The sequence below is a fragment of the Sorghum bicolor genome, chromosome 5 (genome assembly GCF_000003195.3).
Source record: "Sorghum bicolor cultivar BTx623 chromosome 5, Sorghum_bicolor_NCBIv3, whole genome shotgun sequence".
NCBI classification, from domain to species: domain Eukaryota; kingdom Viridiplantae; phylum Streptophyta; class Magnoliopsida; order Poales; family Poaceae; genus Sorghum; species Sorghum bicolor.
In genome coordinates, this window is record NC_012874.2 from 70,510,608 (window position 1) to 70,561,275 (window position 50,668).

Consider the following 50,668-nt stretch of genomic DNA (forward strand, 5'->3'; position numbering starts at 1 on the left):
AAATTGATTCCAGCATGAAGGCACCACCATGTTTCTAACCTTGTAATAAAATTTAGTTTTGACAAAAATTATTTATTTGCTAAATTCAAATGCCCACAAAAATACTTAAATAAATCAAATTAAATCCTATTAATTCCAAATCGAATTTTGGGTGTTACAGGATCAAGCAACAATACCACTGCAAGCAAGCTAGCATCCCATGCGACGACAGTACAGTTCTATTTAATTCCAATCCATTTCAGTACTTAGATCCTGTTTGATACTCTAAACAAAGTTAGAAGTTAGAGTTATTCTTTAACTTATGACTAGCCCTCTAGCTAAAGAGGTGTTTGGATGCAAACGTTAGATTGACAATTAATATACTTTCTCAATCATTTGACTCCTTTCCAACTAGATGTGGTGTGGTCTGCTGTTGTGTGGCCTCCTTCCACTCATGGCTTCGACTCGCGGTGGACGATAAGGAGGGAGCTCCTCATGTGGCTAGGGAGGAGCTCATCACCGGCACTTGCGAGTAGAGATTGAGATCCGTGAGTCCAGAGCCGCTCAATGACGGCTACGAGCCCCACGCGTCGAAGCCATCTCCGTCCATCGATGGGAGATGACGGCGAGGTAGGCTTGTGGCGGCGGCACTAGTTCCCGGGAGGCAGCCGTGTAGCTACGGATTCACATCGCGCATGGGAAGAGAAACTGGTCACACGACGGGAGCCAATCCCGTGTGGCAAAACAACGCTTTTCTTGTGGGCCCACCTCAAATAGCCTCAAATAGCCCAAATAAATACTTCTTTGGAGGATAGTTTTTTGGAGTGGATTAGATGTAAATAACCCTAATCTAACTCTCATGTTTTGATACTTTAGGACATTTTTTTCTTAGTCGACAGTTTCAATAGAATTTTATTATAGTTTTATGCATATTAAATATGCTGGTGTGACACTATATTAATAAAGAGAGAGATGATAAGAATTTTATAGAAATAGAGAGAGTTTCATCCCCATAAAATTCTTCTCACTATTTCCAAAATATTGATGTGTTGAAAACTAAGCCATGAAACCCTACAGAGGATGACACATAAGCAGTAAATGATATTTTTAGGTGAAGGTATTTTTCAATTCGTTTGCTCCTTTATAGTATAGATAATTATGGCAGAGGTGAACAACCTTGTAGAAAATAAAATATGGCCTTATTTAGTTACACCCAAAATCCAAAAACTTTTTAAGATTCTTCATCATATCGAATCTTTGGACGTATACATGGAGCATTAAATATAGACGAAATCAAAAACTAATTGCACAGTTTGCCTCTAATTTGCGTGATGAATCTTTCGAGCCTAGTTATTCTATGATTGAATAATAATTATCAAATACAAACGAAAATACTATAGCGTTCCAAAAATATTTGGTGAGGAAACTAAACAAGACCTACATCTAATGGTTAGATCACGAGAGCCTATAGATTTGATGGCTAGATACTATTTCTAATTAACGTGAGAATTTCTAGCATTAAACATTTTTTTTCGAACGTGCCTTACGAGAATAACATAGAGACTTCATTTGGGGCCGGCCTGGTTCAATCGGTAAAATTTTGGGATTTTGGGTACTGCAGCATTTTCGTTTTCGTTTGTATTTAATAAAAATTATACAATCATGAACTAACTGGGCTTAGAATATTCTTTTCAAAAATGATAGGTAAACTATGTAATTAGTTTTTGTTTTTGTCTATATTTAATACTCAATGCATACACCGTAAGTAAAGTTTTCCAAATGGGCCAGGCCCGCTAGGCTGACACGGGCACGGCCCGAGAAAGCACGACCCAAGCACGCCCCGGCCCGCATGCCGGCGTGCCCGTGCCAGGCACGGCTCGCTATCGTGCCCGTGCCTAGGCCGTGAGTTCGGCCCATGGGCCAGCCCAGGCACGGCACGGAAATGTGGCCTGGCCCGCTTAGGCATGACATATTCAATATCAGTCGTCCGACTTGAAACCCTAGATGATGCTGCCCATTGGATCCGACCATTGCTGAGCCTTGTATAAAATCCAAGGCCGCCCCCACAACTCCTCATTCGCGTCGCCTCGCCTCTCCCCTCTCCCCTCCCACCGCAACGCAACCCTCACTGACTCACGTCGAGTTAGCCGTGGCGAACGACGACTCCACGGGGCGAGGGCGACGGCGGCTCGCCGTCGTCACCTCCCCTTCGTCTCGCCGGCTGGCATCTCAAGAGCCAGAGTCGCCGGAGCCATGAAGAACCAGGTCAGCTAGCTAGATCCATTCCCCAAATCCCTAATCCCCAGCTCTTCTTCTCGTTGTTCCCTAATCTTCTTCCATGCTTATCTGCAGATCCGCTGAAGTGGTGCTGCTCGGAGGACTCGGGAATGCTTCTACGTCGTCGGCGACCGGGAGTGCAAGGAAAGCCGAAACCCTAACCCTAGCCCCGCCCGTTCTTACTTCTTCTTCTTTTGCTAGTTGATGTTCTATTCTGTTCTTGTTCTAATCAGTGCAAGTTCGTTTGTTTGCAGCCGTTTGAGGCCACCGCCGGTTAGGATGGCGGCCGTCCGGGCTGGGCGTAATGTCTCTGAAGACACGGCGGAGGCCAGCGCCACCACCATGGATGATGAGGACGAGATGCTACGGAACCAGCCTTAGTCATAGTCTTCATGTTTAATCTTTATTTTGGCTTCAACTTGGGTTTGTAATATGAGAACTTGGACAATGTAAGAACATTGAACTTTCATGAAGCTAGGCTGTACTCTTTTTCATGACTAGGGTTTCTCAAAAGGGTGAGTTTTACCTAGCAGGTTTTAATGAGGCAGCCATTGCACATGCTCTCAATATATTTCTATTTTCTTAGCTTGTGTGTTTTCTTTGGTTTTCTTTCTCTGGTTCTTTTCTGGCAATTTAGATTTCATAATCTTCTTGTTGACTTAATTCTGATTCTGATGGAGTACTTTGTGAAACATGTGGCTGTGCCTAGGCCGGCATGGGCACTGCAGTGCCATCGGGCCTGTTGACACGGCACGACACAGTTTCTCCTTGATAGTGCCATGCGTGGGCCATCACTACGGCACGTTGGCACTATCAGGCACGGCACGGCGCGCTGCCGTGCCCGTGCCGTGTCATGTCGTGCCCGTGCATGTGCCGTGCCGGGTGGCCTATTTGGAAAACTATAACCGTAAGACTCGATGGGATGGAGAATCTAAAATCTGTGGCAAATTTTTTTTGGAAATTAAACAAGGCCTAAGATGCAAAAGTACGAACGTGTTGTCCCAGCATTGGACAATAGCACCGTACTGCGGTCGGATCGGATGGTTGCCTGCTTAGGCCTTGTTTACCTCATTCCAAAATTCAAAAAAATTTAAGTTTTTTCATCACATTAAATTTTACGGTACATACATAAAGCATTTAATATAGATAAAATTAACTAATTATACTTATAATTTGTGAGATGATCTTTTAACTGAATAATATTTGTCACAAACAAACAAAAAAATACTATCGTATCCACAACAAGGCCTTAGTGGTAGGGTCGTCGGTCATGGTCGTCGCCTCGTCCGCTTGTGTATGTTGCTCAGCAGTCTCCCATGGTCCCAGCCCTTAAATTTTAGGGGCCCTCACCGCCATGGCCCACTCGTTCCGATCATAGTGAGGCTTTGTTTAGTTCATCCGAAATTCAAAAAGTTTTTAAATTTCTTTGTCACATCGAATCTTGCGGCATATGCATGAAGCATTAAATATAGACGATAACAAAAACTAATCACACAGTTTGACTGTAAATTGTGAGACGAATCTTTTGACCCTAGTTAGTCTATGATTTGGACAATATTTATCATAAACAAACGAAAGTGCTACAGTAGCGAAATCCAAAAAATTTTCACATCTAAATAAGTCATGAGGTTAGTTTCTCTCAAAAACCATTTTTTTAAAATTTCTTGTTACATTAAATTTTTGGACACATACATAAAGTATTAAATAGAGAAAAAAATAAAAACTAAATGTACACTTTATCTGTAATTTACAAGACGAATTTTTTAAAGCTAGATAATCTATGATTAAACAATATTTATCAAATACAAATAAAAAATACCACAATAGTCAAAACCAAAAATTTTCGGGAAACCAGACTCGCGTTGATGCCGTCCCTAGTCTAAGAAAACTTTTAACTTGAGTAGCTAGTACAGCTGGCAAGCATCTCTATGATAATAAGTACACATGCATGCTTCGAGATCTACATACATATAGTACATGTTTTCTCGACTGCTATATACTGCAGATAAATATTGTCAACTCGTGCCCTGCTTCCATCTCCTTTCAGGGTCCGTGGGCAAACCAGTTTCTATCATCACTTTATTTACTCAAAAAATTTTCATCCATCCTATCGAATCTTTGGAGACATAAATAAAATATTAAATATATATAAAAAAATAAACTAATTATACACAGTTTGGTTGAAAAAATCGCGAGACGAATCTTTTAAGCCTAGTTACTCTATGATTAGCCTTAAGTGCTACAGTAACCCACATATGCTAATGATAGATTAATTATGCTTAATAGATTTGTCTTGTAGTTTCCTGACGAGCTATGTAATTTATTTTTTTATTAGTTTCTAAAAATCCTTCCCGACATTCTTCCAACACATCTGATGTGACGCCAAAAAAATTTTCATCCTCAATCTAAACAAGGCCATGGAGACCAATTACTTAGTTTTGGCCTTGTTTAGTTCCCAAAAATTTTGCAAAATTTTTCAGATTCCCCGTCACATCAAATCTTTAGACGCATGCATGAGGTATTAAATATAGACAAAAATAAAAACTAATTGCACAGTTTGGTCGGAATTGACGAGACGAATCTTTTGAGTCTCGTTAGTACATGATTGGATAATGTTTATCAAATATAAACGAAAGTGGTACTATTTTTATTTTGCAAAATTTTTTGGAACTAAACAAGGTTAAGGATTGCGCTGGTTAGCACCTCCTCCTCCTCGGGCCTTGTTATCCCCCTTTGAAGATGGACTCCACTCCGATGGCTAATTGATTATGCAAAGGAGCAGGTTCCCAGTCTGATCCGCAAACCCAAGGAAGGTCTCCCCTCTTGCCCCCATCTCTCGTCCTCGGCTGCTCCTATGCCGATCTGACAACAACGGCTTCTTTCCTCGCAATGCCAATGGCAGCTGACGACCCAGCTAACAACATGGTCGTCGCCCATGTTCTTGCCCGGTGAACCAAACGAACCATCCATTACAGAGCGTACAGTACCTGAGCAAGCTAATAAGGTAACTCACTTGGAATTTGCATTGCTAATTAATCTCCCCTCTTCCCTATATATTTCAGTGCAATATATATATATATATATGTATATGTGGTCTATTTTCTATTGTCGAACGATTGGAATACAATGCCATCTCATGACACTAATTAAGCTAGATCTTAACTTTTGTGCTTGACTGACTGAGCAAAATTGCTTGCGTCGTATATACTACGCACACTATTTTTCATTCATGCATTCACCAGAATGATATTGCAAACGGATTATATTGTTGGTCTGTTGTAGGTGCTTATTACTACTCCATGGTTTTGATGTTCCATTCCAACCTCAATGATGAAACACAGGCTTCCCCTGTGAGAAAGGTGAGTCGGATGCATGCCTCATCCATCATGTCCTTCTCTCCCCAAAACCATAGTCTCGCTTGCTCCTCTCCGTCTCCAAGAGACAACAAATAATAACGCTCTTATATTATCCGCAACTTCCGATCCATCACACCGAAAACAACCGGAAATTAATTCTAATAACCTACTAGTACATAATCATTCTATATAGGTATACCAGGTAGCAAAATTAAACAGAGACTGAACTCAATGCTTTCTTGCAATGGGCAGATAATTCCAATCTTCTGTTGAAGAACCAAGATAGCACGAAGATGGATCTTGTGGTAGGTGCTTCAGAATCAACCATCAACAGTCTTGTGGGCAAGCTGGGCAGTCTTCTTGCCCAGGAATATGCTCTGATAAGGGGCGTACGTGGTGACATCCAGTACATCAACGATGAGCTCGCCAGCATGAAGGCCTTCCTTCTTGACCTCACCCAGGATGACCACGATAATCGGAAGAAGGACTGGATGAAGCAGATCCGTGACATGGCCTATGACTGTGAGGACTGCATAGATGACTTTGCCCATCGCCTCCCCAAGGATTCAAACTTTTCTGGCAAGTGCTGCTGCCCATGGCTGGCCGCACTGCTTTATGACCTCTGGACGTGCTGGCCTCGCCATGAAATTGCTTCCAATATTGCAGAGCTCAAGGTCCGGGCTCAACTAATCGCGGACCGACGCATGAGATACGGAGTGGAGAGCCCAAAAGGCAGAGAAAGCAATGACTCGTCTGATGATGTCCCTGGGTACGACGAAATTGCTGAGGATCAGCTCCCAAGGCGTGAGATGACTATGAAGGAGCCTGTCGGAACGAGGACTGTCATGGAGGAACTTGAGAAGTGGGTGGAGAACAAAGCTGTGAAGGACCGAACTGTTGCATCCATTGTTGGATTTGGGGGTGTGGGAAAGACCACGATTGCCATGGCGCTGTTCAATAAAGTTATGAAAGATTTTGACTGCCGGGCTTGGGTCACAGTGTCTCAGAACTATGATGAAGAAGCCGTTTTCCGTGATATTCTGAGTCAAATCATCCCAGATTACAATCAGCAAGACAGTTATGAAAACTCTGAGAAAAGGAATACAGAGAAATGCATTCCAGGCCAATTCAAACGAGCTTTACAACTCTGCCGAAGGCACACACCGACACAGCATGACAATTCTGGGCGGTCCAAATTGACTTCAGCAACAACGGTAAAGGAGCACCTGCAGGAAAAGAGGTACACTTAAAATCTTTGTCTCACGAGAGTAACAAATAATCTAGCATTATCCATTTCATAGTTCCATTTCTATTGTTCCATTCCATTACAGTTTCATTTCTATTATTCCTTTGCATTATAGTTTTTCGTGCACTGTCACCTGCAATCACATTAGATGTTTCCCCTGCAATTGCTTTGAACTGAAATTTCTACAACCAGACAGTGATAGGTTTTAAGTGTCATCAGATCATCACCATGGCATGCTGGTCTTCGGTGGCTCCGGTACTCAACAACACAATAGACGATATGACAATGTATCCTGGCTTGGGCTTTCGAAATTTCTTATTTATCGGCAGGTGCCGAAAAAAATTTCCTACCGAAAAAGAAAACCTTGCTACTAACAACAGAGAATAGTTCTTTGTATTAGAGAGCACACTCTATGTGGAAACCAGAAAATGGATGATTTAATTTGGTGAAAGTATTGTTGGGGGCTCGGCACCACCTTCCCCTACCTGGTTGCTCCGGAGGATCCTTCTTCATGAACCTCCGTCCTATGATCCTTCGGATGGATATGAGCTCCCCACTATGGGAAACGAGTTTATAGCATGCCCCATGATGGGTGAACCCATCCATGTCCATGGCATGGGTGCCACTCGTTCTACATATTAACAGCTCAAAGAGTAACTTTCACAAATGCATTTCACTATTCACACATTCGTCGTTCACCTTAGTGATTCCAGATCTAGGACAACCAATTCCGTGGGCTTCTAAGTTTGCTATGTGGGACATAGTCTCCAAGTACCCTGCAAGGAAAGACGAAGGCCTAGTTTGACTAAGACTCTCTGTAATCCTACTAGGACTCCAACATTGTAACTGACTAGGAGACTTGCTTCCTAGACTATATAAGGATGGAAGGCTCCATAGATCAGCAGATTGCACAACATATCATACACAACAGTCCAACACAAAGGCATCACGTTGAACTGGATGTAAGGTGTTACGCTATACTAGCGGCCTGAACTAGTATACATCATTGCCTACCCATTTACCATCGAGTTCTGCATACGCCGAAGGCCACCAAACTCTATCCCTGTAACCCCATGATAGGTTGTTGGTTGCCAAACACCAACATGTAGATCCTTGTGTGGATGTCAATTAGTAACCATTTGCCATGTTTAGGATCAATACACAATTAAAGGACCATAAAGGTGTTGTGCTTGAGTACCACATCATCCATGATGATGAATGACTTCATTTGCCTAGATAGGCATCATGCTTCTATTATGTCCTTGTGGAGTTTTCCTTGTAATAGTTGTCAATTGGTAGCGTCCAATTTGGTTTTACTGCCATCAATTCTGCATTTTGCTATTGGATAGATGTTCTACACTTGACGGTGTGTCCTCCTAGTCGCACTTTAGTCAGATAGAGTAGTTGTCGATGATGCAACTTTGATCCCATTGAAATTTTGATTCTAGATTATCAAATTTCTTCAAACTACACTTTTGTCATCGGTTCATTACCATGCCGTGCATGTTGTTCATCGAATGTTAGGAGCGTGGTTCTTCAGTAGCTTGGTTACTTAAGAACATGAGAGAAGACAACAAAATGTATCCTGGTTTAGGCTTTTGAGGCCCTACATCCAGCAATTAGTAGTTCTTTACATTCGAGAGCACCCAAATTGGGGGTTTACAATGAAGTACAAAGAGAGTTTGGCTAGGGATTGCTTGGTGCTAACCTACGGCTCATCAGCAGTGAGGTTTATCTCCTAGCAAGTAAGGGAAATGCTCCTCTCACTTTCTCGGTTGCTGGTGGGGGTGTTCCTCTCTATTACGCTATTCTTCTGTCGAGCTCTAGTGCTCTGCTTCCTGGCAAATGACTGAAAGGGGAAGAAGCCCCTCTTCTATGGCAGCTGACGAACTTGCCCTTATATTCTGGGAAGGTCGAGTACAAGGCGGTTTGAGAGCTATAGTACCCTTCATGCACCAAGACCTAGGAGGGTGCTGTTGCAACATGGATGAACCTCAATGTTGTCGTGGATTTGGGGGAGCTTTGCCTGATGTTTTGGTATCCTAGCGCTTGACCAATAGGGATTGTCCCCACTAGACTGGCCTCTACCCAGTGAGCCTTCTTGAGGCTTCCATGATGGCGAAGATTCCCTAGATCAGGGGCTAACAAGTAGGCCTAGGAGGTCTAGGCCCTTCTAGCTAGTGGTCTAGTTTTCCCAATTGTGTCATGCCATCTACATGACTCTGTTGAAGGATTGGTTGACAGCTCTTTGCCTGTTGTTTGGGTGGGAGCCCCCGAGCCACGAATGCTCGGCTACCAGCCAATGCTTAGGGTGTTGGCCATTGGCCCAGCCACTAGCTCGGGCTTGGGTTGAGCATTGGCCAGGCACAAGCTTCTGTTGGTCGGGGGCTAGGGGTATTATAGAGTCCTTGAGTCTAGGGTGGAGGTAGTGAGTGAGCTTAGGCTCTGCATAGCTTTTGATTAGATGGTGCGCACGAGCATGCCCGATGGGTATAGCCCCTGAGTGATCCAATAGAGATCAGTTGGGGGGTCTATCAGTCAGCATGCTGCCATGTCCGAATGTCACTCTACAACCACTCCAGTTGATGCCCGTATGAAGCTTTCTGCCACCGATGGATCTCTTGTCACTGATCTGACACACTACCGTTGTCTTGTCGGTGCTCTCCAGTACTTGACACTGACTCGTCCTGGCACAGCCTATGCTGTTAGCAAGTCTGTCTGTTTATGCATGACCCGAGGAAACATCATCTCGCATTGTTTAAGAGGATTCTTCATTATGTCAAGGGCACATAGTTTGCTGGTCTTCATCTCAGTGCTGGACCGGTTGATAGTCTCACCACCTACTCGGATGCTGACTGGGCCAGTTGTCCAGATTCTCGATGCTCGACCTCGAGTTACTGTGTCTATCTTGGTGACAACTTGGTGTCTTAGTCTTCTAAATGGCAGACCAGCGTCTCTTGCTCCAGCGCCGAGGAGGAATACAGGGTTGTTGCACACGCTGTTGCAGAGACATGTTGAATTCGTCAGTTGCTCCAGGAGCTCCACACTCTGCTCACTTCGGTGACGATTGTTTACTGTGATAATGTCAGTGCAGCATACATGACCAGGGATCCTGTTCATCATCGCCGCACGAAGCATATTGAGATTGACATTCACTTTGTCCGTGATAAGGTTGCTCTGGGTCAGGTCCGAGTGCTCCATGTCCCATCGTCACACCAGTTTGCGGACATCACGACCAAAGGCTTACCTGTATAGCTCTTTACTGACTTTAGGAATAGTCTTTGCATCCGAGACTTTGCTGCTACGACTAAGGGTGGGTATTAGAGATATACATAGATATATATTAGATATGTATAGCTGACTCATAGTATACGTGATGTATAGTGTATGTTGTAATCATACACAACTTGTACCTTAACCTTCCTGGCTATATATTGAAAGGCCACTCCCCCCTATCGGGTGTGCGGTGTATTTGCCCTCTACTATACATTTCTACAGTCTCCAATGTTCTTTGACTGAATGAGATGAGCTTAGGTCAGGGTCTGTTCACACCACCTACACTATACATAATCAGTCTCCTATCCAGTGTGCATGACCGATGCATACTGGATGCCTAGGTGCAGAAACATAGCACGAACACAAAGAACCCTAAGCACCGGTCATGTATGGTGCAAGATCCGGTGCCCCCAAGGAGACGACCAGTGCACAAACAACACCCAAAAAACCTGAAACTTGATCATATCTTGGCTAAGTAAAAAACCAGTTGTCACCAAAATTTTACCAGATGGTCACAAAGGCTATTGGTGGGCTGTCCCTAAGAAATCATCGCCTAAGACTTAGTCAAATCACGAGAATTTGACATTTCATGTTGAACTTGGTTTTTCTTCCCCCAAAAGACAAAATTACCTCGAGCTATGAGCTCATGTGGATTGGGAGAAATTCACTTGGTAGAAGTTATCAACACATGTCCTACCTCATCTTGGATTAGTTGAATGACCCAAAACCACTTCAAACAAAAAGTTGACGCAAAACATGATATAGGGAAAGCAAAGAATGAAGAACAACAACGAGAAGAATTTCAAATCCTAGAGGAGAACGAGAGGTAAGGGCCTATCTTCCCACTTTCAAAAGGTTCATAGAACACAAATGAAGGATTTGCAATAGCTACTTCATCTTTTGATCTCCTACAACAATCTAGAGGGAGGGGAAAACCTAGCAAGGGTAAAAAAGACTCACTAAAGCAATGTTTTCCTAGATGTTAAATGGTAAATAGCCGGTCACCTTTCATTAAGCAGTCTAAACAAATGATTAATCAGAAACAGTGTACCACTGTGTAGCGTTTATACATCGTTTAAACGGTCTAAACGCCCGTTTAGACAAACAATGCACTAAAGAGATAAGGATGATTAGGGAATTCTCCACTTATTTATAGATACACATTCCCAACTTGCCCCTTATATATTTGGAGCGAACCACATAACCGAAGGTGTTTTCTGGTCCAACTCAAAGATCTGGTAATCCAATAGACACATGCCCTTTATGACCTAGTTTTGCCTCGATGCAAGCCTCATGATGACTCCACGTGCTGCCTCTGGTTCCCGCCGGAACTGCACCCGAGTTTTGAGGTCCAAACCACAAAACCGCTCAACACATGTCACCGTTGTCCTTGGCCACCCGGCCATCAAGTCCTCTAGCGCCTTCGCTTGACTTCCACTGTCTTGACTTGGTTAACATAGTCCATCTCCCATGTACTTGTTGATGACGTCACCTAGCTTCTCCAGTCCCTCCATCCAAGCCTCGACATCCATCCTTCATTGCTCCCAGTCCATCAGCATGGACCCGCTTGACCTTCACCTTCGCCGCCGACCACCATTTCCGAGCTCCACAACCACAAGACAAGAGACACATTACACACAACCCAACTCATGCCACAGTTACTTCAACAAGTCAATCCAAAGCACAAATCTCGTTGACAATCACACTCATTACGAATCGAACCACAAGCGCACATATTAACCTTAGGTTTGCAGTAGGATATCATGTTATTATGTACTCCTTGGTACCTTAGCTCAAGGCAGCCATGTGGGCGTTCTCTAGCAGACACTTCTTCTTGGTCCTAATTTTAATCATTTTGCTATCGTATTTACACTCATATGAAATCAAGAAAAAAACGAACGCTGTGTAATATATGCTACGTCATCCAAAGTCATCTCACTACTCAAGATTACATCAGTAAACAATCTGTACAATCTGTCCTAAAATATATGCCACTTTTTGAATCTTGTTTTTTTGTCTCATATGAGATTTCTCTTGTCCCTGTTTGCCAGGTATATCATCTTAGTTGATGACATATGGTCGGCAGAAACATGGAAGCAAATATCACGTTGTTTGCCAGATAATAATAGAAGCAGCAGAATAATAGTTACTTCAAGACTTCGTTCTGTTGGTGCAGCCTGCTACCAGAGTGAAAAAGATCATATCTTTTCAATTGATTTTCTCTGTGATGAAGATGCCGAGATGTTATTCAAGCAAAGTGTTTCTGAATCGAAATGCCGCAATGATGGTGATGCCAATAATTTATCCAAGCAAAAGCAGAAACACAGCGACAAGGAAATAATACACCATGGAGAATTATGGAGAAGGTGTGGGGGCCAGCCTTTGGCCATAGTCACCATGGCTGGTCTTGTGGCCTGCAACCAAAACAAACCGACGAAGTATTGGGATAAGCTTTGCAAAAGATTGCCAGCACGAGAGACTTCCGTTACTGAGGTGTTTGACAAACAAGTAAATTCTCTTACTCTGGAAGGAGTTAAAAGGATTCTTGATTGTTGCTACAATGATCTGCATGGAGATCTCAAGACCTGCTTATTGTACTTAGCCATGTTTCCAAAGGGTTGTAAAACTAGTAGGAAGTGTGTAACCTGGCGATGGATAGCTGAAGGTTTTGTTACTAAGAAGTATGGGCTGACAGAGGAGGAACTTGCAGAGACATACTTTAATCAGCTTTTAAGAAGGAAGTTAATACGTCCTGTGGATCACAGCAGCAACGGAAAGCTAAAAACCTTTCAAGTACATGACATGGTTCTTGACTATATTGCATCCAAAGCAAGAGAAGAGAATTTTATTACGGTGATTGGTGGGCACTGGATGATGCCAGCACCGAGTGGTAAAGTTCGTCGACTGTCCATGCAGAGCAGTAGTTCTAAGCCTGGAGATTCAACAAAAGGCTTCAATCTGTCTCAAGTGCGGTCGCTGACCGCTTTTGGGAACATTAATCAGCTGCGTTTTCAAGAATTTAATAACAGATTAATACAAGTCCTGGATTTTCAAGGACTGAAGGGAGTTAGAGACAAACATATGAATCACATTTGTAAAATGCTTATACTGAAGTATTTGAGCCTCCGAGGAACAGCTATTACTGAAATTCCACCGAGAATTGGGAAACTTGAGTTTTTAGAAACACTTGACATAAGGGAAACAGATGTTGAAGAGCTTCCTGAAAATGTAAGGAAACTAAAACGGATCACTAGCATACTTGGTGGGAGTAAAAACAAAAACCCACGGAAAGGGTTAAGGCTGCCTGAAGAAAAACGTAAGAAGCAACAGTTGCAAGATAAAGAGGACGATGGAATGAAAGCACTGCGTTTGCAAGATAACGAGGGTAATGGGATGAAAGCACTGCGCATACTTTCTGGGATCGAGATCAACAAAACAACAGCTGTAGAAAGCTTTTATTTGTTGACGGAGCTAAAGAAGCTGAGTATTTACAAGCTGAGTATAGAGGGTCCAGATAAAATTCAAATCTTCGAACAACTATTATCTTCTATTGAGTACCTTTGCAGCTGTGGTCTGCAGACTCTGGCAATCAACGATTTAGATTCTGAATTTATCGAATCACTAGACAAAATGTCCGCAGCTCCAAGATATCTCGTTGCACTTGAGCTTTCAGGAAAGTTAGAAGAAACCCCAAATTGGCTCCAGAAACTACACACACTGAACAAGTTAACCCTATCTGTCACAGTTCTCAGGACAGGTACTTTGGATCTCCTCTCCAGCATGCCGCTGCTGTATTCTCTCACATTTTCATTTAGTGGAGCCAAGCAGGATAATGATATAGTGAATGTCCTCGAGAAGAATAAATCACAATCTGATGGGGAGATCTTTGTTCCAAAAGGATTCAAAAGCCTTAAGCTTCTTCGGTTCTTTGCACCTCGTGTTCCAAAGCTGGGCTTCTGTGACAACGCAATGCCAGCACTTGAGATTATTGAGATGAGGTATCAAACCTTCGAAGGTCTGTTTGGAGTTAACACACTTGGCAATCTCAAAGGTGTGCATCTCAGAGAGGAGAAACTGGGAGAAAAAGATGAGAAAACAATAAACGAATTCTTGTTAGATGATTTGAAATATAGCACAGAGGAACTGCAGGTAGTCGTTGATCACACCTTCATCACTTATTGAATAGTCGAAATACATTTCTGCCAGCGATCGCCCCCTTCGCATGGAGTGGAGATTAGAATCTTATATATATTATTCCCTGCTTTCTAGTTTGCAAAATAAACAGTTGTCTGTCATCCCATGGCACTGTTATTTGTCATTGATGTTTCTATGTACTGCTGTGAAGTTCGGTTATGCTATTACAGTTACAGTGATGGTCTGTTTATTGTTCAGTTATGGTTGCTCTAATAATAAAGTGGAGGACCCTCCATGGCACACCATTTGTAACCCATTTGTAATTTTGTTCGATCAGTTGTAATATTACTCTGTACTCTTATATAAAACTCGCAAACTAATTTATTGTGGTGAATCGTTGTTTTTGTAATCTATGAATGCTTGACTTGGTAACAGATCGATATGTGTCGCACAAGGAAGCAGCATCTTATACTTTGATGGACAATGCTAAGGTACACATTTTACCTTCAAGGAGGTAATATCTCAAATCAATCTAAGCCATTGATTTTTATATTTTATGAATTACTTAATAAATTAAAAAATCCAAGAAAACAAAAAAGTAATCAATGCTGAGTGGCCAGGCAGACTCGCGTCGGGTGCAGTAGAGTGCACCCACGACCGTCCTCGATTGAGCAGAGTATAATCTAGGTTGACAAATTCTTTTCCATTTTTTCCAAAATAAAAATTTACTTTTGTGAAATTGTCCATATAGATATTCGCATTGCCATACACGTAGTACGTAACATGTATACACACGCTAGCAACATGTAAGTCACATACCGTTTGTACTCACATTACCGGCCACTCGCTGACACACGTGTGTACACATTAATGACATGATACACATATATCACGTACACGTAATCAGATACATATGTACGGTAACACATAATCAAAATGTTGTTACTATCACACATACAAGTCATATTAAATACAAAATCAAAAGTGTATCAAGCCACATACAAGAATAAATACATGGTAACCAAAATATATCAAGTTTAAAGTTGCAAATTTTTTTTAAAAATATACCATATCCACTAAATCATGCATGCACCAATCAAATCTAGAGAAAATAATGTATCTTAAACTTTCTTTATTTATTTGATTTTACTAATTAAAAAATTAAATAAATATTTATTTCATCTATTACCTTCTAGAAGTAATATATTATCGAAACCGTCCGATCAAAATAAATGAATGGCTGACAATTATTTGGGAGTACCGTAGCAAAGCCCTACTTTGATCGTGTATTTGTGTGTGCGTGTGTGAGGGGAGAGAGAAATATTGAACATCCTAGAATGTGTGTGAGCTGATGTAATACTACACAAGCTGTCCCTTGATTACATAATAAGGCAACGATCTCTACTCAAAAGGTTGACACTGGTTTCCTGCAATTAGTTTTTAATGAGTCAAAAAATTTGCATTTGTATCAACAAGTTTAGTGATTGCCCCGATTAATCACATGAAACTAATAACATGAATAATGAATAGCATTTAAAACATCAACAATCATTTGTCATTATTCCATAAGAAGTCCAAGGCCACTCATGACAATGAGTACGGTGGTTATAAAAGTTTTATACTCTATAAAGGTTGTACATTTTCATCATGATCGGGATTTACCGTTTCGCTTGAGGTTATCATCGTGTTGACCTATTACCAAGGAAGGGTGACAGGGTTCACTATAAAACCTTTTAAAGGTTTATCTTACAAGTTAAGGCTTCTAGTATTCCAATTAGCAAGCAGATGTAGGAACCCCTTTATAATGGCACAAAGCTAATGTATTATTGTTCAGACGAGGGTCCTAGATTAGAGCAAGACTATTAATATAGCGAGCTATTGGCTATAAGAGCACTCACAATGCAAGACTCTATCACAGAGTCCAAGACAATTAATTACATATTATTTATGGTATTTTGCTGATGTGGCAACATATTTATTGAAGAAAGAGGTAGAAAAAATAAGACTCCATGTCTTATTTAGACTCTAAGTCCACATTGTTCGAGGTAATAAATAACTTTAGACTCTGTGATAGAGTCTGTATTGTGAGTGCTCTAAGTGTCTTTGGAGCCTACCTTTCAGTCCACCTATACAGTAATTAGCTCTTTATTTTTAATAGATAGTTTATTTATCTATCTCCTAAAGTTTCTTACTTAACTATGTTTAAGCCGGTTATAACTTTGCAGTCTGTTTCTCATCTCTCTCATATCATCTCTCCTCCACCTCAGCATTGAACCTACTTACTTGCTCTTAGCTGGTAGTGAGCTTGTGGTGTCAAACTCGCTCCTCCTATCTTCTCCTGAGCTAGCAGTACTTGAGTATGAGCAGCGATGAGAATGAATATTGAAGAGACTAGGAACATTAGGCAAGGACCGAAGGATGACATGTATGCAAGCATATATATATATATATATATATATATATATATACTTACTGTTGCCAGGAAGACCCTTGGGCCCCCAAAATGGGTAGTGTCAGCCCTGTCTAGGACACGCCAAAATTTGGAGGCCCAAGTAAACTCACACCTTGTATTTCCTATCTCTGTTTGCTATCTTTTCTTTCAGAACTGCCCATAAATGTAACCGCAAAACGAGGACTGTCATTTTTATATTTTATCATTAAAAAATATCAAGTGCTTCCTTTATTTAAGACTAAAATAAATAATTACTCGCCGATCTTGACCTCACAAGTCCAACACTAGAGGGTTCATGTCTCAATAAAATGGAACGACGACCTAGAGACTCTCCAGCATAGAGCACCTAACCAAAGATTCTTCAGAATTTGATATGATGCCAATTTCAATTTTTTTTTGTTATTAGCCATGTGGACAAACGTGTCTATAGCTCACTTATGAAGATGCCAATTAGCAGAAATTAAGTCAAACAAGAAGCCATCTTGAGCCCAGTTAAGAGAAACAAAAGGGTGAATAAGATGCACATGATGAATAATGTATTGTTCAGGTCAATTTCATTTCTCAGTTTCCTTGACTCGCGAATATTTCGATCGTAGCATGCGTGTGGTCATGTGCCTATCTGCGCCAATAATTGTTTCATGCGTGTGTAGTGTACGTAGAGTCATTCTATTAAAAATGTGTGTATCTTAGGGTACTTCCAACGCTAAAAATTACATGTATTTTCTATATCTATTAATTTTTACACACACTATATATAGAAACTATAATTTCAATAGATAGTTTTTATATAATATTTTTTATCCAGTCACATCTATTTTTTCTCCATTCTCAGCTAATCATATCACTTCATGTCTTGGATTTTGTGTGGATATGGTTTCTAACTTAGACTCAGTTTCTATGATTTTTACTCTCTCTTTAATAACACTCCTGCCACATCAGCAAAGTGCTTAAGTGACACTACATAGAAACCACGATAGTTTCTGGAAGTGTCCTTGATGCCTATGTCGAAATAAATGCTCTCTGGCGAACTCATATCGTCATGAAAGGTACTCATATCATCATGAGGAGTACATATCATAAGTCCTTGTTTAGTTCACCCAAAAATTAAAAAAAATTCAAGATTCCTCATCACATTAAATTTTGTGGCACTTGTATGAAGTATTAAATATAGATAAAAATTAAAAACTAATTACACAGTTTGTTTGTAAATTGCGAGATGAATCTTTTAGGTTTAGGCCTTAGTTAGTTCATGATTGGACAATATTTGCCAAATAAAAACAAAATTGTTACGGTACCCGAAACCAATTTTTTTGGGGAACTGAACAAAGCCTAAGTTCACCCAAGATTCAAAAAAATTTCAAAAGTCCTCGTCACATCGAATCTTACGACACATGGATGGAGTATTAAATATAGATAAAAATAACTAATTGTACAGTTTATCTATAATTTGTGAGACAAATTTTTTAAATCTAATTAATCTAATACAAACAAAACTACTACAGTACCCAAAAACTTTTCACCTTAGAAACTAAACAAGGCCTAAGACAGCATCATTCTAGTGTAGGGGCTCCTTGTCCCTCCTGTTCTTTCAAAAAAAATCCTACTCTTTCACCATGCTCACCGAAATGACTTGTGGATCCATCCAGGCCTTGTTTAGTTTCCCAAAAATTTTACAAAATTTTTCAGATTCTCCGTCACATCGAATTTTTAGACGTATGCATGGAGTATTCAATATAGATAAAAATAAAAATTAATTGCACAATTTGGTCGGAATTGACAAGATGAATCTTTTGAGCCTAGTTAGTCCATAATTGGACAATATTTGTCAAATACAAACAAAAGTGCTACTATTCTTATTTTACAAAATTTTTTGAAGTAAACAAGCCCCCAAAGTGGTTGTAACCGGAAAAAAACGAAAACCAAGCTGGGTAGAGTTTTTTTTAAGGAACACAAGCTGGCTAGAGTTAGTGTCGGCCAGCTGCCACAAACATAAATGTTCATTTCTGCATCACGGATTTCACGTGGGTGGCAGATTATTATTATTATAGGCCAGCTGCCACAAACATAAATGTTCATTTCTGCATCACGATGAGTTCACGTGGGTGGCAGATTTGTTTTGCAGGATCACAGAAGATGCGAATATTTCGATCAGACCATGTATTTGCTCATGTGCGGCGCATATGCCTCCCTGCTATTGTTTGATGCGTGCCTACAGGAATATTTATAATTTATCGGTTGGGTTTTGTGCCCATTGGTGCAGTTTGATCAAATAGCTTTGGCATTGTGTAGTTCTAAAAAATTTTGAGAAATCAACACTATAGCATTTTCATTTGTATTTGATAAATATTGTCTAATCATGGACTAACTAGACTTAAAAGATTCGTCTCGTCAATTTCGATCAAACTGTGCAATTAGTTTTTATTTTCATCTATATTTAATACTCCATACATACGTCTAAAGATTCGATGTGACAGAAAATCTGAAAAATTTTACAAAATTTTTTGGAACTAAACAAGGCCTTTGAAACAAAGTCAAACGACAAGCCAACCAGATCCCAATTAACATAAACAAAGCGTGAAGATGCCCGGCCAACTTGAGGCTGCAAACAACCAGATCGAAATGCCGACCATGCACATGTTAAATAATGTATTTTTGAGTGCAATTTCATCTCTTACATAATTACTAGTAAATTTAGCCGGCTCTCTATATTTAGCTGCGGTAGATCCAAACAGCCGAAACTAAAATTACACAGCTAAAAAAGTGCTCTTAACTAATGGGAACTGCATTATTTCATTATCTATTCCAACCTATCTGTAACATCCAATTTTAAGAATAAACCGATTTTAAGAATAAAATCAGATATGCACCATACGTGAGTTTCAGAAGACAAACCTCACATATAGCTACAAATAAGGGGTAATATCAAAGGACAACGCATAAATTATATAACGTACATAATAAATCAGAAACAACCTTAGGTAGCAAACCACGGAAGATAACTCCAAACTTCGGGTATTAACTTCACTCTACAGGATCCAACTGATTGTTTGATCATAAGCCCAATACTTCTCCTGAGGTGTGGGGGAGATAGCAAGAATGAGTCCAAAACGAACTCCGCAAGTAGCAACTAGATAGTATAGATCCCACAATCTCATGATCAATGTGACATAAATAATATAGAGCATCAAACAATAAACAATAAGTTTCTTAACACCACAAGATTCATCACCCTTAATGTAAGAATCCCCAAGGCCGCTCGTGACCGTGAGCACGGCTAGTATACCAGTTTAATAAACACTCTGCAGAGGTCGTACATCTTTACCCATGAGTCATGATTTACCCTTCCAAGGGAGGCTGGCAGGGATCACTATGAAGTCTTTTAAAGGTTCGTCTAACAAGTTAGGGCCGCTTGGTTTCGGTAGTCAGTCTGTGTGATTCTACCCCACAGGGAATCCACGGTCTGCTATCCTCCATTTGCGCCACGCGGGTAACCTCTAACAAGCTAGAAAAGTTACTCATACTTGACTAAAGCCAGAGCCATCATAGCCCTCATGGTTGCACTTTTATCCCGGTTATCACTTACGAATAAATCCTCAAGTCGCTAAAAAGTCATATTATCATTTGTGGCTTTATATTATTCTAGGCACAAGATCATGGTCATAGAATTAAAAATCAAATGCTATACTTGCCTTGATCCAATTGCTCCTGCTGGTCCTGCTGATCTTACTTGCTTCCAAGGCTCTGATCTTGATCACCGAAGTAATGCCCACTGACTAGACTCGGTCAACAATCATCAACACACATACACAAAGCAAACAAAGCTATAATTAGAACAGTACACCAACAGTAAATAAATTTAAATAAAAGTTTTCCAAAATCATCTACACGCTGCTATGATCACGTCAATGAGAAATTTACGGAAAACAGAGTTACGACGCGAAATCTCCATATTAAACGGGACTGCAAAGGCTATCTACAGACTTGTATTTATCTAGGAAACCTAACAGTGGTGAATCTAGACAACAATGGTACCAACGCGAAGCTTATGAAATTATGAAACTAACGCAACTTGAACGGATCGAAACGGAGCTAAAACGGAGAAGATATGAATTTTCTAAGATTTTCTTTGGAAAAGTAATTAATTAAATAGGGTCACAAAAGTAAAAAAGTTTCAAACTGTTAAACCAAGTTTACTAACAAGTAGATCTCGTGATTATGAATCTAGCGCAATTTCAACGGGTCAAATCAGAGTTAAAATGAATACTTTATGAGCAAAAGAAAATCAATGGCAAAACTGTAATTTTGTGAAAACGTATTTTGGAAACAAACCATCGAGGAATACGCAGTTGGCGTAACTCTAGGAGGCGCTTTGGACCGCGGGTTCTAAACTCCAAAACCGCAGAGGTTCTTTAACAAATTTCACCCCGAAGGGGTATCTTCTAATCGCGACCGCAAATCTTAGAATGGACGGCCGAGGGGGTTGGGGAGGTTTTGGCCGGCCGGAACAGTAACACCAACGACGGTGGAGGCCATTAACGGCGACGAGAGCTCGCCGGAGTTGGCAAAGAACGTTTGGAATTCGGTCTGGAAGAATGCTGGGAAGTGGGAGAGTTCACCAGCGCGACGAAACGGGCGAGGATGGCTCGATTCGGCCGGACGGCGGGCGGTGGATCGCGGCGGCAGTTCCTGCGCACTGCGAGCGGGAGCGGGTGCGAGGGAAGAGCGAAATGGGAGCAGCAGGGGCGGCTCGGCTTGCGCGCGTCCAAATGAGCAAGGCGCAGGAGAGGAAGTGGGGAAGTGGGGAGCGGGGGCGTGGCTTCGGCCGTTGCGGCCTCCTGCGCGAGAGAAAGGGGGCGGTTGGGGACGAAGAAGAAGCTGACGGGTGGGCCCTACCCGGCAGCCACTGAAGAGAGAGGAGGAGGGGTGGGAGGCGCTGCGGGCTGGAGTGGCACAAGCGGGCCAGCCCAGTGAGAAAAGAGATGGGGGGAGGAGAGGAGGGGGCTGGGCCTACGTGGCTGAAATCAAGGAGAGGGAGGGGGGATTTTTATTTTTCAAACAAAATTTCAAAGCCCTTTTAAATTTGAATTTTGAACCAAAGCTCTTTTGCTCAAATTCACACTTCACAAAATATAATGTTGCAGCATGTATGCATCAACATATTTTCTAAGCTTATGTTAAATTTTAATTTTCCAAAAATTATTATTTTTCTTATATTTTGATGCTCACAAAATTGACTCAATAAATCAAATTTCAACTATTTTAAACAAGAGAATTTTTAGGGTGTTACACTATCTAATGGCAGCTAAAACTAAAAGTAGTTAGTGACCAAATTTTGCTTGTTTTTTAACCCACACGTGCTTCGGCCTGTTCCCCGCTGTGAGTCCGCGCAAGCAACACTATCGGCACACGTCCATCTTTTTTCCTGAGTGCCATTTTTCCCCTACAGTAGAGGGAGTGGTAGTCGTACGTGGCACCAGTGCACCCTGCTCCGGCACTCTGCTAGAGGCACCAGGCGGCGACAATGACACGTCGACGGCCACGCTGGCTCTCGCAGGCTTGTGGCGTGAAGCTGGCTGTCAGTGAACTAGTGAGGGATAGAGAAATTGGTGAGTGGAAAGACCAAATGAGCAATAAAGTTAATGGAAATAATTAATGGGGGTTAGCATGCTCCGAGGTGTATTCAATTAGCTACAGGATCCAAACACCCCGCCGGCTATTTTTTTTTTCTAGATCGAAGTTCTGCCCAGTTTTCATTAAAAGGAGTAGTAGTAACCAAATGTTACAAAGTTCAACACAAGATGCAGCAGCGAGAACGAAGCCAATGCTGGGCACAGAGCACCTATCTAAAATTTAGCTCTAGCAATTAGATGGGGTGGTTGCAAACAGTGGCCTTATACTAGTTACCGGTAATCTCACAGACTTCCAAGATTCATGCAGGATCTGGCTAACGGCTAGTCATTGGCCATGAAGAATAGACCACAGGGTAGAAAATGGAAATTTGATGAGGACAGTTTTCGGTGAGACACACACCAATACGCCTTGTTTATTGTGAGAGCCTACACTCATCCATTATCAAACAAAAGTGATGCCTAGTGTTGGGGGCACAACACTGCCTTCCCCATCCCTGGTTGCTCTAGAGGATCGCCTCCGCCTTGAATCTCCGCCCCGAGATCCTTCGAGCGTTATGATGCGAAGGATCAGGGTGAGGCTAACGGTAATGCGTTTTGTATGGTGCTGTGTAGTTGCAGGAACCGAGCCAGTGGCGGAGGCCGCGAGGAATGGAGGAGAGGACCTTTGGATTCCCGCGTGCCGAAGGATAGGCGAAGGCATGTCTGAGGACGCGGTGACGTTGAGAAACCTTCATGGCCCCTGAGCCGAGGAACCTTCGGCGTCTTCAGGCCAAAGGTTCGGTGTACGACCGAAGGATCAAGACCTGACAGGTTGGAGTCCCGAGCGGAGAGCGCGTGTGTGGAGCTCGTAGTGTGAAATTACTTAAATGGTTTATGGTCAATAGTCTGTAACGAGAGGATATGCTGGAATATTCTCCCGCCGTCACGGGGTATTCTTGTAAAAGGCCTGAACCGGCTTCCATGCCCTATATAAAGGGAGTGTAATTGCATTTGGAGGAGAGAGATCATTTACTATTCCTACCCACTGTTGCCAACCACCGTTCTAGGGCATTGAGCCAGTTGTCTACATTGTCCTAGACCACTTAGGCCAGTCTCAATGGAGTTTCATGAGAGTTTCATGTACATTAAATATACTGATGTGGCGCTATAGTAATGAAGAGAGAAATGATAAGAGTTTCATGGGAGTAGAGAGAGTTTCATCCCCATAAAACTCCAATGCACTGTTTCCAAAATATAGATGTGTTGAAAACTGGGCTATGAAACTCCCATTGAGGATGGCCTTACTGCAACCCGTGAGCGAGCTGCTTGTGCATCGTGCTGCTGGGAGTGCAGGTGCACATTTCCCAACACCTAGCAAGCAAGGGTCCTATAGTAGCATTAAATCATGTTCATGCTTCATTAGAGGTTGATGAATCAATAAAATGGATTTAATGTTGCGTTAAAATATGATTATGTTGCGTTAAAATTGATCTTGAGAAGATCAAACAAAAATAAAGACAGGCAAATGCAATTTTCTAGGTCATCTAGACGTGATTGAAGGTGGTCACAGGGTTTGTTGACTTCACTTGTATTTTTCTATAATTTTATTATCATAAATGTTTTTACTTATCTTGTGACCAGAGATATTATGTTACTACCTGTAATATGGACTTTGCCATATCTTGATTTTTTTTTCGTCCTCCGCCACTGCCTACCATGCCCCTAAATCAAATGTTAGGCCTTGTTTAGTTCCTAAAATATTTTGTGAAATTTTTCACATTTCCTATCACATCGAATCTTGCGGCACATACATAGAGCACTAAATATAAATAAAAACAATTAACTAATTATACAGTTTAACTGTAATTTGCGAGACGAACTTTTTGAGCTTAGTTAGTCTATGATTGGATAATATTTGTCAAATACAAACGAAAGTGGTACTATTTCTATTTTGCAAAAAAAAAAATTGGTAGTAAACAAGGACTATGCAAGAGGGGATTGATCCATCGCAGGCAAGCCACATGGTAAGGCACAGCTCCAAACACATGTGAAACCACGTGTTGTGGATGTGCAACTGCCTCACTCCTTCTTCTTATCTATAAATACAGCACACCCCCTCCTCATTTCTCAGACACAAGTAAAGAGCAAAACATAGCTGACCGTTCAAAGCAGCACACACACACTCCCTCCCTTACTAGCCATGGCCTATTGCGAAATGGCTCCTTGTGCGCTAGCTCAACATTCTGAGCTTACGATGACTCTATACACAAACAAGGAGGTGTATTCTGGACCAGACCAAAATGCAGCAACAAACACAGAAGGGTCAACAATAATGGGCAGAACCCAGGTCTACTCGTGGCCTGTAGCCGATGGGGCAACTCCTGATGCAAACATCGTCGGCCATCTCCAGGGCACTAGTGTTCAAGTAGCCAAATCTCCCGCCGCGGTGTATCACTACTCCCTGGGTTTAGTGTTCTCGGATGAAAGGTATGAGAATATATATGCGTCGTTATTTAGTAGTACTTAATTACACACAACTTCGTATGTATACTACTTCCATGTACAACCTCTCTCAAGTAGAACATCATGCAGTTATTTTTTTCGTAGATGCATGATACACATGTGCTCATAGGACCACCAGTTTATATTCATTTGTTCAATTCTCATTTTTCAAGATAAAAGCCTACTACTCACGGCATTTTCTCGCTTTCTGTCAACATACCTCATGATGTATATATATTATTTTTCTCATCGCGTGATATATATTGATGAGAAAAGTTACTACAATAAAACATCACGTAATCATTTTGCGCACAATTCAACACAGGTTCAAAGGGTCTACACTCCAAATACAAGGGACTTCCCAAATAAATGGTGAGTGGGCCATTGTTGGAGGGACAGGAGAACTTACTATGGCAACGGGTACTGTCAAACGCACAACAGTTGTAGAGAAAGACTATACCAGGATCTCAGAACTCAAAATACATGCCTATTTATTTCGCTCCAGTGAAGCCTAGCTACTACGCCTAATGTAAGTAAAATACTCGATTATTCATACGAGCAACTCAAAGAGTATCTTTGTAGTCTTTCTAATGCATATGAATAGAGATTTTGGTAAAAAAAAAACTCTCCAACCACTTCTCTAATTAGGTGTCCAACTATAGTCATCCTCTATTCTAGATATCTTGCTAGCTAAAGATGGAGAGCGAGGGTGCCTCACCAGAGTGAGCACAATATATATATTTATTGAAGCTATTCGATGGTGGAAAGATATACAGCACGAATTTTATTCTAATGACTCGAAATGATAATTTAGAGAGTTAGTCTAAGAGAGTTTTGGAGATTCTGTTATATATGAATACATTTATTCCCTTGATTTTATAGTTGAAACTCCAGATATATAGGGCATATTATTCCCTTGAGTTTAAGAGAAAGTTTTGGAGTAGGCATCTGTCTTTACTGTTGAAACTTTAGATTTCCTAACTTGTACATATTCCCTTGATTAATCATGTATATCCTTGTGTAGGTTTTTGAGACTTCTGAATCCGATTAATAACCTCCAGAAGGCCGGAGCTTTATGCAGTTGTTTAGACTAGTCTTCGTGCATCCCAGACAATAAATGCCAGTATCTGCACTTCGTCAGTGTTGGCTTGTTTCCTAATAAATAACTTGGACTTTGTATCCGGTTCGTGTCAACTTGTAGTACTTTGCTAGCTGTAAGGGCTGTCGGTGTTGTTGTCACCTTGTACTGAGCTCTTTTGTATTTCAATAAAACTCCGTGTCATATCATGTGTGTATTCATAAATCATAAGATGTATTTTAAGGCCTTTGCTTCCGAAAAAATCTCTCTTTGTCGCTCTCACATGCCGATGTTTGGGCTGCATCTTGTGGGCGCGAACTGGACAGCAGGATCCGGCGGCTGGAAATGCTCGTGCATCAGTATGAATAGAGAGAGTTTCCAGCCGCCGGAAATATATACTGATGTGTATTCACCTCTCTTTTCATAAATATGGTGCTACATCAGTATATTTATTGTCTATGAAATTCTAATGAAACACTATTGAGATTGGCTTTAACCCCTTTAACTTCACAAAAGGATATTACAGGATTGTTCGTTGTTATTACCGCCATGAAGACAGAGACGATCGAGGAGGAGATCTCTAGAGAAGCGAGAAGGAAAAGCGCACCGTCACCATATATGGAACGAGGCACTAGAACGAATGACAAGGAAGTTCTCTCATGTTGGATCGGAATTGGAACAGGGCGAACTGCCAACAGGGGGGCGACACAGGTAATTTTAGCAAGTTCTCGTGTGTGGGAGACTACCGGCCGGAGAGGATGGACCAAATCTTTCAGGTAGTAGGAGTAGGAGAGCCTAGGCCACATACCAGCACTGGTGTAGGACGGGACATTAGCACCGGTCGGGAAGGTTCTGTTGCCCCGGTTCTCGAGCCGGTGCTGCCCTTCCGGGACTAAAGGCCCATCCTTTAGTCCCGGTTCGGGCAACCGGGGCTAAAGCCCCCCCCTTTAACACCGGTTGGTAATAGGTCCTGCCAGGGCTGCCACGTTGCAGGACTCTTTAACACCGGTTGTTATTACCAACCGGTGTTAAAGGGTTTCTTTTTTTTGGTTCACTTCTTCGGTTCTGTTTATTATTTTTATATAATATATAATAATAGATTTTTTCAATACATGTTTTTGCTGATACAAGGCTATCGCACTGCCGACCGTATTATAGACTTTCCGCATGGCCTTGCCGTTTTGGGTTAAAGTGCAAAATCTAATAGAATACACTTTTCATTTTTGTCCTAGACGTGGGAAAACAAAAAGCAGCGAGCATGGGCGCACACATGAAGCGCTACGGTGGATGCGTGCTTCCTAGACAAGGACCACCCAGGCCCACGACCTGCCTGCAAGCATGTTCCCCTCTCCCCTGTTTTTGCTTTTCCCTTTGGACACGCAAAACAGCCGCACATTCATCCAAAACAAAAGCAGAACAATATATTCAAAACAGTAGGTACGTATAAAATATGCAAATTGATACTATCAACTGCAGATAACCAACTTCTTCTCTGACACTAGAATTACACAATGATAAAAAAAAGAACCAGACAGATCTGTTACGAGAAGCAATTCAGTTCTTTTGCATCACCAACCACATCTATTACTAGAAGCAATTCAGTTCTTTTGCATCACTTGATATCTGTTGTTCCTACACCATAAGCAGATATGATCCTAACTTATGAGTAATTAATTACTTTTGCATAAGCAATTCAGTCATTTTACATAAGCAATCTAGCTCTTTTGCATAAGCAATTATATAGTATTGCAGTTCCTACTGCATTAGCAGATCTGATACTAACTTAGACATGTAAATGACTAATGTTCTTACTACACATCTTACTACCAGATGTTGCTCTTACTAGTTAACATAGATATATACTATATGCACCACTCCTATAGATACGCATATTGCTACATTAAACCTTCTTATGTTAACTGCTGCACATGGTACTCCTATTGCATTCGACTTCCTTGTGTTAGCTGCTACACATGGTTGCTGCATATGTTCATTTTGATGCTTGATGGCCTCACACCTCCTATCCTATATTAAATAGAAGTACATGATAAGCACATTGATGATAGTGAGAACTGAGGAAAAAAGTTTAAATCAATTGAGTTGAGGACAAATAAGTCTCAAATTTCAACTTTCTCCAAAAAAGGAAAACACAAGAACAATATATTTCATTAAGTTGGAAAACTGAGTATGTAATAAAATACAAAGCTGATAGTATGTACTGAACAAAGCTGTTAGCACATACTGAATAAAAAACTTCTAGCATGTACTGAATAAAACGGATAAGATGTATTGAACAAAACTGATATCATGTACTGAACAAAAAACTGCATAAGTTGTTGGCCTTTTTTGCCTAAATGTGTACAATATTTTTACCTAATAGGTTTGACTAAATTGCTTGATGTCATAATATAGTAACACACACTTATACTTATTATTTTGCATGCAAGTCTCAAATATAAATCTTAAGGAGCTGCCACCAGATTTGGATGAAAAATTTCTTAGATGCATTTGATTTGGATTATGTGACCGACAACCCTACCTTCTGCATTAAAGTGTCTGTAATTCCTGAAAATTCCTCAGCCTAATGAACAACATGTGAACCAGCAGATTTTGCCTAGTATTTCTAAAAGTTGGTCATGCTACTTTAGCAGAGGCGGCTCCTGCAGTTTTAGAAGAGGTTATTCCTACTGTTTCTGAGATTATATTGTCATCTGAACAGGCAAGGTTAGAGGATAGGAATGAAAAGGTTCTACTGCTAATCTTGTAGTTGCTGATAGTGAATGAAATGGTGCTGGAAATGAAGTAGCAAAAGAGGGGGAAAGAGGTGTGGTCTACTCCTCAAATGCCACACAAGGAAATCATACTAGCTTCTACACTCAAGAAAAATATGGTAATCAGCCTGCTCAGCTACAATTATTTTGTTCTGGCTGCAGCTTATTGCAGTTATACCTATAGTATAGTTTAATTTACTTTTGCATAAAAAAATACCAACAACCATCTGCAAAAGAAGCTGCCTTAGACAATTTAAGTGTTAATCATTACGCAACAATGTCTTCTTAAATGGGCAATTTATGTATTCTGAAAAAGCAAGTATAGTTTCTATGTTCATCTGCAACCCACAGCCCCAGATGTCTAGGAAACTAATAAAACAACTCCACTAGCAGAAAACTATGAAAAAAAGATAGCAGTCACGTGGCTGCTAATGGTGAAAAAAATCTCTTAAGATGTCATTTTAATGTTGCCTAAGATAGATGGATGGACCAGCAGCACACCTTGTATGGGAGAGACCACTTGCTAAAATCTAAATTTATACCCTTCCAGTGAGCACATGAAGCAATAAACACAGTTTATTTACATAAAAAGACACATTGCCTGCTCCTATCTTGCTAGAAACCAAACAAAAAGCTCCCAATCACCGGTTCAGACAGAGCACAATCACAAGCACAAGCTATAGAAATGCACAGGATTTGTAATCTCCCTACTATTACAATCGAACGGACAACTATGCACTTCTCAAATCTCTAGTACCTACTTCCCCTCTTCAGGACTCAATACAAGCACACAGGTGCAAATGTTCAAGATTCAAATCTAAAGCAACAACTAAAACTCATTAGTACCTTCGCTGATGAGGTGTCAGCCTGATCTTAAGGAAGGCGTCCTGTAGCTGCCTGCTCATGAGCCTACGGTCAACGAGCGTGTATGGGGCGGAGGTCAGCCCAGAAGGGACAAAACATGCAAAAATAATATTTGTATCGGCAAAGAGAAAAGTAAACTACTGAGCTGCTGCTCCATATGGTGAATGAATGAAAATAAATGAGTTGCACGCATGTCATGACAATATAGCAGCACACATAAATTAATGAACCTCTATATTTGTAACAAAAGGCTAAATTGCCTAATTGGGTGCACATTGCTGCCTAATAGATGACACTTAAATTTCCCAACAAATGACACTTAAATTGCCTAGTTATGCATGTTTGATCAAACAGTCAAGTCCTTAGAAGTGGAAGATAGAAACTAAATTATGCCCTTTGTCAGTGAAAATTTGTTAACAGGAAGCAATAACATGCGCACCAACATAGGAAACACACTTGTTAATCATTAACAAAAATATGCTCCATCCAAAAGTGTCAGGCATTGAAGCCTATAGGAAGTAGGAACGACATGCAAGAGGATATCAAACCTATACAATGATCGTAATAAGCATCAGAAGTTGCTGAAAACAGAACAACCTCACCTCACCTCGGATTCATTCACGTTGCTAGGAATGAAATGAAGTGAGGCATAAAACCAGCAAGCTCCTAAGAACACATCACCTACGATTTACAAACTCAAATGCTATGAATATGATGCAGCCCTAGATGATGACGAAAGCAATACCAAGTAACAAAGAAAATTGCACTTGTGAACAAAAAATAATATAGCTACTAATTAAAACCACACCTTAAGGAAAAAAAGCAATGATTCCATTTTGGCTCCTGATATCACCTACCCATGAAGTATGGCATCAACATGTAATTGTGTGGACACGTATGAGTATCACCACTAAGCTAAGTAAGGCAGGTTATCAATTAGAGTATCACATGACTAAAAACTAAAAATCAGTCCCAAATTAACATGATCTGAACATGCAGACTAGAAGAGGCCAATCAAGGAGGCAGCAGCACCTACCGCCCACCGCACCTGTAGGGGCACAACACCTGATGGCCGCGCACGCGCAGCATGCACCTGTGTGCCGCACCTGCAGGCCGCAACATCCGCACGGCCACAAGCTCGTGCCGCCGCTCGAAGCCGAAGTTGACCACCGCGCTGCTGGCCGCTGCCGGTACCCGGAGCCGAAGTTGGCAAAGGTGGCACGGTGTGGAGGTGTGGGCGTGCCGGGATGCCGTTGCTGCCGAGGACTGCCTGTTGCCGGCAGGGAACGAGTAAGGATGGGATCCGGTAGTGGGGCGGCGGGAAGTGGTACGGCGCTGGTGAACACTGCAGTGCCGAGCGAGGCCACCAGGTCATGGATCTAGGCTGTCGGGTCGTGGATCCAGGCCACCAGGTCGTGGATCCCGACTGCCCTACCGGACCCTGGATCAAGGCCTGTCGTCCATGGATGCGGCGGCGCCCACGGCGCTGTCCGGCCGGCAGTACACGGACGCGGCGGTGGAGAGCGGGAAGAGGTCCTCCGCCGCCAAGCGGAGCAACTCGTCGACTGCCATGAGGAGGCCATTGTTGGTGTTGCTCGCCTCGGTGTCCCATATGACTGAATCGGCGCCCGGGGAGCCAGTCCACTGGAGTTGGGCGTGCTCTGCGAGGGCGGGCCGCTCCTCCTCTGCTGCATCTTTGGCTTCAACGGAGGATGAGATTGAGGCACGGCGGACTGGCCGACTGGGGATACGTTTCGGGATGTCGGGGGAGAGTGGGGGGAGGAGGAGAAAAGAACAGGCGCGATTTGGATGGCGAAGCAATGGTTCAATTCGGGATGTGTGTGCCGTGCGACAAACTTACGCACGGCCGACATAAAGTCTATTACACGTATATTAAGCATATATAAATGAAAATTATAGGCTTAGCTTAATAATTAAGCTTTGCCTATAATAAAATGAATAGACCACATCAAAAATTAAATAGATATGTAAAAAACTTTATATATATATATAGTTTTATATGTACAAAATTTGTAACACATATATACATAGAGTTTTTTCTCCCAATGTCTACAAACGATACAAATGATCATCGTTGTTTGGAATAAGAGTTTCGTTGCCGTTGAAGTGAAACTCGCCGTTTGGATTGATCACTTGGTCGCGGAGAAATCCTGCTATCGTCTCTTGGATAGCTTTGATTCGGTCTTGTTGTAGGACCTTTTCCCTCAGCCATTCCGTCTTTAATTTGAAATAAATAAAAAAGGTATTAGTTATCTAAGTTATTCAATATAATTCAGGAGATAATGAAAAGAGACATGTAACGTACTCTGAGCGTCTCTGTGGGTGTTTGATTGACTTGTGCCATCATGAATTTGCACACGTAATATGCACATAGATTGTTCCCCCTTCTTGTCTTAAACACCACTGTACGATATATATATAAAAATATTCACGACCACGACAATAAGAAGGCTAAAAGTTAGTGAAAGTTTGTTAGCTAGTAGAACTTACTTGTGGATGTATTATGTTAAGCGGCGTTTTACATCCACTGAGATGTTCACGGTCAATGAATCTTTCCCAAACCCTATACACAGTCATTGTGGATCGTGAACTAATAATTACAGAGTCATATTATGATATTTTTGTAGCTGAGATCGACATTACGTACCTTTGAATAATGTTTACCATTTGTTGATAATTTTCTTGTGGTTTTCTCATTGAGTTAAAGATTATTAACCGGTTCTTGGGAATTTCAATGACCATGAGTATCCAATGAAAGCTGTTTACACACATATATATAGTCAATCCTATAATGTAAAATAAAATATGCATTCACTTAATAACTATATAACTCACTCGAAGTTGAAGGGGAAGAGTATTTTTTGTTTTTCTTTTTGGTTCACAAAGAACCTCATAAGATTGGTGCAGACTTCTGTCTCATGATCTGCTGTCCACACTGCTGCGGAGCCTTGAAAACAATACAAGGGTCAACGAACCCAATACTATTGTCATTTCTCATCCTGAGCTCTCTCATTTGGTGTCTGCATATATACATACAAATCCTAAGTGTGTAAGGATTATATACATGTAATTAAAGAAGTTAGAAGTATAATAAAAAGAAAAAAATACTTACAGACAAAAGCAGCTGACAAGAGATTTGTCAAGAGCGTCGAGGTGACATAATTGGTGCAATTCTTCGAACTGCACGTATATGAGGTCATCTCCACGGAAGTAGTGATGTTGTCTAATACGAACAGAAATCCAATTCTCTCCCCTTTTAGACGCCTCAATGCACCATTTGTTTATTGCAAACATTTGTGTGCCGAGCTCGTGTAAACGCTTAGGGTCGAATAGACTCCTGCCCGGTTCATATCTTGCCCTCCATTGATCAACTACCTCGGCTTTTTCAAATGTTTGGCATCCAAGAATGGCGGCAATTTCTTCCATATTTAAACCGCTCTATCCAAAGTAACGCTCAAGCGAGTCTAGCTCAGACAACGCTAAGGATTTCTTTAGCATCAAGTCTTCATTTGAGCCGTATTGATTTGGCACAATCAAAGGGGGCACCGGTTTTGATACTTCTCCGAGCTGTGGGACCCCCTTTCCTACTCTCTTCTTAGGCTGTGAAGACTTGACCAGAGACCGCTCATAGTCCGAAAGTGCTGGCTTTTTCTGAGCTTCGCGTTGCTTCTTTTGATGGTCCGCCACCTTCTGCCTCAGTTCCGATGGCTTCACATAAAAGTACGGCTTTTCTGGGTTAAGCCGTTTTTTCCTATCCTCCTTTAATTTATCAAAAAATTGTTTGACCTCAGCTTTGGATGTAGCAATTACCTCCTCTTTACTCTTTTCGTAAGGTAATTTTTCTGGCGTCTTAGCTCTCTTTGCTGAGGCAGCCTTCTTTGGAGGTGGGACCGATGACTTCGGTCCTTCTTGGGCGGACCGCTTCTTACTACCTCGCTTTGGAGGCGAGGGGACCGACCGTGCACTCTTTGGAGAGGGTGGTGCAGGCAGTGGAGGTGGTGGGGCCGATCTTTTTGGTGTTGGAGAACGCGGTGGAGGAGTTGGAGACCTCGGTGGAGGTGGTGGAGACCGTGGTGGAGGCGGTGGCGGGGTCGGTGTGGCCGCCGCAGGTGTTGGAGGAGATCCAGCATTGTCACCGCCCGCAGCACTATGATGCGCTGGGGAGAGAACTGGACTTAGGTTGGAGGAGTCCCTGCAAAGAAAACAATTACAAGTTTTGTGAGCAAACTTTTTTTTAATTTCAATACATAATAAATAATATAAGAAGTAAAATCACACACAAACCTATGTTGAGGAATAATTATGAAGCGCTTGCGCCAACAAATAAATGTCTTCTCAGCTTCACCTAAGGTCTTCTCTCCGTCTCCCCCTTCTATGTCTAGTGGCACATTGCCACAACCTTTCTCAACCCTATCAACCGAGACGCTAGCATATCCACCAGGTACTGGTCGATTATGGATTCTTGGAGTTCTCGTTCGGTCGATAGGATTGACAACAGCGATAGCCACCTTTTTGCTTGCATTCCCATCTGGTACATGCAGCTCACAGGTAGTAAAAGCCTCTGTGACATCATCCACGGGGAAGTGTAGCTTCGTGTCATCCTGAATGGTTGGTACTTCCGTGGATGCGCAGCTGCTTTTCAACTGGCCTGGGGGGCTAACATTGACCTCAGGCTGTGATGTACCTTGCCCTTTCGTCATTTGACTAAGTGCTGCTTGCACTTGCCTTTGAATCTCTGCCTGCATCCATTCTTCACGAGCTTTCTCGCGCTCTTGTGACTGCAGAACAAAAGCTTCCAGGTGGCGGATCCGCTCTGCCTCCTCATCCTTCTTTCTCTGGCGGCTTCTGTAGGTATCTTGATCGGCTTGGAATGATTGCAGCCACGGAACTGTCCCATAGCCTCTTGTACGCCCACCGTGCTCAGGATTTTCAAGCGCATAGTTGAGTTCATCCTTCTCCCTGTTAGGCCTGAACTCACCAGACTGAACCGCCTCTCGTGCACGGACTAGTCTCTCTGCTGCTCTAGAGATTTCTTGGCCCCAAACTAGCGCCCCGGTGTCTGGGTCCACGCTTCCCCCATGACCGTAGAACCAATGCTTGGAGCGCTCGCTCCAATTCTTTGCTATTGTCTCGGGTGTGACCCCCCTAGTAAGCATCTCCTGTTCCATTCGGTCCCACTTGGGAACAGCACTCTTATAACCACCTGATCCCATATGATGGTGGTATGCCTTTTTACTGGCATTCTCTTTGTTTCTATTGGCTCGTTCCTCGCCCTCTTCTGATGTTTTGTACTGCACGAAGTCATCCCAGAAGGCCCTCAGCTTTACATATTGCTTGAGGTTGAAATTTGGAGTCTCGTTTTTCTTGACATATTTATTGTACAAAGTCTTCTTCCGATTCTGGAAGAGTACTGCCATCTTCTTCATAGTCCAGTCATAAATTCGCACCTTCAACTCTTCATCATTGGTGTCGAAGGTGAAAACGTCTGTGACGGCTTTCCAAACTAACTCCTTGTCACGATCAGAGACAAAACTGATCTCAGGAGCACCTCGCTTCTCTCTCCATTCACGAGCACTGATCGGTATTTGATCTCTCACAAGATATCCACAGTGACTAACATATTTATTTGCATGCTCACCAAGTAGTCTGCCTGTAGCTATCTCAAACTCAGAGATTACATAGCGGCCCTCCAACGGCTTCTTTGGCCCTCGTGGAGGTACGATTCTCCCCATAGAGGTCGATCCAAAAGGCTACACGTAGATATAGAAACAAAAATACTAAATTAATAACCAAGTAATAAGTCTAAAACCTAATGTAAGAGATGCATTAATTATATATGTTTACATTTACATACCTCGCCAGTATTTTCTTCTTGTTGCACGACAAGTTGTTGCTCAGAGGCATTGCCCTCTTGTTGCTCAGGGGCATTGCCCTCTTGTTGCTCAGTAGGATTGCCTTGCATGATCTCGTGGTAATCAACAAAGTACTGACTACCGTCGTCGATTATATTTTGAATGGCATCTTCCATATATTCAGGATCATCATGACGACGGTCAGCCATTTCTATGTCTGCAACCATACATATATATATTCTATATAAGATAAGAAATACAGTAGAATAATATACTAAAAAAATAATACTAACAATAACACTAGAATTCATAATATACTAAAACACTAGAATTCATAATATACTAGAATAATATACTAATCAAATAATACTAGAATAACAGTACAAACAATAATATATATACAAAACACTAGAATTAATAATATACTGGAATAATATACTAAAAATAATAGAATAATAGTACAAACAATAAAATATACAAAACACTAGAATTACTAATATACTAGAATAATAAACTAAAAACAATAGAATAATAATACAAACCCTAAAATATACAAAACACTAGAATTACTAATATACTAGAATAATGTACTAAAAATAATAGAATAATAGTACAAACCCTACAATATACAAAACACTAGAATTACTAATATACTAGAATAAAATACTAAAAATAATAGAATAATAGTACCTACCCTAAAATATACAAAACACTAGAATTACTAATATACTAGAATAATATACTAAAAATAATAGAATAATAGTACAAACCCTAAAATATACAAAACACTAGAATTACTAATATACTAGAATAATGTACTAAAAATAATACAATAATAGTACAAACCCTAAAATATACAAAACACTAGAATTACTAATATACTAGAATAATGTACTAAAAATAATACAATAATAGTACAAACCCTAAAATATACAAAACACTAGAATTACTAATATACTAGAATAAAATTCTAAAAATAATAGAATAATAGTACCTACCCTAAAATATACAAAACACTAGAATTACTAATATACTAGAATAATATACTAAAAAAATAATACTAACAATAACACTAGAATTCATAATATACTAAAACACTAGAATTCATAATATACTAGAATAATAGTACAATTAATAACATATACAAAACAATATCATAACAATTCAAAACACAATATATACAAATTAATGCACATATATATATATATATATATATATTTATTATATACATTTATTATATATACATATATATATACATTTATTTTATATATATATATATATATATCATAACAATTCATTCATTCTACAGATTATTTATAGCCGAAGTTCGATTGATCTACATAGGAGCGAGGAGATCGACGACGGCCGGATCAGAGTACTTGAGATCGTGGAGAAGTTGTGGCCCGCGCGCGCGCTCTAGCTGGCCGGTGGCGGCGTTGGCGGAGACGGTCGCGGCGGCGGCGTTGGTGGAGGGTCGCGGCGGCGCTGGTGGAGACTGTCGCGGCGGCGAGAGATCCGAAACGACGGCGGCAAAGATGAACCCGGCGGCGCTGCAGACGAAGACGAAGATGAAGATGAACTGCCGGATCTAGGGCTCCTGCGCACATATATAGGGGCGGACCCTTTAGCACCGGTTCCAGCCACGGACCGGTGCTAAAGGGTCCAGCGCGCGCTAGGGCGCGCTCCTGAAATTTTCAGGACCCTTTAGCACCGGTTTCCACTATGGGCCGGTTCTAAAGGCCCTGTTTTTTAGTTTAGGGTTTTTCAATTGTTTATATATACAGTTTATATTATAAATTGTATAGTAAATTAAATATCTTGCATAATGTTTTTTAAACAGTGACATATATTGTAATTTGTTTTAATGTACACATGAAAATTTTTAAACTTAAATATCTTATTGTATTTTTATAATTTGCAATGATTTTGTAAGAAATGTTTAGTATTTTGTTAATGCAAAAATATATTATTCCAATAAATTTACAAAAACTATATACAATCAACTGGAAATTTATTTTCACATCATATTGATGTAAAACTTTTTATTTTTGTTATTTATTACTAGGAATGCTAGTTGGGTATAGTTTTCATCAAATAAAAAATCATATAAGAATATATATCTTGATGAACACACCCTTTGACCGAACCCTAGATTGTCCCAAATGGAAAAGTCATGAATACAAAGTTTGCTACACTCATCAAGTTCTACATTTTGTCTAATGGTCAACTTTTCATTTGGAAAAGTTTGAACCACTGAATTTTGAATTTTCATAGAACTCATAGCCACGCAGCGGTTTCGGAACCCTAGATGGTCTCGAATGGAAAAGTCATGAATACCAATATTGTTCCACTCATCAAAATCTACATTTAATATATAGACCATTTTTGCATTTGACAAAGTTTTGGGAAGGTGTAGTTGCAAATCCACAATTGACACATATAGTTTCATTTAGTTTGTGTGAGATTCAAGAATTGGTGGGTATTGTTAACTTAAACTTTCTCAAATGGAACAATTGTGTATATAAAAAGTTTAGATATTGATGATATCTAACAACTTGGTATTCAAAATTTTTTCATTTGAAGTAATTTAGTTTGTCATTTGACCAAGTTTGACCAAAACCCGTCTTGGATTTTGAACAAATGTGCTTAGGATTGGCTCAAATTTATCCAAATGGAAAAATGGTCAATATATCAAATGTAGATCTTGATGATCTCTAACAACTTTGTATTCAAACTTTTTTCATTTGAAGTCATCAAATGGGCCATTTGATCAAGTTTGACCAAAGTCAAAGCATTGGTTTTTACAAAAACACCCTTTGACCGAACCCTAGATGGTCCCAAATGGAAAAGTCATGAATACAAAGTTTGCTACACTCATCAAGTTCTACATTTTGTCTAATGGTCAACTTTTCATTTGGAAAAGTTTGAACCACTGAATTTTGAATTTTCATAGAACTCATAGCCACGCAGCGGTTTCGGAACCCTAGATGGTCACGAATGGAAAAGTCATGAATACCAATATTGTTCCACTCATCAAAATCTACATTTCATATATAGACCATTTTTGCATTTGACAAAGTTTTGGGAAGGTGTAGTTGAAAATCCACAATTGACACATATAGTCATGACAATTTTTGCATTTGATGATCTCTAACAATTGGAAAAGTCATGAATACAAAGTCATGAATACAAAGTTTGTTACACACATCAAAATTCACAATTCTCAAATATAGTTTCATACAAAGTCAAGCCGACACAACAGTGAACTTCTTCTTGACGTATGACCCTTGGTTATGATCCTGCCGTAACGATGGAGTATCCTCATTGTTTAACAGAATGCTTGGGTCTTTGTTGACTATGAAGGGCGGAATTCGATCATCCCTTTCGTAATCGCCTGACATGTCTGACTTGTCCTCAATTCCGACAATGTTTCTTTTCCCAGAAAGGACAATGTGGCGCTTTGGCTCATTGATGACTGAGTGGTCATCATTTTTTCCTCTCTTTGGTTTCGTAGACATATCTTTGACATAGAACACCTGACTCACGTCTGCAGCAAGGACGAATGGTTCGTCTTTGAACCCACTATTGTTAAGGTCCACGGTTGTCATCCCATACTCCTTGTCGACTGTTACCCCACCTCCGGTCATCTTCACCCATTGGCACCGGAACAAAGGAACTTTAAAATTAGCTGCATAGACTAGTTCCCATATGTCTTCTATGCGTCCATAATATGTTTGTCTGTTCCCATTTGGATCCGTGGCATCCACGCGTACACCACTATTTTGGTTGGTGCTCCTTTTATCTTGGCCAACTGTGTAAAATGTGTTACCATTTATCTCGTACCCTTTGTATGTGAGGACATGCCATGATGGTTGCCTGGCCAACAAATAAAGCTGCTCATCAATGTTTTCATCACCTTGACATTTTTTGCGCAACCAATCGCCAAAAGTTTCCATGTGCTGACACATTATCCAAGCTTCATTCTTCCCGGGCCACTGGGACCGTAGGAAATCTTTGTGTACCTCAACATATGGTTCCACCAATGAGGAGTTCTGGAGAACTGTGTAGTGTGCTTTATTGAAGTAATCGTCTCCCGTACCAATATATGTTTTCTTCCCAAGTGTTCCCTTTCCGCTGAGTCTGCCCTCGTGTCGAGATTCAAGAATGCCAATTGGGTCAAGGTCTGGAATAAAGTCAACACAGAACTCTATGACCTCCTCTGTTCCGTAGCCCTTGGCAATGCTTCCTTCTGACCGGGAACGACTATGGACATATTTTTTGAGAACACCCATGAATCTCTCGAACGGGAACATGTTGTGTAGGAACACAGGACCGAGAATACGAATCTCTTTGACCAGATGAACTAGGAGGTGTGTCATGATATCGAAGAAGGATGGAGGGAACACCAACTCAAAGCTGACGAGACATTGAACGACATCATTCTGCAGAGTAGCTAGTTGCTCTGGATTGATTGCCTTCTGAGAAATTGCATTGAGGAATGCACATAGCTTTACGGTGGCTAGACGTACGTGTGGAGGTAGAATTCCTCTTAAAACGACCAGCAGCAATTGCGTCATTAGAACATGACAGTCATGGGACTTCAAGTTCAGGAATTTCTACTCTGGCACATTAATTATTCCCTTGATATTGGAGGAGAATCCAGATGGGACCTTGATGCTGCTAAGACATTCAAACATGCTTTCCTTCTCTTCTTTGCTCTGAGTGTAGCTAGCAGGGCTTAAGTAATGACGCCCATCATCTGTCTTTTCTAGATGCAGGTTGTCTCGTTCTTTCATACGCTGCAAGTCTTGTCGTGCTTCAAGTGAATCCTTAGACTTCCCGTAGACACCCATGAATCGGAGCAAGTTCACACAAAGATTCTTTGTCAGGTGCATCATGTCGATCACGTTGCGGACCTCTAGGACATTCTAGTAAGGTAGCTCCCAAATATGTATTTCTTCTTCCACATGGGTACGTGTCCCTTAGCATCCTTGGGAATAGGTTCGCTGCCTCGTCATTTCCAAATACCACTTTTATATCCTTGACCATTTCGAGTACATCATCCCCAGTTCGATTGAGAGGTTTGGTCTGGTGGTCTGCCTTGCCTTTAAAATGCTTGCCTTTCTTTCGTACTGGATGGTTCACAGGAAGAAACCGACGGTGGCCAAGGTACACGACCTTTCGACATTTTTTTTCAAAAATACACAGTCAAGGTCTTCATAACAATGTGTGCATGCATTATATCCCTTGTTTGACTGGCCTGAAAGATTACTCAGAGCTGGCCAATCATTGATTGTTACAAACAGCAATGCTCGCAGGTCAAAGTGCTCTTGTTTGTACTCATCCCACACGCGAACTCTTGGTTTGCTCCATAAAAGTTGAAGTTCCTCAACTAATGGCCTTAGGTAGACATCTATGTCATTGCCAGGTTGCTTCGGTCCTTGGATAAGCACCGGCATCATAATAAACTTTCGCTTCATGCATAGCCATGGAGGAAGGTTGTAGATACATAGAGTAACTGGCCAAGTGCTGTGACTACTGCTCTGCTCACCGAAAGGATTCATACCATCTGTACTTAAGGCGAACCGCAAGTTTCTAGCATCATCTGCAAAATCTGGGAATTCTCTGTCTATCGCTCTCCACTGGGATCCATCGGCAGGGTGTCTCAGCATATTGTCTATCTTACGGTCTTCTTTATGCCACCGCAATAACTTTGCATTGTCCTTATTTCTGAACAGACGTTTTAATCGTGGTATTATAGGAGCATACCACATAACCTTGGCAGGAATTTTCTTCCTATGACGTTCTTCACCCTCAACATCGCCAGGATCATCTCATCTAATCTTATACCGTGATGCCTTACATACTGGACATGCATCCAAATTCTCGTATTCCTCCCCACGGTAGAGGATGCAGTCATTAGGACATGCGTGTATCTTCTGGATTTCTAATCCCAAAGGGCAGACAACCTGTTTTGCTTCATAAGTAGTGGTGGGCAATTCGTTGCCTTTCGGAAGCATCTTTTTTATGATCTTCAATAACTGCCCAAATGCCTAGTCAGATGTACCATTCTTTGCCTTCCATTGCAGCAATTCTAGTGTGGTACCCAGCTTTTTTTGCCCCTCTTCAGCGGTGGGATATAGCGATTTCCTGTGGTCCTCTAGCATGCGCTCGAACTTGGCTTTCTCTTTATCACTTTCACATTCTCTTTGTGCATCACGGATGGCATCACCAAAAGCATCATCGCCCCGATCATCTTCTGCCGCCACCTCTTCTTCATTATCTCCCCCCATTGCAACATCATTGAAGCCACCGTACTGAGCAATAATATTGGCATGGTCCAATTCTTCTTCTTCTTCTTCACCTTCATCCATTATAATCCCGCTTTCTCCATGTTTGGTCCAACAAATATAGTTTGGTACGAAACCATACTTTAATAAGTGTGAATGAAGAGTTCTTGAGTTAGAATATTCCGTCAAATTCTTGCACACGGCACATGGACAGCATATGAAACCGTCCCTCTTATTTGACTCGGCCACACTTAAGAAATAGTGCACGCCATTAATGAACTCTTTGGAGCGCCGATCGGCATTATACATCCAAATACGTGTTACCATCTGCATTAAATATAACATATATATTATGAAAACCATGCACATATATAGTTTCTCATCTTATTGCACAACATGTCTAAGATACATAGTTGATTAATTTAGGAAAGCTTGGCTACAACAAATACAATCGCAACTAGCACTAAAAAAACCAAAACTAAAATGCACTTAAGCAACATAATTAGTTCGCGTTCGATCCCAACTATAATAGATAGATCATTCACTTGATCAACATCATTGAACTCCTTTCGTCGGCTCAGTGCCTCACCACCTTCAGCCTCAACCACCTGTGCAAAAGATTTCTTAATGGTTCAATGTATTCTTCCTCCCAGTACCAACCTGTACATCCGCCGGTACCGTCCCACTGAAATTAAAAGAGAGAATCAAAAGTTTAATTAATATCATTTAAAAAAATATGCACATATATAAGAAAATGTCTGGAAATAACTCACATTACGATCTGGACACTTGTAGAATATACGACCCTTGTTTACTCCCTCTTTCGACACTTTGTACTCCATCAAAATTTTCTGCCCACACTTGCCACAAGTAATGAGAGGGAGTTCCGAACGGTATCGATTTTGAACCCGTTGAGAGACCGAAGACCCGGTCACGGTTGCCATCTACTATCCATACTCAATTTTTAAACAATTATAAATTCCACATTTACTAGTAAACATGTATGATACAATGGACATTATATGTAGTAATAAAAATAAATCAAGTGATATTAACAAACCAATTAATTTGAACTATCCTACTTTCTAAGATCATAAAAATATACTATAATTCATTCTTGCAAACTACATTAATACTAGGTCAACTATGAAATATGATATATATATATATATGGATACTAATTCATGTGAATGATTCAAAATAACAATGTGGATTTGAGCTAAAAATAATGGGAACATCACAAGCCAAATCCAACATGAAAAAGACAAGAAAGACAAAAGTTAGTCACCTCCAAACACGAAGAAACGATGAGGGAGTCGAAGAAGATCAACAATGGGCGTCGGAGACGAAGAATAAATGAGGAAGAAGAAGCTCCAAGAACAACAATGGTGAATGGTGCTCTCGGTTTCAAATGGGCAGAGAGGAGGAGTGATCCGGCCTATAAACCGGACCTTTAGAACCGGTTCATAAACAAAACCGGTGCTAAAGGGTCACCCTTTAGCACCGGTTTGTAGCGCTGGCCGGTGCTAAAGGGGACCCTTAGCACCGGTTGGTAACACGAACCGGTTCTAAAGAGTCTCTGCTCCGACAGCACCTGTCAGTAGCCGTTGGGCAGGATGGTGTTAAAGGGGTCTTTAACCCCGGGCCACAAAAAGACCGAGGTTTTTGGCCATTTTAGGCATCGACCAATGCTTCATTCTGTAGTAGTGCAGGCAGGCTGCGTACGTCCATTGGACGGCACAAGCACAAGTCTATCTAAGACGAAATATGTGAGCCAAACAACGTGAAGCTCCTTCCGTCCACACATGCATCATCTAGATTATATGTGAAGAAGCTAAGTACTGCAACTACGTACTAATCGGGTAGGTTGATTATAGAGTTGTCACTTTCTCATAGAATATTTGTATATGTCTGTTAGATGAAGACTCGTCATGAAAACAATGTATATATAAGGACTCAAACGTGGCGGCAAATGGATGGCAGCAACCTATGGAGTTATTGACTGTTATTCTTCTGTAGCTTTCCTGTTTGCATGGGAACCTCAGCAACAGCCAAACAGCCTATGGAGTACCACTAGATCCTAGAGTAGTATCTTTCTGATAGAAAATTTGAATTTGTTTTTTTACGAAGATTGGTCACGAAAATAATGGATACATAGAGTCAAACGCGTCGGCCAACGGATGGTAGCATATGGAGCCATGGACTCTGCTTCGTGTAGCTTTCAGTCGTCCCCACGTCGTTGATCCCGTTGGCACAAGTAGTACCCTATGCTTCTAGTGTTTTTTGCTGCTCATCGCACTATAATACAAGACTCTCGTGTGTCTCGTTGATGCTACATACTGCCGGACGCAAGACGCCAGCATTGGCCCTGTCTGCCGGGCAAGAGGATCTGTCATATCTTATCTTATTATTATACTAACTAAAGACTCAATGAATATATGCTCCATATTAAACCTCATGAGATGGTCTACAAGAATAGAGAAATTAATTCTAGCAAAAATCACAAACATCCGGCCGTCAATCCAGAAGCCTCTAACAATGATATAGCCATTCGATCTATTCCATTTTCTAACAAAATTATCCATGTTTGACATTATTGAAACACCGTAAAATAACCTCTATAGAAATGTATTTACAAAAACTTTTAGTAAAACTCCATACAAACTACCCACTGCGATATTGCTCGCTTGCCCAGTCCTGTATCCTTGCCACCTACGAGATGACAAGCATTCAGCGGCAAAGAAGGATTTCGGTGTACTAAAGCCTGAAGGTTGATGCCGTGTCATGACTCCTTACAATTTCGAGCACAATTCTGAATGCAAAAGTCCTTTGCAGCACCATTTAGTCTCTTTCTCTCTCTATACATATAGCTATGAATCCGTATATACTAAAGTATACAGTTCACCAATCATAATCAAAGAAAAATTCATGATAATATTCATCATAAGTGTAGGATATTATTCTACAACCAAAACATCATAGACATTTCACATCTGTGCCATGTAAACATCACAAAAATGCATTATAGAATATCGCATATATATTACATAAAGCATCACATGTGTACGTCGTGAATCATGAAATACATGCATCTAAAACATCATAATACAACATAGAATATTATTTTGTCAAAGAACATCACAGAATGCATGATATAGAAATCAATATAGGACGTAGAGTACGTGTTCACTTGCATGCCCGCATCTTGCGTTCCTGGGACAGCTTCTTGGCGAATTCCTCGAGTGCCTTGTCGTTGGTTGGCCCGTCAGGGACATGCTCGTACAAGCCCGTCTCGAGGTTCACCTTCGCCACCTTCTGCTCAAGAACCTTACTTCCAACTTCAATCAGCGCCTTCATGTTGTCATCAGTCGCACAGTCCATCAACAACAGGTCTCCCTCCAGCATGTCAGCCTGCATGGCAAGCAATCATATATATAAAAAATAACAGCTATATTATTGTAACAATCTGTAAATAATAAGTTATGTGTAGTAGTAGTTTTATTTAATTACCTGGATGCGCAGGAAATTGTTCTGGCAACCGAGGACATCGAAGAGCATTTCAGCACAAACATCGACCATGTCGTCGCTGCCTTGAGAGTAGAAGTCGATGATTGGGTGGGCACCATCGTTCATAACCCATCCCAAAGGACCCCACTTGTTACATTCCGCTGCGGTGTACTTCTCCGCCTTGTTGGGATTCGCAGTGCCCGTCCCGATGGACAGGACGAGGATGTTGCTATAGACGCTCGCATCCTCCGCCGCCGCCGTGCCCAGCTCCTTGCTCATCTCTAGAGCTTCCATGGCGGCCACGGTCGGGTTGTTCAGGTTCAGGTTCAGGTCCATGTCCCCGACGAGCTCACCCTCCATGATCGGCACGGCCCTGTTCTTCAGCTGGCTGCGGATGCGCATCACCTCCTTGGTGAGCACGGACATGGCGACCATGGTAGGGTTATTGGCCACCACGCCACCGTCGACGACCTCGTACTGGTGCGGGCAGCCATTGGCGTCTATGGTCCGGAAGCTGTGCGCCGGCAGGTACGTCGGTGCCGCCGACGTGGCGATGCAGACGTCGGCGAGGCGCGCGTTCTTCCCGGCGTCCCGCTCGGCCTCCAGCGAGTTGAAGACGACAGGCTGCATCCGGCTCACGTCGAACGCCGGGATCACGACGTTGCTCAGCGTGTCCGCCAGCTTGGTGTCCTTGATCAGTTTGTTGATCTTGTCATGCAGGAACTCGCCGTTGTACTGCGGGCCTCCCTTGATCTTTTTCCACATGTCCATAACCTTTTCCCGTATGTTGTCGAACCACCAGCCGCTGTAAGAACACCCACAAACATAAACAGGCATCCCTACCTATAAAATATGTTATTCTGTAGCCACCTCCATTTACGATAATTTTATATACAAATTTACAATAATATATATACATATTTACGATAGTTGGGTTACTATAACACATGAGGATATTTACCGTAATGTTATAGTGAACTACTTAGTAAGGAGTTACTATAATCTTGTAAATTAATATAATAATTATCGTATCTCAAAGTGGCTACAAAATAAGTTATTTTATAGCCAACTATAGAGTAATAGTTCTATATTGTTATTATCGTAAATTAGTATATAAAATTATCGTAAATGGAGATGGCTACAGAATAACATCCCATAGAACTATTACTCTGTAGCTGGCTACAAAATAACTTTTATATATATACACACACGCTTATATGTACTGAATATAATTGAAGAACACTGCACGTAGTACGCAGTTAATTAAGCATGAACCTAGGGTGTAGAAAATATATATATATATATATATATATATATATATATATATATATATATATATATATATATATATATATATATATATATAGAACTGGTTGATCTCCTTGGCTGCAAACAGTGGCCTCTTGTCCTTGCCAGGCGCCGACAGCATCGCCGTTATCAGCCCGCCGGTGCTGGTACCAGCGATGAAATCGAAGTAGTCAGCAATCCTGGCGTCCTGCCCGTCTATCCTCTGCATGCAGGCAATGTAACCAAATGTATATATACAACAATTAATTAACTAATATAATACTGATGATGTTATACGCATGTTGCGTCTGCCGGCGCATATTATGATAATGATATATTCATGCTGGGGGCTAGGCAACAAACAATACTAACTGATGATGATGATGAACAAAAGAAAGCAAACTGTCATGTCAATTTGTTTCGTTAGTTATAATGTTTTAAATAGCAGGCTATGACATTTAGCGAAGAGTTCTACTCAACCCCTACACACACTACTATATAGAGAGATCCATGCATTAGGTACAACTTTAATTTGTGTTGGCATCGTACTTGGAGCAGAGTCTCGAGGCGAGCTAGGATGGTTGCAGGGATGATCCCACGGATGCCTCCGCCATCGATGCTCAACACAGTGAGAACCCTTCCCTGCTGCGCTGGCGGGAGCGCCATGAGCACTGTGTTGGATTCCATTGTAGTAGCTAACTAATTAATTCAGGACTAGCTAGCTTAATTCTGCAAATGGGATTTGTTCGCCTGTCTCCCCGCTCAACGATGCAGCTCCGTGGAGCTATTTATACACCGGCCAGGAGTATGGAGCTCCCAAGTACTCCCAGCTATCGTCTCCATTGGTTTGCATGGTGCAGTGTCTCTAACATGGTGTAACTATTCAAACTAGCTAAATCAGTGCATGCATTCGCACAAGCCACTTTTCAGACTAGAGATCTCGACATCTTTTAAGAAAACGTAATGGCCTTGTTAAAACTATTACATGCATTGTTGATTGATAATAAATAAATAATATATGATTTTAACATTCACGGTATATTCTGATCTGTACCATGATTTTGTTTTGGTTTTGGTGAGAACTGACCATACAACGATCATTACATTATCGTTATTAATTACTTCTTTATTTAGTTTAGTGTTTTAAGTCATTGAGTTTTTAATAAATGGTAACTAAAGGATTCATGAAATATGGCTGAGAAACAAAGGCATGTACATGAATTGATCATATATTTTTCAAATTAAAGATGTTTTACACAGAAAACTTCTATATCAAAATTTGCTGAGGTCAACAAGATGAAAGATTATGTAATTAACAGTTTGCCTTTTGAGATGTTTATGGTCCCTAATATGTAAGGTTATTATATAATTGAGTTATAAAACTCTATATTTGACAAGTTTTATATTTGAGATTGTTTAGGCCTCCAGATATGTTTAATAATAGATTCAGTATAAACTATAACAAATGAATACCCTAGGTGCTCACAAATGACTACCGCTACAAAAAAAAAAGATTTTGGACACAACTCATGCCATATGATTTTTGATGACAAGGTGGAGCACATCGTTGATAATAATGTGAGGTGGCTACAGCTAACAGAGAAGCACATCCATCAATCCCAATCCAATGCGAACACGGAGGACGCGCGGAAGTGGTTGGCGGCAGTCAAGGAAATTGCAAGACGTCGCGTCGAGTTATTTATCACCTTGCTTGACCATCACGGCAATTGGAATGTATTATCCTGTCTTCTAAGATTTCTTTTGAACCTTGCAACGGAAATTAATACAGCATACAAGGGTGGTATATGAGGATGAAGAAAAAGGCAGCTGGAGAAACCACAAAAGCTACCCTTACACTTACACGCCTTCATCAGACGAGCAACAGGAAGAATAATGGCTAACAAAGGTAACCCTCAAGTAACATTTGAATATTTGACAGTGAAACGGCTAACGAAGGCCAAACATCCACATCTGAAGGAACCAGCACGAGCATCAGAGACAAAACTTCAGCAGAGCGTGAAACACGCGGCAGAAAGATCCATCTTCAGTTCTTCTCACTGTCCTTGTCATCTGTTTTGTCGGAAACTCGATCTGAACACCCTCTACTAGTAGAGTTGCAATGCAAACAAACAAAAAAAAGAAGGCTAAATTAAAGGAAACACCTGCTTTTTCACAAGAAAACCTGAATTTTTTGACCGTGTAGTCCAAAAATTGGTTGATTTGGCTGCAGATTTGCTAGCCAATTGGACGCATCTAGCCCACTCTGTGCGCCCATGTCGCACCCATTTCGTCGAAGTGGAATGGAACAAAATCACCAGGAAAATGAAGCGATTATCTCATTGCTGACATGTTTGTGGTGAGATCACTAATTAACCAGCCGGAGGCAACAGCAACGTCGCATCAACACACCACGCGGCGGTCACCCACGCGTGCCATATATAGATGCAGACCAACAGCAGTCACAGGCCGTTGCAGGACGATACAAATAAATGAGCTACAGCATATGGCCATTTTAGGACCACCCCTACGGGCTACAGCATGCCAATCCAAACATGCATACGCAGCCACCGATGCACGCGTGTTTCATGGTCGTCAGTGAATTATCAGTGAATTGTCCCCTACTCTAACTGCATTGTGCAAGCATAGTAACAGAAAAAAAAGCATAAATAACAGAAAAAATAGCATAAATAATCTAAGAGCATCTCTAAGAGACCAGATAAAATTATGTTCTAAACTATAAGATTTAGTCATTATGTAAAATAAAAAAAAACTCACTCAAAGCGTAGAGTTCCATAACAGCCTTTGTATATTATAGCCATTAAAGATGATATGTTATTTATGACAAGCAAAAGTTTAGAGATATTAAACTTGCTATTTTAGCAAACCAGATAGCACACCTGTTGGACTTTAATTTTTACTTTAAAAATATAAAAATAGTCTAGGTACCATAGATAGTATATCTGTTAGAATTGCTCTAAACCATTTCGCTTTGAAGCGGTCCTTAAAATTCGGAAGGTAAGTGCAGTGCAATGGAAGAGCGATGACCACCAAAGTTGAATAAACGTAATGCGAGGGCCTTGTTTAGTTCACTCCAAAAATCAAAACCTTTTCAAGATTCTCCATCACATCAAATCTTGCGGCATATGCATAGAGCACTAAATATAGACGAAAATAAAAGCTAATTGCACAATTTACCTGTAAATCGCTCGATGAATCTTTTAAGCCTAGTTACTCCATGATTACACAATGTTTGTCAAATAAAGCCGAAAGTGCTACAGTCCCGAAAACCAAAAAATTTTCAGAACTAAACAAGGCGTAGGATGGTGCAAAGTCAAAAATTCTGTTGGCAGCAGGTATAAAATTGGATGGACTATTAAAATGCGGACAAGTAATTAAACTATAGTTTCAATTTACAACAAGATGGAAAATGTATTAGCAGCTTCTTCTTTTCTTTTTTTTTAGGAAAAAAATTTATTGACAACTTGAAAGGTGTGGATTCATTCATGGTAGCTGGACCGACCCGTGCATTTTCTTCTTCTTGGGCCACGAATAGCTCTAGACTACACCGAGTGAACTCATAACTAGAAGCATGCTCAGGCATGCTGGACTTTGTCTTCCCCTGAACTCATATCCACATGCTATTATATCAAGAAAAAGTCCATATTACCTTCCTCAACTTTCACAAAAATCCACTTTTCATTTCCAAACTATAAAATCATGCAAAACATCTCTCTCAACTTTTTAAACCATTCATCTTACTTCCCTGACCTGGTTATAAGCGATTTTAAAGGTGGTTTTGTCTTTTTTTTCACTTATTTCAAATGAATCTTTAAAAAATCATAGTAATAGAAAAAACATAAAATAAAGAATTTTAATGTTTTTTATAATTAATTGGAATAATTCATAGCTGTAGTTTCTATAGTTTTATTGTGGTAAAATTTTTTATAGTGGGCTAATTATTGTATGCTTGAACTTTATTAAAAATTTTATAGTCATTACATCAGTATATAGGAGCGTGGGCATGTAACGAAACTTGTTGGCAGGAAGACCATTGAACCACCAGAAATGCATGGGCCGTTTCAGCCGTATATTAATTAGGAGCAGGCCAAATTTTGGCAGCCCATGTAAGCCCACTCCTTTTATACTTCCTCTATCTCTGTTTGCTTT

The 50,668-nt window shown here is 40.9% G+C and overlaps 3 protein-coding genes and 2 long non-coding RNA genes across 5 annotated transcripts; 2 read left to right on the top strand and 3 right to left on the bottom strand.

The window, feature by feature from the left end:
• LOC8076316 (disease resistance protein RPP13) lies at window positions 4,965-14,677 on the top strand. The gene is made up of 4 exons (XM_002449961.2): window positions 4,965-5,260; window positions 5,539-5,615; window positions 5,865-6,852; window positions 12,186-14,677. Exons 3-4 carry the CDS (start codon window positions 5,906-5,908, stop codon window positions 14,314-14,316), a joined length of 3,078 nt encoding a protein of 1,025 aa, XP_002450006.2. The 5' UTR covers window positions 4,965-5,260; window positions 5,539-5,615; window positions 5,865-5,905; the 3' UTR covers window positions 14,317-14,677.
• LOC8076317 lies at window positions 24,463-26,172 on the top strand. The gene is made up of 3 exons (XR_002453194.1): window positions 24,463-24,816; window positions 25,157-25,360; window positions 25,856-26,172. It is a non-coding gene; the product is annotated as an uncharacterized LOC8076317 (long non-coding RNA).
• LOC110435785 lies at window positions 27,313-30,073 on the bottom strand. Its single transcript, XR_002453638.1, has 2 exons — window positions 29,527-30,073; window positions 27,313-27,929 (listed from the first exon to the last, which is right to left on the bottom strand). It is a non-coding gene; the product is annotated as an uncharacterized LOC110435785 (long non-coding RNA).
• Window positions 44,702-46,483, bottom strand: LOC8076318 (patatin-like protein 3). Its single transcript, XM_021461066.1, has 2 exons — window positions 45,218-46,483; window positions 44,702-45,118 (listed from the first exon to the last, which is right to left on the bottom strand). Exons 1-2 carry the CDS (start codon window positions 46,049-46,051, stop codon window positions 44,894-44,896), a joined length of 1,059 nt encoding a protein of 352 aa, XP_021316741.1. The 5' UTR covers window positions 46,052-46,483; the 3' UTR covers window positions 44,702-44,893.
• On the bottom strand, window positions 46,572-47,281 carry LOC110435487 (patatin-like protein 2; the record flags this gene model as incomplete). The annotated part of the gene is made up of 2 exons (XM_021461067.1): window positions 47,051-47,281; window positions 46,572-46,724 (listed from the first exon to the last, which is right to left on the bottom strand). Coding segments are annotated over exons 1-2 (291 nt in total), but the record flags the coding sequence as incomplete, so codon positions are not given.

Coding starts and splice junctions, on each gene's coding strand:
- LOC8076318 (XM_021461066.1), bottom strand. CDS start 46,051: ATGCCTGTTTATGTTTGTGGGTGTTCTTACAGCGGCTGGTGGTTCGAC. Junction 45,119..45,217: donor ACAATTTCCTGCGCATCCAG/GTAATTAAATAA, acceptor CTTGCCATGCAG/GCTGACATGCTGGAGGGAGA.
- LOC8076316 (XM_002449961.2), top strand. CDS start 5,906: ATGGATCTTGTGGTAGGTGCTTCAGAATCAACCATCAACAGTCTTGTG. Junction 6,853..12,185: donor GAGCACCTGCAGGAAAAGAG/GTACACTTAAAA, acceptor CCTGTTTGCCAG/GTATATCATCTTAGTTGATG.